This window comes from Amblyomma mixtum, chromosome 10 (assembly GCF_055824585.1).
Source record: "Amblyomma mixtum isolate Tamu chromosome 10, ASM5582458v1, whole genome shotgun sequence".
Classification (NCBI taxonomy): domain Eukaryota; kingdom Metazoa; phylum Arthropoda; class Arachnida; order Ixodida; family Ixodidae; genus Amblyomma; species Amblyomma mixtum.
The window spans coordinates 171,996,469-172,068,557 of record NC_143021.1 but is presented as its reverse complement, the minus strand read 5'-3'; the positions used below and the strand labels follow the sequence as shown (position 1 = coordinate 172,068,557).

The window sequence follows — 72,089 nt, the reverse complement described above, 5'->3', positions numbered from 1 at the left end:
CGTCCTAGCTCACCCTCGAGAACCGGGCACATTCTGCGGTACCGATGGCGTGGACGTCGAAGACTGGCTCTCGCTTGTGGGAATCCTGGCTTTCCGCCGTTGCCTTTGCGCGGCTGTGCCTGCTTCCCGCGTTGTTTCTCCTCTTTCCCTTGCTCCCGCCTCAGGCGGTGGAGAGGCGACTAGGTGACAAATCACTGTCATTTGGCCATAGCTCCGCCCCGGCTCCCAAACGGCCTTTGCCATTGGTGCCTTTTGGCGGGAATTCGGGACCCGCTTTGGCGGCCGCGCACCGCGCGACCGTCCGAGCGGTGTCCAGAGAGAGATCCCGCCGAGACAGCGTAAGGTACGTACGTTACTGTTTGTCCGTGCCGGCCTTTGCCGTTCGGACCTATTTCTTTGCGGCGAATCGCTCTCCTACCAGCGGAGGTTGAGTGCACTGCATCGGTGTCCCAGTGTGTGTGTGGTGACGGCTGATCGGGGCCCTTGGCTCGCGCGAAGCTCGAACCCGCGGTGGGCGGTAGCCTGTGTCCACTTAGAAACCCACACGCTGTACGAGCGTGTGAGCACACACAACAGGTGGGACCCGACGATGAAGTTGGCTAACGTCATTTTCTACTTGACTGGCACTGCAAGGGTCTGGTTCGAGACACACGAGGAAGGACTGACCAGTTGGGACCTGTGCAAGCAGAAGCTTACCGAATTGTTCGGTAAGCCATTCGGACGTCAGCTGGCTGCGAAGAAGGAGCTTGCATGTCGCGCACAATCGTCAACAGAATCATATGTGTCTAATATTCAGGACATTTTAGCCCTCTGCATGAAAGTTTATTCCGCCATGTCAGAGAGTGACAAAGTCGGTCACGTTCTCAAGGGAATTGCAGACGACGCCTTCAACTTGCTGGTGTACAAGGACTGTGGAACGGTTGACGCCATCTTAAAAGAATGCCGCCGGTTTGAACAAGCGAAAAGCCGCCGTATTTCCCCCCAGTTCACGCGGCTGCCGAACACGGCGGCAACGTCGTCCTGCGTAGACTCATCCCAACCATGCTCCCTGCCAACATCCGACAGCCTGACACGACTTGTACGCCGAGAACTAGAGGTAGTGTCTCCCACAATTTCCCAGTTATCGGTACCGGACAGTGCCCCTGCAGTATCCCTTATACAGGGTGTTGTCCGACAAGAATTCGCCAATCTCGGGATCAGACCTGTATGCTCCATTAGTTGCCCAGATGCTCGTAATGTGTCTCCCGTGCTCGGTGCCCGACATCCGTACCAAACTCGCCGCAGCCGCAACCCTGATGAGTGGAGAACACCTGACGACAGGCCCATCTGTTTAAACTGCTCCCGAGTTGGTCACATCTCCCGACACTGCCGAAGCCGTCCGTCCTCGACTTACCGCCGCTATCCTGATTCTTTCTATCCCCGCCGCTCGTCGTCGCCCCATGAACCACAGCTGGCAAGCTCCGACGCTCAGGCCCCTCCAACTAACCGCCCGTCGTCGCCTTACCGTCGTCGATCTCCGTCGCCCCAAACTCGCCGCCCATCATCTCCTGGCCCGTATGCTCGATCCCGTTCAGAAAACTGATGGCTGCAGCGTCTGGAGGTGATGCTGCTCCGACGACCGACCTTGAAAATCCTCCTTTGACTCTACATGCCCGACGGAATATACTTAGCGTCGACGTGGACGGGATCCCTGTTACCGCTCTCATCGACACGGGAGCGCACGTCTCCGTTATGAATGCCTCTCTACGCCGTCGCCTAAGGAAAGTGCTCACTCCTGCCCACTCCGCTGTTGTTCGTCTCGCCGATGGCGGTACTTCTGCTGTCGTTGGAATGTGCACAGCCCGTGTGTCAATCGCCGGCCGCCATACTTCGGTTCTCTTCACTGTCCTCGAACACTGCCCTCATGACCTCATCCTTGGCCTTGTCTTTCTTTCCGAACATTCTGCCCTCATTGATTGCGCCACAAGTGTCGTTCAGCTCGCCCTACCTTTTAACGAGGATCCACCGGCTCCAGTTGTCCATCGCCTATGTGCCGTGGATTTTGTCCGCCTGAACCCGGAAGCCGTCACTTACGTATCATTCTCTTCCGTCCCACCAGTTCCCGATGGCCAATACATCGTTACTCCAGCCCTTGATGTAACTCTCACACGGAGTGTTGCCCTCGCACATACAGTGGTCACTATGTTTGCCAATAGAGTGTCCCTTCCTATCCTCAACTTTTCATCGCACGTTTAGCCGCTTCCCCAAGGCATGTCGCTCGCCACGCTGTGCCCTGCTTCCGACTGCGTTGTGTCAGCTGTCACCGGCTGTGAACCTCCCTCGCCGAAATGCTCCGCGTCCGACGTACCACCATCTGACCAATACGCAAAAATGATTGCCCCTGACCTCTTACCAGCACAAACTCACGACCTCAGGTGTCTTCTTTCCTCATTTCACGACATCTTTGACTTCGACAACCGCCCTTTGGCTCGGACCTCTGCGTTTACGCATCGAATTCACACCGGTGACGCCGCTCCTATCCACAGACGTCCGTATAGGGTCTCCAGTACAGAACGGAACATCATTCAGTAGGAGGTGGACAAAATGCTTACCTAAGACATTATAGAGCCCTCGTCGAGTCCTTGGGCCTCACCAGTTGTCCTAGTTAAAAAGAAAGACGGGAGCTGGCGCTTTAGCGTTGATTACCGGCACCTTAACCGCATCACGAAAAAGGACGTGTATCCTCTCCCCAGAATTGACGACGCTTTGGATTGCCTTCACGGAGCCAAATTTTTCTCTTCCATCGACCTTCGATCCGGCTATTGGCAAATTGCTGTGGATGACCAAGACCGTGAAAAGACTGCATTCGTCACACCAGACGGCTTATATCAGTTCAAAGTTATGCCGTTCGGTCTCTGCAATGCGCCAGCTACCTTCGAGAGAATGATGGACTCCTTGCTTCGAGGATTTAAATGGGTTACATGCCTGTGTTACCTAGACGACGTCGTGGTTTTTTCGCCCTCATTTTCCACGCACCTCGAACGACTGACGAGCATTCTTTCTGTTTTCCGTAAAGCAGGGCTGCAGCTCAACTAGTCGAAATGCCAATTCGCTCGTCGCCAACTGACCATCCTTGGACATCTGGTCGATGCCTCGGGTATCCGCCCGGACCCTGCTAAAGTTCAAGCTGTCAAAGACTTCCCTCTTCCGCAATCGTCTAGGAACGTGCGCAGCTTTGTAAGCCTGTGCTCTTATTTCCGACGTTTCATCAAAAATTTTCCTGGCATCGCTCGTCCCCTCACCGACCTCCTTAAGAAAGAAAGCCCTTTTACCTGGGGCCCTGCCCAAGGAGAGGCCTTTTCTTCCTTAATCCAATTGCTCACTTCCCCTCCTATATTGGCCCATTTCGACCCGTCGGCGCCCACTGAAGTTCGCACAGACGCCAGCGGATATGGTATCGGCGCTGTGCTCGCCCAACGTCACCAACGTCAAGACCGTGTCATTGCATACGCCAGCCGTCTTCTTTCCATCGCCGAGCGCAATTACTCCATAACGGAGCGCGAGTGCCTCGCCCTTGTTTGGGCGGTCGCTAAATTTCGACCCTACCTGTTTGGCCGCCTTTTCTCAGTTGTGACGGACCACCACGCTCTTTTCTGGCTTTCTTCGCTGAAAGACCACACAGGCCGGCTTGGTCGTTGGGCATTGCGCCTGCAAGAGTACTCTTACACCGTTCTCTACAAGTCCGGGCGCCTACATCAAGACGCTGACTGTCTGTCTCGTCACCCTGTGGAGCCGCCAGATCTTGGAGACAATGACCTCGGCCCGTGCTTATTCGCTAACTCTGATCTGCTTAACATCGCGGCCGAGCAACGGCAAGATTCCTCCTTGCGCCCCCTTATTGACCGCCTCACCTGTGCCAACCTCGATCCTTCAGGATGACATCCTATACCGCCGCAACCTTCGCCCTGACGGCCCTCCGCTCCTGCTCGTCGTTCCTCAACGTCTCCGCTCGTCTGTCCTCGCGGAACTACACGACCTGCCCACCGCGGGACACCTCGGTGTCTCCCGCACGTACGATCGGGTCCGACGCCGCTTCTTTTGGCCCGGCCTTTACCGTAGTGTTTGCCGTTACGTTGCCAGCTCTGTCAACGCACTAAGCGGCCCTCCACATTGCCTGCCGGCCTTCTGCAGCCTATCGACGTACCTCTGGAACCCTTTCATCGTGTCGGACTAGACCTCCCCGGACCTTTTCCTACGTCCAGTTCCGGCAACCGTTGGATCGCCGTCGCGACTGACTACGCCACTCGGTACGCTATCACACGTGTCTTACCAACCTGTCGCGCCACAGATGTCAAATGTCATCCTTCATCACGGTGCCCCACGCCAATTGCTGACGGACCGCGGCCGCTACTTTTTGTCCCGGGTAGTTGACGACATACTCCGGTCCTGTTCCACGCAGCATAAACTCACTACAGCTTACCATCCTCAAACGAACGGGCTTACCGAGCGCCTGAATAGGACCCTCACTGACATGCTATCTACGTACGTCGCACCCGACCATCCTGATTGGGACGTTGCCTTGCCCTATGTAACATTTGCTTACAATTCATCGCGGCATGACACCACGGGCTATTCGCCTTTCTATCTTTTGTATGGCCGGCATCCTGCGTTGCCATTGGATACACTCCTGCCGCCTTCTTCGGCCTCGACCACGGAGTGCGCACGTGACGCCATCGCTCAAACAACCTCAGCCCGCGAAATCGCCCGCGACCGTCTCACCGCCTCTCAGGCCTACCCGAAGTCAGTTTACGACCGCCGACATCGCCCAGTACCCTACACGCCAGGATCACTCGTCCTCGTTTGGTATCCCTCTCGCCGTGTCGGCCTTTCAGAGAAACTCCTACATCAGTATCAGGGCCCTTATCGCGTGCTCCGTCAGGTGACCGACGTGACTTATGAGATTGCCCTCCTCGACCCTCCGTCGTCATCCACCCCCCCTGCCACTGACGTTGTTCACGTGGTTCGCCTCAAGCCATACCGTGCACCTGCTCCGTCTTCCACTTAGCATCGGGACGATGCTTTCGCCGCCGGGAGTTGTGTCAGTGGACAACGAAGAAGACAGTGCTGGGCTCGTGCACGGAGCGCGAAGAGGACGAAGTGTGATCTGTGCGCCGTTGGCCGGCAGTGGTTCGACTGAGCTGCTGTCAGCATCCCTCAGTGACTACTCCTTGTGTGCCTACATTTGCGTAACAGTATCTTGGTATTTACCTTTCGGCGGACCTTACCTGGAGAAAACAGGTTTATCACATAGCAAGGGAAGCTAAAAGTAAGCTAAGATTAAGCACGGGAAGCTAGGAGTAAAAAACTATATGAAAAACGCCTGAGGAAATTGGACGGTAACAGGTGGGCAGCTAAGGTATTTAAATACTTATACAGAAAGAGCGTTGACTCACAGTGGCGGAAAAGAACTAGAAAACTAACCAGTAAGTATGCCGGACACGAGGACGGAGAAACAGAATTAAATGACAGGTTAAAAACGCGGAAGGTGAAAGTTGGATTAATTCAATGGCAAACAAGCATAGCGTAGAACTATATCGATACTCGAAAAGGCAAATCAGGAAAGAATTTTTCTATCATAACTCAAGAGGCAGTGCCCTACGCTTTGGAGCTAGGTCAGGGTGTCTTAGAACGCATAGCTACAAAAAAAATTCAACGAAGATAATGACACATGTGCAGTGTGGGGTAGATCTGTGGAAACAATTGAACACCTCATACTCAAATGTGATGGTATCCAACTGGATGTCTATGCAGGCACAGTCACTCTTCCTGAGGAACTAGGGTTTGAAGATAACAATGGTCATGTAAATCGATCTGCAGTGGAAGTTAGCAAAAACGATTGGGGGATTGGTGGCTGAAAAGCAGAGATGTGACTTAAGGTTAGAAGTGTAGGAAACCATAGTGGAAGAAGATAGCGAATCTTAATGAAAATTAACAACACAGTTCAACACAAATAAAGAAGAAAAAAAAAGCTAAGCATGGTGGCAATTGCCACCACCCCGTTGCAAAGGGGGCGCTCCTATCCATCCATCCGGGTGCATCGACAGAACTTGGCACGTGATACGATTTATAAACTGCCCCGCCGCGGTGGCTCAGTGGTTACGGCGCTCGGCTGCTGACCCGAAAGACGCGTGTCTTTCCGGCCGCGGCGGCCGAATTTCGATGAAGGCGAAATTCTAGAGGCCCGTGTGCTGTGCGATGTCAGTGCACTTAAAGAACCCCAGGTGGTCGAAATTTCCGGAGCCCTCATAGCCTGAGTCGCTTTGGGACGTTAAACCCCAATTAACCAAACCAAACCAACCGATTTATAAACTTCAAGTGCGCGGAGGAGTGCGCCTCCGCACTGCATCGTCCTCGATACTGCTTCGCTCTCGCATGCCTCGGTGCACGATGCGCGGCAGATTGTCGCATCAAGACCCACTTGACGGACGACTGCTCTCACGTCTGTCAGGGCTTGTCACAATTTGTCAGTAAACATTTATTCACTTCAGAGCCCGAACGCACGTGTGCCAAGCCGGCCACTGGAGCGCGACGTACGCGTTGAATGTGGAATGCGAACTTGGCTCGGGACAAGCCTACGTGCCACGCGCTTAGCCGAACTGGCGAATGCGTGCCTGCGCATAGGGGAGACGAGATATTTGAGTGCGGCGCCGACAGTCACACGCAGCATTGCAGTGCCCTCCTGCCCGCTGACCACAGCCGTGAAACAGCTGAACAAATTTATCAGTGAGAGGGCGAAGCTTCTGTGCACCCTCGCAGCGAGCGCGCGACGGTCGCAGCGTAGAGTACCATTTATTGCTACTCCGTTTGTCGTTGAGTTCGAGCTAGAGAGATACCTCCAAAAATTTTGGGGAACGCTGTGCCGTGTTGTAGAACGGAAATGCGGTTGGCTTCTTTCAATTCTATTCGTACTTGCGCACTCCGAGTGGCAATTACGATGCGTCGCTTGGGCTTCTTTTTCGGGGCACGTTGCAGACGGCATTTTAAATGGATATTATTTCGAGTAATTCCAGGATTCGTGTTTCGTGACCGCATTTTTTTTTCCATCGGTACAAACCGCTTCAAATGCCTCACAGTTGAGATGAAATAATGCCACAGGCTTTCAACGCTACCCTATCAAAAGCAGATTCCGAGTAGTTAGTAGCTCAAGTGTTCATGAGCAGCGCGGAAATTGTAAATGTTCACTGTCTTCAGTACCAGTTTTCAGGCGCACTTCTTGCTAACATTAATTGTAGCAAGTACGCGTTTATGGTCACAGATACCGTCATCTATTAAACAATCAAAAGCGCCTGCAAACAAAAATATTGCATGCAAGAGCCAATGAGAGTTTCCTTGAGTTCGCGTGGGCTTATCAGCCATTTGAATAAGACCATACTTTGTCATAATCTCTAACCTTTAGACCTATCGGTTGGCTCGGCAACTCGCGCTTCCCAATTTACACCTGGTAAATTAAAGCCTCCTACAACTATAATTCTGCTTCTATTGTTAGTAGCCGCACTTAAATGTTCGTCAATTTTCTGGGCATATTGTTCAGTTCGCCGAACACGGGCCGGGGCGGAATTCCAAGAAGACTTGAGTCGAGCAACAAAGGTGCGACGCGAACTGGGGACGACCGAAACAGCAGCGACGGCGTCAGGTGGCCGAGTCTGCCTCGGGTCGCCGGACGGAGTGACGCGGTGAAAGGTCGCGCTCTGTATTTTACTTGAAAGGCGACTGCGACATTGAAGGTGGTCCCGCGTTTCGGACATCAGGCGGGGGCATACAAGGCTCTTCATTCACCTTCGATGACGTCTCCCCCCCCCCCCCTGTCCACCGGCTGGGAAGCGGCATTGCATTCCTTTTTCCACCATGGCGCTGCACCTGGCAATTCGACACGACAGTGTTCGGGGACTGCTGGCTTTTCCCCTTCCCATCTACCGAGCCGCAAGACAGCGGGAGAGACAAGCACCGCCCTCTGACGTGGGTCGGACGCCGGTGCCCACAACTGTCCACCTGATTGGACATTGATCTCTGAACTTTATTCCCTAGTCAAGGATCTAGGGAAGACGAAGGGTATTTAACGGGACGTTGTCTGGGGACCGGAGCACTCCCATCTCGAGTGTAAATATGTAAAACAAACCTTCCTCCATAACGCAGTCCGACACCGTCCTTCGGAGCCGGGACGTGCGGGGCTGAACGAGTCAGTCATCTCCAGAACCCCTCCGTTCTCAACAATATTTAACAGGGCTAGCTGTCGCTTATATATGACCCAAATTAGTAATGTCGCTTAAATTTGGTTTACACCATAAGCTTTCATGATCACTAGTAAAGGCCAAGGATTCCCACTGCAGTGTGTCCCTGGTTAGCCGGGCCACTTCTTCACCCTCTGATCTGTCTTTGTGGATCACATTGTACGAAGTAGGAAAAACCTGTTCACTTCGAACATAGTCGTGCAGCCACGTCTCAGTAACGGTGATGACATGAGGATTGTGCAGTATTGCTAAACATTCGAGGGGTCCTGATTTATTTACGATACTTCTCGCATTTATGTTTAGTATTCGCAGTTCATGTTTATTGTTCTGCCATTCATTAGAACTGGATGCTTTCGCTTGGGTGCCTGACAGCTTTACACGGGTATTTGTTTTCACATAGGCAGTGCTATTTATAATCAGTTTATCATGCCGAGCTTAACTTTCACCGCCACATCCTTATCGGTCTGAGCGGATACATATAGGCAGTGCTATTTTTAATCAGTTTATCATGCACGAGAGTACGTTGTTGGGCGAGTTGGTCGCACATACTTAAAGAAGGGAATTACGCTAAAAAAGACACGGACGAGAAAGGACGAGGCGCCCGTCCTTGTCCTTTCTCGTCCGTGTATCTTTAGCGAAATTCCGTTGCACGAGCTTAACTTTCGCCGCCGAATCCTTATCGGACTGACTGGATTCATATAGGCCGTGCAATTTATAATCAGAGGTGATCCTGATGCATAGGAACCCTTTGGGAGGCCAAGGCATATTCGCAGGCAATTGTTCCGTGCGGCAACGAGAGTCGTATTGCTTGATGTAGATAATCATTGAAGCACTGCTAGACAGTAGCGCAAGGTTCCTTCAACGTAGGCTTTTTCAAGCAGAAGCATTCATCGGCAGTTCCTACCCCACCTTGTTCCCGCCATGAACCTGAACACTGGCGATGCTGCAGTGATCTTCTCGCGGAGTTTTTTTATCTGAGGTGACCATCAATCAATCAATCAATCAATCAATCAATCAATCAATCAATCAATCAATCAGCCTTTTATTTTCTCTATATTAGAGAAGGAGACAGGACTAAAAGCTCGAAAGCTTGACAGAGGTCCTGCCCCCTTTTTTCACGCTGGCATTGCAACAGACAAGCGGCAATAAATTCTGCGCTATACATTATAGCACAAAAGAAAATAACACACCTTGAAAAAAAAAGCAAAAAGTACCAACATAAAAATACATGCAGCGTCATGACACAAACTTGTTCAGAAAAATTTCTTAATAACGATATTTGAATGCTGGAAAGGGTCAAACATTTCTTTGTTTAAGTTATTTAATAGCACTGGCAGCGTATACGAGATAGATTGTTGTGAGTAATATGCTCTAGGTGTAGGAACTAGCCACATTTCTTTATTTCTGGTTTGTGGAATATGGGTGTTTTTTGCAAGTTCTGCCAAATTACCAACATAATTTTCATTGCTCCGCGAAGCACTTTTGAAACTCATTAAAAGTCTGTGTTCGTGTAAAGCTAAGACTGGCAGGATTTCATATTTTAAAAAGAGGTCACTCGTAGGGAAACAATACGGAACACCAGCAATGCATCTCACAGCTCTTTTTTGGAGAAGATGTAACTTGGTCATGTTCGTGATACCAGTGGTACCCCAAACGATAATGCAGTATTGTAAGAGAGATAGAATTAAGGAGTTATACAGCAACAGCCTAATTTTGACAGGAAGAATGGTGCGCAGGCGTGACAAAACTCCGACAGTTGAAGATATTTTGTATCTGATATAATCCACATGATCATTCCAAGTCAAGTGTTTTGAAAACACGACACAAGGATTTTGACAGAATCCACTATCTCCACAGGATCATGGTTTAAACATACATTGAGTGGCCTAAACAATACCTTCCCTTTCGGCAAGTACAAAACTATTTTAGTCTTTTTAGGATTAATCTTCAAAAAATTTGCTTGTGCCCATGTATTTAATGCATTAATTATTCTACCTGCTTTTTCTTCAATATCATCTTCTGATTTCCCAGAAATGAACACTGAAGTATCATCGGCGTAAGATACAAATATACTATCAGGTTCACAATGCACAATATCATTTAGATAAATTAAAAATAAAAGCGGACCCAATATGCTTCCCTGGGGAACTCCTGTGCAGATATTCTGTACTGAGGACAAGGAGCTTTTAAAGTCTACATACTGTGTTCTATGGGAGAGGTATGATTCCATTAAGTCTAGTGCTTTTCCACGGATACCGTAGGTTTCCATTTTATGTAAGAGATTTTTGTGACTTAATAAATCAAACGCTTTTGTGAAATCTATGTAGATACCTGCAACTATTTCCTTATTTTGAAATTTATCTATTATTATTTCTTTTTGTGTAAGTAGCGCTGTTTCTGTAGATCGATTCTTTCGAAAACCGTGCTGAAAGTCAAGGAGGAGATCATGCTTGTTAAAAAATGACAGGACTCTGCCATGTAGTAACTTCTCTATACCTTTAGAGAATACCGGTAATATAGATATAGGGCGGTAATTTTGGATCAAAGATTTGTCGCCACTTTTAAAAACCGGTATCACTCGAGCAGTTTGGAGTTCTTTCGGAAATACAGCGGTAGATAATATTAAATTGTAAATGTGCGTAATGGTTGGGCATATAAGGTGAAGAACATGTTTAACGGGCGCTATTTGGAGGCCATTTGTGTCCACTGACTTGCTATTTTTAATTGTGCTTATACACGAGAAAACTTCTGCGCAGTTTGTCGGAGCAAAGAAAAGTGATGATGAACTGTTGCATCCTTTCAAGAATGCAGTGTAATCTTGACTGCTGCCCATTTGATTCTGAGAAGCTTGCTGGATAAAAAAGTTGTTAAAAGTATCAGCTAAGCCAGTGTCATAAATACGCTTTCCCTCATGCTGAAAGTTATCAGGAAGATCAGGGTTAAATGGCCGTAATAAGGAATTTAATTTCCTCCACATAAGATCCGATCTTTGTTCAGTCGAGCTCCAAAATATATTTGTAAAATAAGCTTCTCGAGCGATCTTCAGTTTTGATGTAAGATTATTTCTGTACTTCTTGAATTGGCTAAACAAATTTGCATCTTTAGTTTTTACAAACTGTGCGTACAACTTATTTTTATGTTTTATCATTTGGAGCAACTCAGACGTTACCCAAGGTTTCCTAGCCCTAGATGGCGCGTTTACTTTTTTTAGTGGAAAGTGCGCGTCATATACAGTTTTAAATGATGTGATGAAATTGTAGTAAGCAGTATCGCTACTATCCGCCTCAAAAACATTATTCCAAGTCTGTTGGCTAGTAGCATGACAAAAGGAATCAAGGTTTTTGTTAGTTATAGACTGTGTATAAATTATTCGCTTTTTCCTTTTATTAAAACGCACGGGCTTGTTAACTAGCATAAAGATTCCAAGGTGATCACTAATATCTGTGTAAACAACGTCTGCGGTTATTAAGTTAGTGTCAATATTTGTAATGAAGACATCTAATAAAGACGTACTTTCTAAAGTCACTCGTGTGGGCTTTGTTATTAAGCTAAAGAATCCATTCACTGCAATTAAAGAATGGAGTTCCTTTTGTGATTGTGAAGTTGAAAGCATATTTATGTTGATGTCACCACCTAAAACCATATCTATAGATTCGTATGATGCATAGCTAAAGATATTTCCGAGAAATGCTAAGAAATGACTTATGGCGCCAGACGGTGGCCTGTACATGACACAAAAAAGTTGGTTTGAGCTTCGCAGAGTGAGCACTTCGTAATCAGCAGTTGTTGCCGTGTATTCCTCGACCATTTCACACCATGACAGATTATAGTCGATTACAACACCCAGGAATCACTGAGATCGTACATATGGTAGCGATCCTCCGCCTAGGAGCAGCCGATATCAGGTCATCGTTTTTCTTGTAAACGCCATTGCAACACTCTTTTCTGGCGATAGACGGAGACCTCTGGAAGCCAGGTGCATCGAAATGTGCAATAGCGCTCTCTGAAGACGTTGCTGGGTAATATAGCGCGAACGTGATGCGGTCCAGATGCAGATATCATCAGCATAAATTGTTATGCGGACCCCTCGCGGAAGGTTTCTTCTTATGTGAATAAGGACAATATTGAACAGGAGAGGGCTGAGCACCGCTCCCTGTGGTACGCCCCTCTCCACTGCGTGAAAGCGTGTTGGACCGTCTGGAGTGGGCATAAAAATTTGCCGTTCTTTTAGATAATGCCCAATCCACTTGTATAGCTTTCCTCCAAGGCCAAGACTGGCAAAGGCTGCGAGAATTGCATGGTGAAAGACAGAGTGCTAGGAAATGCTAGGAAATGCAGTTGTGCCTGAAAAAGCCCTGCGGATTTTGGAAAAAGGTCCAAAGTTCATCCTAGCCCCTTGTGTTCAGCGTCAAGAGCTACTTGCCATGGTAAGAAGGTTGGCTAACAGTGCCCCAGACCAAGTAAAAATAAAGAATCACAAGCGACGGTGTTGCTTGCCTGAGAGCCACAGTGCATGGCTGTCATTCCAAACAGCCGCCATTGCAGAAGCCTTCAACTGCACTGAAGGACAATGACCTCGTACCGCTACAGGCTGATAAGGAGGGTTGATTTGCTCTCCTGTCCGCTGGTGTATTCCATGAGAGGGCATTGGCTGCAATTCACAAAAACTTAAAACAGGTCCCGTTTAAAGTTCGAAAACAAAAAGGAGAAGCTTTTCAAAGCCTAAAATATTTGCATCTGGAAGGCATAAAGAAGCTGGCAAAGGGTGAAAAGAGAGGATTCCTTCAAGCGTTCTTCACAGTAAAGACCCACAAGCCTGGATTCCCGCTGCGCACCATCGTGTCGGAAAAAGGAACGTGGCAACGTCTCGTTAGCCGCTACCTCCAGGCACACCTTGGCTCCCTGGTAACCGACGACCCTTTCCTTGTGCGCAGTTCATCGGACGTTATTAAGCAACTAGAGACTTTGCCCGCCCACAAGTACACCGCGTTCTCCACTGACATAGAAGAACTGTACTATTCGGTTCCTCACCAAGGACTCCTAAGAGCGGTCAGAGATAAAACCCTGTCTACAGGAGAAGTCCGCTTGCAAAATGCTGCAGGAATAAGCACTCACAATTTCATTGCATCATTAGAATTCTACTTGAAATCCACCGCCATTTCCTGCGAGGGAAAGTTCTACGTCCAGAAGAAAGGAATCTGCATCGGCTCTTCTGTTGCACCCGTCCTTTGCGACATCTTCCTTTCAGTGGCAGGAGCGGACATCAGCAGAAATATCAGTGACCCTCATGTAGTTTCCATACACAGGTATGTCGACGATTTTTAGTCATTCTGAAGGACATTCCGGAACAGGATTTAGACGCTGCCGTCATGAGGACTGTGTTCGTTTTCTCAAGCCACGGCCAGGGCCTCACGCTTACCAAGGAGGTCCCTACGGACGGATAACTCCAGTTTTTGGATATCAAGTTCATGTTTCCGGAGAAAGGTCTTTGTTGGCTGTAGAACCTGCGTTCTAAGAAAGGTTTGCTACCATTTGACAGCGCTCATTCAAAGGTTGTGAAACGCGCGATTGTCTCTAACTCCCTGCAATCTGCCTTAAACAAATCTTGCCCCCACATGTTGTCAAAGAGCTTTCACACTCAAGTTGAAAGACTAAAACAGGCCGGTTATCCGCCTAGTCTAATTTCCGCGGTTTGCGAAATGCTTTTGCAGAAACTTAAGCAACTCACTCGCATCAGGGAGCCGGTATCGCATATATCAGTATCAGTAATACCGTATATTCACACGGTGTCGCATAATATTAAGAAAATAGCGAGCAGACATAATGTTCAAGTTGTATTCTCCGCGCCTTGTAAGATTTCAAAGCTTTGTGCCATCACCAACCGAGAAAAGCGACCGGCATGCACCATAAAACACCAAAGAAAGTTCACGCAGTGCAGGACACAAGTGGATACCGCTTAGCTGTGGCCTCGTTTCCATCGGGCAAACAGGTCGTTGTTTCAATGAGCGTGCAAGCGACCATTGCCGAAACTTGCGCAACAACCAAAGGAGCTTCCTAGTTGACCACTGCAAAAGCGGTTCTAATTGCTGTCCCGAATTCGACAAAACTAGATTTTTGAAGAGTGGGAAAGATAGAACTGAGAGAGAGATTGTTGAAGCATATTTTATCAAGAAAGCTGGAAACAAATGCGCTAGCAGGCCTCCATTATTCTTAGCAGCCCCGAGACGATTTTTCTACAAGGTTTTTTGTACATCGCAAATTTCCCTTGGTTTCGTGCTCTTATTTTGTCCTTTCTTTTGGTGTTTTGCAATTTTTAAAATTTTTGACGCTAAGACGACTGTTCTTCAGGAATGATCTTCAGTTTTTATCACTTGACGTCAGGCGATGTATCTTCAGACTTCGTCCACTCTGATTGCTATTGCTGGTCATATTTTTTCCGGGTTACTGTTCGTCATCTACTTTCATTTTTCACGCGGTTTCATCACTTAGTCGTTCGATTCTTGCTTTTTTTCGCTTTGACCACGCGTTTCATAATTTGTTAGTGTAGACTTGTCATGCCCCCGTGCCTTGTTCTTGCTTCGGTTGATGTTGTTATTGTTTCTGCTGGACAGAAAGGAAATTGGCATCGAAAGCTCTGCTTCGGGTAGATTCTGCAGTGATCAGCGCTACTGTGTTGTCAGTGTTCACATGAATTGCCGATTGATATGTACAATGTTGATGCATTTGTTGATACGACTTGGTTGTAGTACAAAAAGGCAGGCTTGGTGCAATAAACCCCGGTTGCAAGTTGCGTCAGTCCTGTCTTTTTTGCGTGCCTTCCGTGTCCTCGTTTCTTCACGCCGTTACCAGTTTTTTCTTTCAACATGAACCAACTCGCACAAACTAGAGTTTTACTTAACCAGTTTATCATGCACGAGCTGAACTTTCGCCGCCGAATCCTTATTGGTCTGAGCGGATTCCCAAAGTTTTCTTTTGTGCAGAGTTGCCGGCGAATAGTCATCGGAAACACCTTTTAGTTTACTGCAATTCATAAATATGGCTACTTTTTTATCCACTTTACTTTACAGCCTCATGATAAAGGGACTGTTTCGCCCAACCTTTCTTTGCCCAAGTCTATGTATACTTTCGAGTGATGTCACAGAAACGCCAAGCTGCTCTGAAATTTCCTTTATCACTTTAATTTCAATATCTGCTTGTGTTTCACTCCTGTCCTCTGACTCACCAAATACAATGATATTATTGCGTCTGGCTCTGTCTTCCATGTCGTTTAATCTTTGTCGCTGGAGTTTCACAGTGCGCTCAAGGCAACAAATAGCACTTTCAACTGTTAGTAATCGAGTGCGCAGGACCCTGAAGTATTATGACTTGCTTTCAATATCAGTGAACCGAGCTTCAAGTTGAGTTTGTCCAAAATAATGAAACATGGCCTTTCATTGATCATGCTCTGCAGCTCATCACCTGAGTGACTAAGCTAGGCAATGTCACCAGCGACTCGCAAATTACTTAAGTATTCTTCATTAATTCTTATCCCCAACTGTTCCCAAACTACGCCCCGGAATACCTCCAGTAAACAGACTGCGAATAGCATTGGCAAGATCGTGTCTCCCTGCCTGCCATCCTTACTTATTGGAATTTTATTGTTGATTTTATGAAGTACTATGGCAGCTGTGCAATCTTTAAAGATATTTTCCAGTATTTCCACATCAGACTCTTCTGCGCACACCTTGATTCCGCAATGCCGGCATGATTGCTTAGGTTTCCACTGAGTCAAATGCTTTCTCGTAATCAATGAACGCTAGATATAGGGGCTGGTTTTATTCTGCGCGCTTCGCTGTCCCCTGATTGACAGCGTGAATATGGTTATTGTCGAGCATTCGTTACGAAAACGTGCCTGATCATTTGGCTCTTTGAAGTCTAAGGTTGTGTGGATTTTATTTCCGAATATCTTAGTAAATCCCTTGCAGGCAACAGGCAGCAAGGTGATCAGTCTGTAACTTTTCAAGTCCTTGGCGTCTCCTTTCTTACGAACTCAGATAATTTTAGCGTTCTTCCAAGCTCCCGGCGCTCGAAGTCATAAGGCGAAGTCATAAGTCATAAGGGTGGGCTCGGTGGCTGTGCAAGCGTGCACACCACTAATCCGTTTGTCTACATCATGCAGGTGTTCGCCTTCGTCTCTAATGCCCTGCTTCCGGCGTTGTTGGCCCTTCCCCCAGCAAGCACGTCATCCACTGCAGTTTACTGCAGTGACGATCGCATCTTCGCATGGCCCCAACCCGACGTCATCACTTCATCATGCCCGGCAGCGCCTCCCCCTGGATACCATTTCCTGGCCCATCCTAGAAAGCCTCATCACCAGCAACATCAGCCACAGGAAATATAAGCGACGGTCGACCGCCTTCACCGCTTTGTGGGCTCGGTGGCTGTGCAAGCGTGCACACCACTAATCCGTTTGTCTACATCATGCAGGTTAGTTATCCGCATTCCTTATATGCTAAAAAAAGTAGCAATTATTTCTTAGTGCAGCTGCCGAGCCCGCAATGCTGCATTTTTCTTGTGCTTGAATGCGCTCATGTTGTTCGCTGCTTGCTGATCTTGGCAGGCGATATTGAAACTAACCCAGGACCTAACAATTTCGAGGCTGTATTCGCAGAACTAAAAAAGTTATCCGCCGGTCAAACTCAACTAATCTCCGATGTGCAAGGTCTTAAAAACCAGCTTATATCCACTGACGGTGCTATAGCTGGTTTAAGTAAGCGCATGACCGATCTTGAGACACGTTTGGAAGCCATGACCGCCATAAAATCCGAGTTAGAAATTATAAAATCTGAAAATACTCGGCTATCTCGTCAGATTGAAACCCTCGAGGCCCGCATTGACGATAGTGAAAATAGATCCCGCCGTAACAACCTCATATTTTATTGTATTCCCGATTCTAACCCCTCCGAAACGTTTGCGGACTCTGAGGGAGAGGTCATTCGTCACTGCGCTCAACACTTGAGCTTAACCATTCATCCTGAGGAAGTAGAACGTGCCCACCGACTCGGCCGCCATGAACCCAACCGCTCTCGACCAATAATAGTCAAATTTATTTCATACAGAATCAAAGACACAATACTCTCTAACGGCCGCAAATTTAAAGGAACGAAATTCAGTGTCGGCGAAGACTTCTCCCACAGAGATCGTAGCGTCCGCAAGCAGCTAGTCACCTTTGCTAAAGCTAATTCCGACTAATTTGCCCTACGCTACAAAACCTTGCATATCGGTCCCAGGCGCTACGTTTTTGATGAGATCTCGCAAACTGTGAAAGAAATAACAATCGCTGCGCCACAATCAGATTAGCAATCATCTCTTCGCAAACAACTAAAAACCCGCCCCAAAAATGTTCCCCTGTCCGCTGTGTTCACCAACATACGTAGTTTCCTTTCCAAGCGCGAACTTATTTCCAATATTGTCTTGTCATCTAGCAGCAATCTACTGATACTAACCGAAACCTGGTTGAACGGTGCCATCACAGACAGCGAAGTACTAACTGACTTGCCAGACTTCCAAGTCTTTCGGAAAGACCGCCAGGACTCACGAGGAGGGGGAGTACTGATAGCGGTGAGCCCGCAGTTATCAATGTCGATAATTGACGACTCGTCCGACCTGGAAATCTTATGGCTCCACTGCCACGCTGTACCACACACGATTTTACTCGGTGTCTGTTATAGGGCTCCACATAACTCTCGTGATTTTTCCTGTCAGCTTAATAATTCCGTAAGTAAACTTATCACGAAGCACCCAAACGCACACATCTTCCTCTTTGGCGACTTTAATTTTCCTAATATTGATTGGCAGCACCAGCCCGCACCGACAACTAATAATGGCGAAGCAAAGGAATTTCTAGATTTCTGCTACAATTTTAACCTTACTCAAGTAATATCCAAACCTACGCGCGTAACACAAAACTGTGCGAACATTTTAGACCTATTACTGACTAATTGCCCAGATAGCGTTCAGCCCATTACGTACCTCCCTGAGATTAGGGATCACAAAACTATGCATGTCAACATCGACCTTAAAGCAATTAGGCGCCCAAAATACAATAAAACAATCCGCCTTTACAACAAAGGTAATTATGATATAATGAATGCCGAACTGACAGCGTTTTTCGTAAGTTTTTCCTCAAGTTCTCATTCACGAAGTATTCATGAGAACTGGCTAGCATTTAAGAATAAACTTGATGCCCTAGTCAATGAATTCATTCCCCAAATAACTTTCCACGCTAATCCACACAAACCATGGTTTACTAAAAGTCCTAAAAGGTTGGAAAATAAAAAGAAGCGCCTGCTCCGCTCAGCAAGAGCCCATGGAACGCAAAGCGCATGGGCGAAGTACCGCGCTGCGGAAAAATCCTATCAAACTGCTATTCATGACGCCAAGCACAACTTTTTTCATCAAGACCTTCCTAATATGCTCAGCGATAACCCCAGGAAGTTATGGCAAGCCGTTAACCCTCATCATGAACACGCGATTACCCTCAAAGACGAATCAGGCGCGGCTATGACCGACTCTGAGTGCGCTACTTTATTCAACGCAGCGTTCTCATCCGTCTTTACTAATGAAACCGAAACGCAACTTCATACATCTAATTTACTCTTTGAGCATGCTATGCCGGTAATCGCATTTTCCTCACTGGGTATTGCGTCCTTAATTAGAAACATGAAAATCTCATCTTCATCTGGTGTAGACAATATTAACTCGAAACTTCTAAAGAACACTAGTGATATTTGTGCCGAGTTCTTATGCTTACTTTTTACCCAGTCACTCTCAACAGGACAACTACCGGACGATTGGAAAACCGGAAAGGTCGTTCCAGTCTACAAATCAGGTTACAAAGATTCGCCGTTAAATTACCGACCCATTTCCCTTACTAGCGTACCCTGCAAACTAATGGAACACGTCATCTATACTCATATCATAAACTTCCTCGACTCGAACAATTTTTTCCATTCGTCTCAACACGGTTTTCGGAAAGGTTTTTCTTGTGAAACGCAGCTAGCCCTATTCATTCATGATTTACATGCTAATCTCGATTCTAACCTACAGACCGACGCCATTTTCCTGGATTTTGCAAAAGCATTCGACAAGGTACCTCATAAACGCTTAATCCTAAAACTTTCCCGTTTGAACTTGCCCCCCGACATAGTAAAATGGATAGAAGAATTCCTGACTAATCGCTCACAGTTTGTCGTTGTTAACAATCAAAATTCCAATCCGCTACCAGTAACATCAGGAGTCCCTCAAGGTTCTGTACTAGGCCCGCTTCTCTTCCTAATTTATATTAATGACTTACCGACCAATGTGTGCTCTAATATTCGCATGTTTGCTGACGACTGCGTTGTTTATCGCACAGTTACTAACGCCTCCGACCCAACATACCTTCAAGATGACCTAAACCGCATACAGGAATGGTGCCACCGTTGGCTAATGGAACTGAACCCTCATAAATGTAAACGTTTGTCCTTCCACCGCCGCCGTAACCCGCTTGATTTCCCATATGTAGTCGCTAACGTTCACCTGCAGTCCGTTTCATCATACAAATACCTAGGCGTCACGCTGTGTAACAACTTATCATGGGCTACACACGTTACTAACGTCATTTCCTCGGCTAATAAAACTCTCGGATTCTTACGACGTCATCTTAGCCACGCCCCACAACAGGTAAAATTACTAGCATATAAATCTCTTGTCAGGTCAAAGTTAGATTACGCATCGCCAGTTTGGAACCCTCATCAAGTTTATCTTATCAATGCACTCGAGTCACTTCAAAACAGAGCAGCCAGATTCATTCATTCCTCCTATTCGCACGATATCAGTGTAACATCTTTAAAAGCGGAATCCAGTTTAGCGCCCCTTTCACTTCGTCGTCGTATTTCTAGCCTCTGCCTATACCATAAATTTTTCCATAGTTCGCTGCGCTGCGCTCCCTACATTGTCCCGCCAGCCGGCATATCCCACCACATCCGTCATCCTTTCCAAGTGTTTCGCCCCCGTGCCCGTACTGTTACCTGTGCCGCTTCTTTTTTTCACCGTGTTTCTGTAGACTGGAACGACCTCTCCAATGACATCGCTACCATTTCATGCCCATCCACATTCGCCGAAGCTGTTACCAACCATTTTTCAACATAACACTTGTTCATTTGACTGTATGTACCCACCCCTTATGTAATACCCCCAGTGGGTCTTTAAGGTATTAAAATTAAATGAAATACAGGGTGCCTAGTTTTCCGAGCACAATCTCCCCTCCATTCTGCAATAGATTTGTTATTACCTGATCGTCACCAGCTGCTTTCCCCCTTTCCATCGCTCCTAAGGCTTTCTTTACTTCCTCCTTCGTTACTGGCGGGATGTCCCATTGCTGTGCTCGACTGCCGCCCTCGTTACTCAGCAGTAAAAGAAAAATTGCAGCTGTTTAGGACGACCTCTGAGAGCAAATATCCGGCTTTAACCAACAAACATGGCTTTGCCTCTTGGACGCTCATATTCGACCTCATAGAAGGTCGGTAAACGAGTATAAAGGAGGTCTCCAAACCCAATCTGTGGGGCAGATTTCCTTCTCTAATGATTACTGTTGACTACGAGAACCAAACTTCCCTCTACTAAACAAGCCGAATTGTAGCAGTTACAAAGATTATAGTTTGTTAACCTCCTCGAACTCCTAATTGGATCAAGTTACTATGCTTTGCAGCGGGAATATAGCTCCGTTGCCGAGAGCAAGCATTCCGCACATTTACTGATCGGAATATACGCCGGAACGTGGGCCACGTATGGGCTTATTCGCGTTTGGAGTGCAGGAGCAGCTGGCAAGCTCATTCGTTGAATAACGAATTTTATTAAGAGCTGCCAAACTGTGGCCATTAGGACCAGCTGACATCCTGGTTTGCCGAATGCAGCTATGCCCTCGTCTTCACCGCCTCCTGTACAGCGATCTTGTTTAAGAAGTCTGGCGCTGCTTATACGCTGTTGCTAATTCTCTTCGCGTTGTTGCTGATTATTTGTTTTCTTCGGACACGCCACTGCGGCAACGGTGAGGCTCTGACAGTAAAATAAGATATTGCAATAGTTCATACGCGTAAGGTAAAGAGGTACAAAACGAAGAGGACTGAGCAAAGGTTGGCGCGGAAGAATCCTGAAAGCCGCCAATAAAAAAATTAGGAGCTGGCAGTAATCCGATTTGCGTGAAAATAAAGCACAACGACAGGTTGGGTGTTACGCACTCTGGCAGGCCCCGGGGTAGCGCTTCAATAATGAGTGGCCGTGTGCAGGACGCGGGGACAAACTGTCGCTTCGAAATGACCGCGTGACACCCTCAATCGCTATCGAAGGCGGCTTCTGCATGAGATTCCATTACGTGCCGCATTCTTATTGTGGCTCCAGCGTCGGCGCCAATAATACTGCAGCCAGAATAGAGTTAAAAGCAAAATGTTTATTCGTTACAGTAATAATCATGACTCTTTAAGGTGATTTCGTTCTTTTGGACACCATGGAGTTTTTTCAGGAAGCTGGCGTTGGCCGTTGCTACACCACTTGCAACAGTGGTTTTCTTCTGTGTGTTTTTTCTTTAGCCCAGCCTCGATTTGTTAAGGCAAAATAAGTTGTATAGAGTAAGATATGTTCCCGTTCCAGGAGGATTTGCTGCTCTTGGAAAACCAGGGCAGCAAGACTGGACAGCACTCGTGACAGCAGAGAGGAGTGCGTTCTCCTTGAACAAAATAGGAGAGGAAGTGCGCACGTGGCAAAATAACTTTCGAAAAGTAATTGGCTTCCATTACTCATTTCTTCCCTGAAGAACTTTCCAGCAATAATTACTTCCCAAAGTTATGCAACTGCTTTAAAATACCTTCTCTTAATATTTTTATGCCTACAACAAAATGCAGTGCTCAAACATTTTCTCAAGCATTTCTTGTTTCGTACCACCCTGGAGCAGCTCAGGTTTTATCTGGCCGCCAAAAGTTTTGCCCTCCCTTAGCGATTATACGAATATACGGCGGCATATTTATATCGTATATTAAATATACTTTGTCGTGAAGAATGTACTGAAACTATGCAGGAAGTTCCATGCTTGGTATTCTAAATATATTCTTAAAATTTGACAAAAATGGCTCAATTAAAGCATACTTCCAGCACATTTCAAATACCTAAAAAAATTGCGGTTTTAATGTATTAAAATCTTAATTTCGTAAATAGAAGTTAATTCGTCCGAAGCATACTTCAATTCTACAAACGGGCAGCCCTTTTAAACGTATTTGCAGCACACTTCTAGCTGCCGTAGAACAGTCCAGTGGTCGAAATCGTGGTTCGGTAAATGGCATTTTCGTATTGGCAATCTATTTAAAGCGTACTTTCATAAATACGCAATTAATTCGTCCAAAGTATACTGCAATTCTAACAACTAGACAGTCCACATAAGCACATTTGCAGCATACTTCAAGCTGCCGTTGAACAATCTAATGCTCGAAACCGAGTTTCGGTAAATGGCATTTTCGTATTTGGCAGTGTATTTGAACTGCAGCTTCGTAAATACGCAATTAATTCGTCCAAAGTATACTGCAATTCTAACAACTAGGCAGTCCACGTAAGCACATTTGCAGCATAATTCAAGCTGCCGTTGAACAATCTAATCCTCGAAACCGAGTTTCGGTAAATGGCATTTTCCTATTGGCAGTGTATTTGTACTGCAGTTTCGTAAATGCGCAATTCGTCCAAGGTATACAGCAATTCTAACAACTAGGCAGTCCACGTACGCACATTTGCAGCATACTTCAAGCTGCCGTTGAACAATCTAATGCTCTAAACCGAGTTTCGGTAAATGGCATTTTCCTATTGGCAGTGTATTTGAAGTGCAGTTTCGTAAATACGCAATTAATTCGTCCAAAGTATATTGCAATTCTAACTAGGCAGTCTACGTAAGCACATTTGCAGCATAATTCAAGCTGCCGTTGAACAATCTATTGCTCGAAACCGAGTTTCGGGAAATGGCATTTTCGTATTGGCAGTGTATTTGAACTGCAGTTTCGTAAATACGCAATTAATTCGCCCAAAGTATACTGCAATTCTAAGAACTAGGCAGTCCACGTAAGCACATTTGCAGCATACTTCAAGCCGCCGTTACACAATCTAATGCTCGAAACCGAGTTTCGGGAAATGGCATTTTCGTATTGGCAGTGTATTTGAACTGCAGTTTCGTAAATACGCAATTAATTCGTCCAAAATATACTGCAATTCTAACAACTAGCCAGTCCACGTAAGCACATTTGCAGCATACTTCAAGCTGACGTTGAACAATCTAATTCTCGAAACCGAGTTTCGGGAAATGGCATTTTCGTATTGGCAGTGTATTTGAACTGCAGTTTCGTAAATACGCAATTAATTCGTCCAAAGTATGCTGCAATTCTAACAACTAGGCAGTCCACGTAAGCACATTTGCAGCGTACTTCAAGCTGCCGTTGAATAATCTACTGCTCGAAACCGAGTTTCGGGAAATGGCATTTTCGTATTGGCAGTGTATTTGAACTGCAGTTTCGTAAATATGCAATTAATTCGTCCAAAGTATACTGCAATTCTAACAACTAGGCAGTCCACGTAAGCACATTTGCAGCATACTTCAAGCTGCCGTTACACAATCTAATGCTCTAAAACCGAGTTTCGGGAAATGGCATTTTCGTATTGGCAGTGTATTTGAACTGCAGTTTCGTAAATACGCCATTAATTCGTCCAAAATATACTGCAATTCTAACAACTAGGCAGTCCACGTAAGGACATTTGCGGCGTACTTCAAGCTGCCGTTCAATAATCTAATGCTCGAAACCGAGTTTCGGGAAATGGCATTTTCGTATTGGCAGTGTATTTGAACTGCAGTTTCGTAAATACGCAATTAATTCGTCCAAAGTATACTGCAATTCTAACAACTAGGCAATCCGCGTAAGCACATTTGCAGCATACTTCAAGCTGCCGTTGAACAATCTAATGTTCGAAACTGAGTTTCGGGAAATGGCATTTTCGTATTGGCAGTGTATTTCAACTGCAGTTTCGAAAATACGCAATTAATTCGTCCAAAGTATACTGCAGTTCTAACAAGTATGCAGTCCACGTAAGCACATTAGCAGCATACTTCAAGCTGCCGTTGAACAATCTAATGCTCGAAACCGAGTTTCGGGAAATGGCATTTTCGTATTGGCAGTGTATTTGAACTGCAGTTTCGTAAATACGCAATTAATTCGTCCAAAGTATACTTCAATTCTAACAAATGGGCAGTCCACGAAGACATATTTGCATCACACTTCAAGCTGCCGTAGAACAATGTAGTGCTCGAAATGACGTTGCGGGGAACAGTGAAAACTCTCGCTTTCCTGTCGTCCTTTCGATTATGGAAACTTCTAGCAGGAAGTCAATCACCACTTATTTACATTACGTGTGGAGACGGTGATAGCATCATACCGGCAAGAGCTCCTTGGGCACCTCCTAACATGCCAGCGAAAAGGAGCCCGTCTAGCAAGGCCGAACGGCTCCTTTACGTTGGTTGACAGTTCGATTCCTGACTTATGACTAACGCAAGCTACGACTAGCAATTCGGTTCTAGATCGCCCCCAGATTCCAACGCGACCAGTACGGCACTTGTGCGAAAATTTGGGGGCCCACAGTCTTTGCGCAAAAAACGCCTCACCGGGCACTGTAATGCGTCGTCTCTACATACCCATAAGGCAAGCCAAGTATCGCACTTGTAGCATTTCTTGTTTGCTGTCGTCTCCTTCTGCCGGCATTTTCTGTGTGGCGGCGTCTTAATTTACCGTTCCAATGCCGTTGTGACCTTGCAGTGGATCTTGAATTATAATAATTCTTCGTGTTCTCCTCATCCTTATAGCCGGGTCAGTCGTTAGTTGTGTTGTTGACGCCGACTAACGTTCTTTAAGCCAAAGTGAATATATTTTGAAACATATATCTTTAGTCCAATGAAGTGTACGTGTTTCAAGTTTATTTTTAGTGCACTTTTAATGCATGATAAATATACTAAGCGGGCAAAAGTGCATTTTTTACGCATTTGTAACAACGTTGCGAACATCCTTGCTGGTATACTTGGAAGGCGTTTCAATGTGAAATTAACAGAATGCGTTGGTGGCACGTAGTGTGGAGGCGTACCGGACAGCATCCGTCCACTTGGGGCGCCCACGCTTCCATGGAGCCGCTGGGTTGTCCTGCTGCGGGGAAAAGGGCAGTCTCAGTACGTGGCTCCTTCTGGACGGCAGCGAAACATGCATGGACTGGTCGCAAATTGCAGCCGTTAAACCCACGTGCGAATTAGCTTCACTACTACCTAAACATTGCCTTCCCAGATCATTTATTTCATACCACGTGGCCTAGCCGCGTCGCATGCAAGCCGCTTCATCGCAATGGCCTTCTCTAGCAGGAGAGTTGAAATCTGGGTTAATTGGTGCATACTTATGAAAGAACAAAGGAGAGACGAGGCACACACAACGATTGCTGGCCAAGTGGTGCACCAAAATTTTCTCGCCACTTCGCTCTGAGATCCGCGATTAAAACCGTCGAGCGCATGCACCGATTTTGCTAAGCAGGTGCGCCACCGTGATGGCGTCACCTTTTGACATCATCGCAACCGAGCAAAGTGCATCCCGGGCGGCACAAGCCCCCCCCCCCCCCCCCCCCCACCAACCTAGGCACCATCGCTTAGCCACTGCGCCAAGAGTGGCGTTAGGACTCAGTACTCTGACCTCTTATATGGGCGCAATCGGCCTAACCACCCATGAATATCAATGACGACCTCCCCTTATATGGGCGCTAAATCGCAATCGGCCTAACCACGCAAAACCATTTGTTTTATATCTTCCGTTTTCAGTCGTCATAAGAAGGCGGTAACCTGTCGGCAGAATTGCCCTCGCCAACTCTGGCGTCATCCACGCTGAAGCAATACAGCGTGGCCGTTCCTCGATATTGATTCTGCCAAGGCGAGACAAAGAGTGGAAACAAACCTCCGTGTTTCTAAAATGAGTCTCACCCGACGCCTTGACGGGGCAAGCCGCTGCAACTATTTCTGATCTTGGCTTATCCGCCCTGGAAATTCATTGTCAACATGTTACGCGCCGACATCTGCGCTAGCACTGCCCAAAAAGCCAAAGAAATCCGAGGTATAGAAGCCCGTTCAGATGACGCCGAAAATCGCTCGCGACGTAACAATCTAATTTTACACAACATTAAAGATGAGAATACATCTGAAACGTAGTCCGAATCTCAAGAAACAGCCCTCTGCCAGGATCACTTAGATTTATCCGGAGACCCTAAATATATTGAAAGGGCTCACCCTCTCGGGCGCAATTCTGCTGATCGCATTCGACCCACGATAGCAAAGTATACATTTTTCAAAAACCTAGCAGCTGATCCTTTCAAATGGCCATAAGTTAGAAGGCATCGATTACAGCATAGGGGAGGACTTTTCACGCCCCGTCCGAGAAACGCGATAGCACCTAGTTAAGTTTGCCAAAGCTACTACCACTAAATTTTCCTTGCGCAACAAAACCTTGCACATGGTCCTAAACGCTATGCATTCGACGAGTCATCACAGTCTGCACACGAAATTGCATAGCATAAGTCTCATCGTAGCGCTACTATCTTTCTTTTTCTATTATTTTTACCAACATAGTGCCGCGAATCTTTGTAGCGTTCGTTTGTAGTATTTGTTTGTTCATGCTTCAAGGCTGCCGACGCGCCGCTTCGCTTCGTTTGTGACGCAAAACGCGCCTAGATTTTTATCGATTGATTGCATCCAGACGGAGCCGATTCTAGTTTGCGCAAGAAGGTTCTAGTAACTTCCTAAGATTTATCTCGAATGTTCGCTATCAGCTTTAAGAAGAGCACGGCCGACAGCGGCGGGCATTCTGTTCGACGACCGCCCAGCACGCTTGTTGCTGCCCGAGCTCGTCCAGAACCAGCGAAGTTTTTTCGGCGCTGGCTTCCTGAGAAGTTTCAACGATAAATGCAGGCGGGCCCCGGATCCACTGCGACCCGGAGGTACCGCAACCAGCCTCCCTGCCCAGGCGCCGTGCCTTTGCCGGTGCTCGGGCAAACTGCGTGAAGGTCGTGCAAGCAGCAGCCCAGCCGGCCACCCGTGACGTCATGGGAGGCCCGGGACCTGCTGCCCCCCCGGTGTTCCGTGCGCCGCCCCCAAAGGCGCATTGTTTTTCGTTTACAGTGACTTCCGACGCGACAGCTGACGACATCGTCGACGGCATCGAGTTGGTTGTCGGCCCGAAAGGGCTAGAGAGCCTCCAGCACCATGGAGGCATGAAGTTCTGCTTCGCCATGGCCTCGGCTGCGGCGGCGGAGAAGATGCTCGTGGAAGGCGCCTTCAACGTGAACGGCACTTCCGTCCCAGTAGCCTGCGTGGGTCCTGCCGTGGTCCACGTGACGGCTTTTCGTGTGCCGCTGTTCGTGGGAGACGCGGCGCTGGCAGCGGCACTGAGCTCCTACGGCAAGGTGCTTGACATCACCCATCCCGTCCTCAAAGGCCGTCGTCACGGCGGCAACGGGACGCGCTTGGTCCGGATCGAGATGAAGCAGGCGGTGCCGAACTTCTTGACCGTCCAGGGCCACCGCGTCATGTTTGACTACCGAGGCGTCCGGAAGGTGTGTTCCCGCTGCGGGCAGGACGGCCACATCGGCGCGGCGTGTCGAACGCCGCGGTGCGCTCGCTGCGAGGTGTTCGGCCACGACACGGCCGGATGCGGAGCGGCTTGCAGGCGTTGCGGTGGAAGCCACGCCACAGCGGACTGCCTGCGACCACGGTCCTATGCGGCGACCGCCGCCTCGAGAAAGGAACCGAGCAAGGACAACGTGGTCGCAGAAACGCGGAGCACACCAACTGTCCGGACGCCTGTTGCCGACGCGGACCCTACGACCAGCAGCCCGAGGGAGCCCGAGCCCACCCCCGCGACGGAGGTGCCCGTGAAGGAGCAGCTCGAGGGGACGCCTTCAAACGAGGTGGAACCGTTCGGTGCTGTTTTCGCGGAACCCTTGCCGCCGCTACCCCGCACAGCTTCCTTCAACACCGAGAGCAGCAGCGGCGATGAGTCGAGCGTGGCGTCGGGCGACCTGGAAGACGTACCGGACAAAGTCACGCCGCTTCGCCTGACAGGCGGCCGGGTGTCAGGACCGACGACTCCTGGAGGTGCGGACGACGCGCGCTTCCCGTCACCAGCCAGCAACACCCTCCCAGCGGCGACCCTGGCGTCGGCATCGGCTTCAGCTGCGAGCGTCGCCAAGCAACCGGTGAGCGAGGCCACAAGCGCCGACGACCCCGAAAATATGGACTTTTCCCGACCAGACTTCAAACGTGCCCACCCCCAATCATCGGAATCCGAAGGGACTGTAAACGAACGTTCTAGCAAAAAAGTGCCGCGCGCGCCAAGCGCCGCCCATGGCAGCGCTCTTTATGTTGTATGCTATGCCGTCGGTGCTCTTGGCAGTCATGGCGGTTGTTTATCTCCTCTCCCTGAATGTTCGGGGATTTCAATCCGTAGACAGACAGAGAGAGGTGATGCACTTTGCCAGGGCGTGGGGCGTCGACATCCTGTTTTTACAGGAATGCAACTTCCGTACTTCACTTGATGTGCTGAATTTCACCACCTGGTTTTCTGTTTTTGCTTACATTTCGTTGACTGATTCTCATAAGTGCGGTGTTGGTGTCGTTTTTGTAAACCCCTGCCTGCGCGCGGGTGCTCATTGCACTTTCGGGCTGGACGGCCGCACTCTTGCGGTCGACTTCACACTAAACCAGCGCCGGGTACGTGCGTTGGTTGTATACGCGCCAGCACGGCAGACTAGTAGTTCCGATTTTTTTGAGCGCCTCGACTCATTCCTCCTTGATCCCTACCCCACTTTTATAGTCGGTGACTTCAATTGTGTTCTTAACAGCGACCGTGACGTCCGTGGACAGGGTCACGGCCGCCGTTATTCCGGTGTCCCCGCGCTCCGCGATCTCGTGACTAAGTTCCGCTTGTCTGACGCGTGGGTGCAGCTTCACGGGGATGCCTTTGGAGCAACGTTTGAGAGAGCACAGTCAGCCAGTCGGATAGACAAATTCTATTTTCCACCAGAGCTCGCTTCTTTTGTCATCAGCTGCGAGGTTCTCGCGTTCCCTGCAGGCACGCCGGTGATTTCCGATCACCACCCCTTGTCAGTCAGGCTCGACTTTGGTGAGGACACCCCACGTACTGTTACGTGGCGCATGGACACGAGCCTACTGGCAGACCCGGAAAGCGTGGCGTCGCTGTGTACGGCGTTGGCCGCATCGTGCAAGAGCTTCGTTGCGACTGATTCATGGGTCCCACTCAAGACTCGTTGGCAGGCAACTCTGGTGGCGGCCGGTCAAGACCGCAGACGCCGGGTAACTCACGCACTGAATGACACCATCAAGCGCATCCGTATAGTGCAGAGGGGAGCACCCTTCACCTTTGCCATGAGCGATTACCTGAGTCTACTCAAAGCACGTTACCACGTGTTGCTCTGCCAGTCATCACGGGCAGCTAGTCGTGCACACCAGCTCGGGCGGCCTATATCAGACCCGGCTGTGCTACGACACGTACGCGCAGGCACGGCAGAGGAATTCGCTCCCGTTACTGTGCCTTTCGTGACACTCCCAGACGGCACCCAAAGCAGAACCACGTCCGATATCTGCACGATCTTTGCAAGTCACTTCTCGAACCTGTTCTCTACGGACAGTTGGCTAAATCTTCAAGATGGTTATGACAGGCTTCTACAAAGGTTTTTTGGAAACTTGCCACGAGTAGCTGAAGAGCTGCATGAAAACTTTTGCGCACCAGCCACAAGCCAAGAGCTGCACGCCATCCTGCAGAGTATGAATGCAGCCTCTGCCCCCGCTCCAGACGGCATTCCAACAAGTTTTTATACCACGTTTTTTACCAGATTCAAGGATCGCTGCTGGAGATGGTCAACGGCTTCCTTGCGGATGGGTTACGTCCAAACTCTTTCCGCGAATGTCGCATCATACTCATTCCGAAAGCGGGCGCTGACCCCTCCGACCCGCAAGCATGGCGGCCCATAAGCCTCTTAAACGCAGACTGCAAAATAGTCGGATCTTTACTGAACACAAGAATGCGGACGATCCTGCCTCACCTAATCAACCGGGCTCAAACCAGCAGCGTGCCTGACCGCTCTGTCTTTGATGCATTGGCACTCACAAGAGACCTGTTCACATTTGCCAGCAGGACGGGCTTCAGCGGGTGCTTTGTTTCGCTTGATCAGACGAAAGCATTCGATCGGGTGGAACACTCGTATCTGCTCGGAGTCCTCGAAGCCTTCGGATTCCCGCCGCAAATTGTCAGCAGGCTGCGCTTACTTTACGCAGACCTGAATGCTCGTCTCTCCGTAAACGGCCACCAGAGCGCTCCCTTCTCAGTCACCCGGGGCATAAGGCAAGGATGCCCTCTCTCCCCAACATTCTTCGTGTTATGCCTGGATCCACTCGTCCGGCGCATTAACAACAGCCCATCCATACGCGGCTTCCCTCTGCCTGGCCAGGGCCAAATGATGGTTTCGGCCTACGCCGACGACGTGTCGCTTTTCCTCAAAGACGAGGATAGCTACGCCGCTTTTTCGCGGCTGTTTCTGGAGTACAGCGAGATATCGGGGGCCCTATTGAACAGGGGAAAAAGCAAGGCGCTAAGGTTTGGCACCTTCACACCGAACCTTGCGGGCGAGGTGGAGTGGGTGCAGGGAGTGAAAGTCCTGGGAGTAGTATTCCTCGCCAGCGGGGAAGTAGCCCACGAAACCTGGACTAACCTCCGCACGAATGCTGAGAAACGCCTCTCGGTGGCGTCAACTTTCCGCCTTTCAATGGCAGAGCGCAGCTATGTAGTTAAGTCCACAATCCCAGCCGCATGTTTTTTTGTCGCCCGCGTCGCAAACCCACCGCGCACGTTTGCTCGCAGGCTAACCTCGGCCTGTGGCTCTTTCGTTTGGGCGAGCAAAACCGAACTTGTGTCACGAATGTTCATGCGCCTTCCATCGTACATGGGTGGGTTTAGTATACCTTGCATCCGCACCATGTGCAATGTGCTCGCCTTGCGAGGAGTACGAGATCTTGTACGCAACCCAGACTATCCCGGGAGAACACTCCTCACATACTTTCTGGGTACAGCGCGTAACGTGTTTTTTACACAACACGTGGTTGGCCCTACAGCCGATCAGCCGCCGGCATTTTTCGTTAACGTGCGTCGCACACTGGCGTCGTTGTCTGCCAGCGTGCCCGATCTGGCTGTTGATGAAACCCCGCCCTCCAGGATGTGTGAAGCACTAACGGTCGCTGAGCTGACCCGCGAACAACTCCAGAAAACGAGACGGGCACGCTGGCGCCAACTGACCTCAGCTGCGCTTCCTGCAGATGTCAGGGTCTTCGGCTGGCTGCGAGGCTGGCGGCTCCTGCCCACAAGAGACCGCCTTGCGGCGTGGGGCGTGGCGCCCTCCGCCCGATGCCCGCAGTGCGGTCTCCTTGAAACTTTGCAGCACGCAATGTTTGAGTGTGTAGTGGCGCGCACCTTTTTGATATTAGTCTCGCGCATGTTTTTAACCCGCCTGGAAGCGCGCACTAGTTCACCCGAAGTGTTTAAAAATATGCTCTTGTGTGTCGGCATGTTCGTTTTGTGGTGGCAGCGTGGTGTGGCTTCTTTAAATGGGCGTCCGCAAAGAACAATGTTGCCAATGTTGCAGTGCCTCCGCACGCGCCTCTTTGAACAAGCATGCGTGGACGCTCTGTCAATGAGCGAGGCTGAGGTTTTGCGCAAATGGTCGACATACTTCATCGTCCTGCGGGGCGGTCGAGTGTCGGCTTTCTTAACACATCGAACAGCGATGGCGGTGGCACGTTGCTGCACAAGAGTGCTCAAACAACTGTTTTGAATTTCCAGTTCCTTCGCTGCTGTCCGTCTGCAAGAATTTCCGTATCAAGCGCGATCTGCATTCTGCTGGCTTCGTTGACGCACCGTGTGCGGCTGCCTATCGTGCTGTCATCACGTGAAGATACGCCCCTTCCTCCTAGCTATAAAGCTGCGCAAGTCGTCGAGAGCCTTCACACATCGGGCAGCGGTGGCGGTGGCACGTTGCTGCACAAGAGTGCTCAAACAACTGTTTTGAATTTGCAGTTCCTTCGCTGCTGTCCGTCTGCAAGAATTTCCGTATCAAGCGCGATCTGCATTCTGCTGGCTTCGTTGACGCACCGTGTGCGGCTGCCTATCGTGCTGTCACCACGTGAAGATGCGCCCCTTCCTCCTGGCTATAAAGCGGCGCAAGTCGTCGAGAGCCTTCACACATCGGGCAGCGGTGGCGGTGGCACGTTGCTGCACAAGAGTGCTGAAACAACTGTTTTGAATTTGCAGGTTAGTTGTCTTTTCTTACTGCTGTTAAGCTGCCAGTGCATGCTGCCGCCACTGCTGCCCATGGTGTAGTGTCTTGTTTGCAATGTCACCTGAAAATTTTGATCCTTGTTCTGCATGCTACAAAGACATTATAGATGGTGAAGAATTTATGACTTGTGCGGATTGCTGTCAAAGGTTTCATATAGGGAAGTGTGCAGGGGTTGGGGAGCGGAGTTTCAAAGCAAAAAATGCTGAATTAAGAAAAGCCCTGAAATGCTTGACATGTCGATCTTCGGAGTCTCGCAGTCATGATAGCAGCAGTAATGCATCTTCTGCTGTCTTATGCAAACAGCTTGCTGAGATTAGTAGGTCTTTGGCAAATCTCACGGCCAAAGTGGATGATCTGACATCTTAGAAAGAAACCGTTTCAAGCATTGAATTGTCTGTACAACATATGTCTGACACGTATGACAAATTGCTCGAAGTATCTAATAGGCATGATAAGGAAATCGAGCTCCTGCGTAAGAGAGTTGACGACATTGAGGCAAACCAGGACGGGCAGCAAATTCGAAAACTGCGTCAGGAATTGAACGACCTGAGCCAGTACAGTAGGCGGCAAAACATGGAAATACATGGAATGCCTGTGATAGATGGTGAAGATTTACTGAGCAAAGTAAACAGCCTTGCTGTGAAGCTTGACTTGCCCACACTTGTAGCAAAGGACATTGAAGGGCTACACCGCCTTCCATCTCAACCTGACAAGGTGCCTGTGGTTTTGATTCGTTTTGCCAACCGATCCACAAAAACAGACTGGATTTCAAAGCGTAAAGAATGCGAAGATGACATTCGATTCTTTGATAACCTAACGGCTTCTAGCAGGAATTTACTGTGGCTCGCTAAAATGAAGGCTAAGGAAATGAAGTACGCTTTCGTCTGGTCAAAGGAAGGAAAGATCTACGCTCGAAAGCAACCTGGTGCACGAGCCATCAGGATCGCTTGTGAGGAGGACATTGATAAGATGGTTTAATCACTGTTGCTGCGAGACTGTGCAGTGCACCTGCTCAACAATGGCTTATTTTACTGCCGAGTCATTCACCGACTTTCTAAAGGACGGTGCTTACAATCCTCGCAACACACTATCTCTTTACCACTTGAACTGTCAAAGCCTAAAAAATAAATCAGAAGAAGTAGAAGCTGAATTAACGAAACTGAACTTTAATTTTGACCTTATTGCCTTCACTGAAACATGGTTTACCTCAAATGCAGATGTCAGCGAGTTTCCTGGTTACAAACCCATTTCAGTATTTCGAGATGGAAAGCGTGGCGGTGGTGTATCTTTATATGTGTAAAATCATTTGTGCTTTGAGGTCTTGTCGGATTATTCACTTGTTTGTACTGATTTTGAAACTGTCTGCATTGCTTTTCACAGAGTTGCTATTATGGTTGTGGAAATTCTGACAATTTTTTTCGCTTCATTGATTGTTTTCTGAAGTTTGCAAACCAAAACAACTGGCGTATCATTGTGCTAGGTGACTTCAATATCAACTTTTTGGAGGATAACGCTCTGAAGATTAATTTAAATGAAATAATGCTGTCTAATGGTTGTGACAATACTATTGAATTGCCTACTCGCATATCCTTGCACTCTGAAACATTAATTGATTTGTGCTTCACTAATTTCCCACCTCAGAGTTGCATATCCGGTGTTTTTTCTTCTGGGATTAGTGATCACTTGCCTTTCTTTTAACTTTTTCCTGATACGACCAGATTGAATAAACCCGTTCACGCTCGTAGAGTTAATGATGAAAAGAGCATCTCCAGATTTTGTCACTTGTTGTCTACAATTAATTGGGTAGATGTATATGGTGAAAATGACTCGTCCCGTGGTTATGATATATTTATTCAGAAGCTGCTTGAATGCTATTACGCTGCGTTCCCAACTCAAACTATAAAAAAACGTAGAAAGGCTAGAAAAGAATGGATGACAGGAGCACTTTTGAAACAAATTAAAGAAAAGAACAAAATGTTCTCTCGTTTTTTGGAAACGCGATGCCCGGATGATTTAGTTAAGTTTAAGAAGTTTCGAAATAAATTAAACTCATATCTAAAGAAAGCTAAATCTTTTTTCTATATTAATAAGTTTTCGTCAATCTTACACAATCCTAAATTACTTTGGCAAGGTATTAACGTTATTATAGGGAACAGGAAGAATTGTCTTCCCTCTGAGCTAAAAGTGAATGGGGTGAATTATGCTGGAGTTTCACTTGCCAATATGCTGAATGAACACTTTTTAGCTGCCGGAGCATACCGACCCTCTGCTAGCTGTCATTCAACACGGACTGTAGACTCATACTTACCCTCTTGCAGTACTGAATCTATATTTCTGCCCCCTACTTCAGTGGATGAAGTTATTTCTATCATTAATTCTTTTAGGAACACCTGCTCACCTGGAGATGACGAAGTTGCTGCTTTTCCTATCAAATGTGCTGTAAATATTATTGCTGGCCCTCTTACGCATATTTGTAACAGAATGCTACTTTCTGGTGTATTCCCTAGCAAATTAGAAGTCGCGCGCGTTACCGTTTTATTCAAAGGAGGCAACAAAAATGACCCAAATAATTACCGTCCTATTTCGGTATTGCCTCTGTTTTCGAAGTTAGCTGAGCGTGTACTCTATAGGCGACTAAACAATTTCTTACAAGCTAAACATCTTATCTGCCCCCAACAGTATGGCTTTCAGGCCGGTAAATCAACAGAATCTGCTCTGTTAGATATTAAGAACTCTATAATTAACAATTTTGAAACTAAGCTTTTTTCCTGTTGGAATTTTTCTTGATCTGCGCAAAGCTTTCGATTCTGTGCAACATACAATACTGCTCCATAAATTAAAGACTTACGGGATCCGTGGAGTGGCAAATTCAGTTTTGGAAAGCTATCTAACTGCACGGATACAGTACACTCAGATTCATGATTTAAAATCCAGTTTTGGTATGATAAAATTCGGTGTCCCTCAGGGTTCAATTTTGGGACCACTTTTATTTATTCTCTATATTAATGGCATTGTAAACATTCCATTAACTCCTAATATCATGATGTATGCCGACGATACTAATGTCTTTTTTTCCGGCTCCAGTCTCCAAGTAATTGAACACCAATGTAATGCCTGGCTTGAGGAGTTAACGGTTTGGCTCTATGTTAATCAACTTCAATTAAACGTAAACAAAACAAAGTTTATGCTCTTCCATCCAAAAAACAAACCATTAGATCATCACATCAAACTATTTTTTAATGACTTTAACATGAGCAAGTTCATAGTTGCCGGTTCCTTGGTGTGTTTTTTCGTAGCGATTTGTGTTGGACTGATCATATAAACTACATTAGACTAAAAACGGCCAGATCTATTTATGTTATTTATCGTGTTAGACATCTCCTCCCACTACAAGTTAAAAAACAGTTATATTTTGCTATTGTTCATTCTCACCTGGTGTATTGCAACCTAGTTTGGGGTACATGCAACAAAACTGATTCATACAAATTGCTTTCTCTCCAGAAAAGAGCTCTACGTTTATTAAGTTCAAGTTCATCTGTTGAAGCAAATCTTTTCGAAACATTTCATGTTCGCAATTTTCTTCATTCATACAATTTTAGTTTGGCTCTTCACATTTTTTATAAAGTCAAGCATGACTTTAGCTCTTTTTCTAATACTTATAATTCAAGAAACGTTGCGTATGGTCTACGTTCCGTTGCCCTATCTACTGCAAGACCCAGAACAAATTATGGTAAACAAATAACCGATTATCAAATTATAACATTGTGTAATGCCTACCAGTCTCTTATTCAGATTCCTTTAGAAAGTTATAGTGTGTCTGTATTCAAGAAAAAACTGACGATTCTTTTCCCCCCCGGTTAAATTTAGGTAATTCTGTATACTTAGTTTTATTTTATTTTTTGAGTGTGTGTTTGTGTTCTACTTTTTTTTTAATGTGCATATTATGAAATGTTTTGTTTATTGTTAATTGATATTTATTATTGTCTATCATTAACTATTTTCTATTGTGATCATGTTTGCTCATTGTTTTTTTATCTTTTGTCCATTCGGCCCCCGTTTCCATGATGTGTGATCGGGGTGTAGGCCTTGTCTGGAGGCATGCTTGGTCTACCTCCTTTAGCCTCACCTCGAGGGCATATTGTATACAATATGGCCAAATAAACATACTACTACTACTACTACTGCCTTACTGACGTGCTCAGTGCTGCGTCACTGTGCATGTGCTTACTGATCAGAGCATTGAGTTCAGCGGTTTGGTCTGTATTTTTTATGTTAACACAGAACAAAATAAACTTCTCTTACCACGCCGCCGCCGAGTGATTCAGTTCTTTGCGGGTGCAAGTCAGCCCAAATAAAGAGTTTCGTTCCGAAGACATTCTCGCTGTTTTTCTGTTCGCCGGACTGTAGTCACCACTACGTGACACCTGGTGGAGATGCGGGGTACCAAGCGCATGATGCACTTCTTCACAGATAATGTCCGTGAGCGACGCCACCTGAGGCTGCTGCGTCTGCTTCGTCGGGGATGGCAGCAGCCGACGAAGTTCCTCGCGAATTACGCGTATTAAATCTCGCAGGTTATCCCCGCTTGCAAGCGTATCTCCTGGGGGGCTTGTCGGCAGCACTTCAAGTGGTCGGTTGCAGTGCCGGGTCCGGGCGTTCAGGGTCTTTTCGATGGTTGAAGCTTCAGATTCAAACTCGGCGCCGGTTTGTGGAGGACCCCGGATCAGGCCGGCGAAAAGGTGCTCCTTCACGCCACGCATCAGGAAGGACAGCTTCTTTTCTTCAGTCATCTGGTGGAGTTGCTACCCTGCTATGCCCCTCACGATGGAACCTGGTGCACAGCTAACGCCCGTCGTGCTTCGCCAGCCCCGTGAGCCACGGACTTTTCGTGGAGAACCACACGAAGATGTGGAAGACTGGCTGGACTTGTACGACCGTGTGGTAGTGCTGAACACCTGGGACGACAGCGCTAAACTTCGAAATGTTTATTTTGCATTGGACGGCCCTGCCAGAACGTTGTTTGAAAACCACGAATCTTCCCTCACGACCTGGGCGACCTTCAAGAGGCAGCTAGCGGGTACGTTTACTAACGTCGTTCGGAAGGAAAGAGCGGAGGTCCTGCTACAGACAAGAATTCAACGTCCAAACGAGACCGTGACTGCGTATTTGGAAGACATAACACGCCTTCTCAGGCGCGCCAACCCCCACATGACTGAAGAAAAGAAGCTGTCCTTCCTGATGCGTGGCGTGAAGGAGCAACTTTTCGCCGGCCTGATCCGGGGTCCTCCACAAGCCGTCGCCGAGTTTTAATCTGAAGCTTCAACCATCGAAAAGACCCTGAACGCCCGGACCCGGCACTACAACCGACCACTTGAAGTGCTGCCGACAAGCCCCCCAGGAGATACGCTTGCAAGCGGGGATAACCTGCGAGATTTAATACGCGTAATTGTTCGCGAGGAACTTCGTCGGCTGCTGCCATCCCCGACGCAGCAGACGCAGCAGCCTCAGGTGGGGTCGCTCACGGACATTATCTGTGAAGAAGTGCATCATGCGCTTGGTACTCCGCATCTCCACCAGATGTCACGTAGTAGTGACTACAGTCCGGCGAACAGCAAAACAGCGAGAATGTCTTCGGAACGAAACTCTTTATTTTGGCTGACGTGCGCCCGCAAAGAACTGAATCACTCGGCGGCAGCGTAGCAACTAGTGTGCTCGGCGGTCGTCGAACAGAAGGGCCGCCGCTGTCGGCCGTGCTCTTTTTAAAGCTGATAGCGAACATTCGAGATAAAGCTTAAAAAGTTACTAGAACCTTCTGGCGCCAACTAGAATCGGCTCCGTCCGGATGCGATCAATCGAGATAAATCTAGGCGCGTCTTGCGTCACAAACGAAGCGATAAAGCGGCGCGTCGGCAGCCTTGAAGCATGAACAAACAAATACTACAAACGAGCGCTACAAAGATTCGCGGTAATATGTAGTTTCCTCCAAACACCTGAACACATTTGTAATCTTGTTTCATCATCTGCAGCCAGCAGTATACTCGTACCGACAGAAACGTGGCTAACAGACGACGTCACCGATACGGAAGTTTTAGCTGATTTACCAAATTTTAACGTTTTCCGCATGGGCTCGCGAGGAGGAGATGTTCTTAGTGCCACTAACCAGCTGTTGTCTTGTTCTGTTATTAACGTCCAACCAGAGCTTGAAATACCATGGATAATCTGCCACTCCATGCCACGAATCGTCATACTAGGCCTCTGCTACACACCCCCCTCCAGTAGTACAATCTTTTCTTCACAGTTAAACTATAGTCTAAATGAAATAACTGGCAAATAACGCAAAGCGCGCATTCTTCTTTTTGATGATTTCATTTACCCATCAATTGACTGGCTAAACCTAACACCAACAGGCAACACCGAAATGACGAACGTCGTCGGCGTTTGTTTGAATTTCAATCTCGCCCCGTCAGTAACTGAACCCACACGCGTCACACATGAATCCTCCAACTTCTTGGACCGAATGCTAACTAATCACCCAGAATGTTTATCATCGCTTACTTACCTACGCGAAATTAGTGACCACGAAGTTTTACACGTTACTTTCACCGTCATCCCGATATCGCGCCAAACATTCCATAAAACAATTCGCCTTTATGACAGAGGGGATTACGAAGAAATTAATAATCCCTTAATGGCATTCTTTCCAATCTTTGATACAGGTTTCGACGATCGATCAATTCAGGAAAACTGGCTTACTTTCAAAACTAAAATTACAGAACTCACACCGAAGTTTATTCCCACCATCTCATTTCGTGCCAATCACAAAAAACCATGGTTTTCAAAGCTCTTGAAAACACTTGAAAACAAAAAGGGACTTTTCCGTTCAGCAAACGCAACCCGAGCGCATGCGCATGGAACAAATATTACGCAGCCGAGTGAACGCGCCTGCAGTCTATCCGTAGTGCCAAACGCGCATTTTCCCAAACTGACCTATACGCGGCCGGGCGCCCCACCCCGGCCGCTAGTGCAGTGTGCCGCGCGCGCGATTAGTCCGAGAGACAGGACGCTACGTGCGCGTGGCTATGTACATAGAGTTTACTTCTTTTGTAAGTGATTGTGCGCAGTGGCCGCTCGCGCGCACTTATTTTCGGACAATGCTTGGACATTAGCGCGCGAGCGGCGCGAACTTGATTACTTTTGTATTTTGTAAATAGTGTACAAAGCTCTCCCCTGTCCTTTCTTGCTGTCGCTCCCCTCTATACTTCTCCTCACTATCCTTTCCCTTTCCCTTTCGTTTCCGCCGGCTGCAGCTCGGGTGCTTAAGATATTAGATAGCAATTGCCGCGGCCAGCAACACTCTTTTGCTTCACTTTTTTTATTTTCTGCTCTGCCAAGTGTACACCAGGATGCAGGACCGGTCAAGCCTCCAGGAGGCTTTTTGCCTGCCATCCTCGACATTATATCTGTATGGTGTAATGTTGGAATATATATTTGAATTTGAATTTGAAATAAACCACTACCACCACCACCACTGACCTGCCCAAGATCCTAACGAATAACCCGAGGAAGTTCAGGAAAGTACTAAATCCTCAACGGGCGCCGGTCATGACACTTACTAACCCACTTGATGAGATGACCAGTGGCTTTGAATGTGCAGATATTTTTAGCACCGCTTTATCATCCGTACCGCAACTGATAACCTGAGTTTGCATATGCCTTCAATCATGTTTTCTGTAGACGGCATTATATGTATTATTGAAAACATCAAGATGTCATCTTCCGCGGGTGCTGATATCACCCCCGAGTTCCTAAAAAATAGTTGCCATGCTTCCGCAGCGTATCTATCAACACTGTTTGCACAATCACTTTCCACAGGTAGCATACCCAGCGATTGGAAGGTGGGGAAAGTTGTTCCGGTCTTCAATTCAGGTAACAAAGAATTACCCTTTAATAACCCTCCCATCCCTTTAACAATTGTGTCATGCAAAGTCATGGAGCATGTCATTTATTCTCACATAATGAACTTTCTTGACTCTATAAATTTTTTTCATCCTGCTCAACACGGCTTCCGTGGGAACCTATCCTGCGATATGCAATTGGCTATTTTCGTCCATGACTTGCATGTGAACCTTGACTGTAACCTTCAAGCTGACGTAATATTCTTCGACTTCGCGGAAGCAGTTGTCAAAGTACCTCACAAACGCTTACTACTAAAACTTTCCCGGTTAAACCGTCATCTTAACATACTGCAGTGGATACGCGAATTCCTGGCTAACCGCACCCAATTTGTTTACGTTAATAATCAAGCCTCTTGTTCTCTTCCCGTAACATCTGGTGTCCCGCAAGGATCAGTCCTTGGTCCGCTATTATTTTTAATATACATTAACGACCTCCCAACGCATGTCTCTTGTGATGTCCGTATTTTTGCCGATGACTGTGTCACCTATCGCACAGTCAATAACGCCTCTGATCAGTTCGCACTCCAGAATAACTCAGTCAGTGCACAGGAATGATGTAACAAATGGCTCCTGGAGCTAACTCCAATACATGCAAACTCGTGTCATTTCACCGAAAACGCAATCCTCTTCTCGTCTCGTCTCAAATCTCGCACGTCACGGTAGAATTAGCTCAGACTTACAAATAACTCGGTGCAACATTGTCCAATGATCTAACCTGGAACGCGTATGTCACTAAAGCCATATCATCCGCTAACAGAAGACCTGGATTCTTAAAATGACGTCTACGTCATACGCCACACAACATAAAATTACTTGCCTACAAATCGCTTGCCGTTCTAAATTAGAATACGCCTCAGCTATTTGGAGCCCTAACCAAAATTATCTAACAAATTCCCTACAATCAGTACAAAATCGAGCCACAAGATTCATACATCCGTGCTATTCATATAATGTCAGTATACCATCATCAAAAGCAGGGGCAGGCTTAACATCGTTGGCTTGTAGGCGCCGCATTACAAGTGTGTGCTTGTTTCACAAATCTTGTTCCTGCTCACTTCGTCGTCCGCCCTACATCAATCCGCCGGCACGCATTTCCCTCCGCATTGGTCATTCCCTTCAAGCAGCCCGGCCATGTACGCGTACAACTACATTTGCATCGTCATTCTTTCCACGCTCAGCCAAGGACTAAAACGGCCTTCCACACGACATCGCCGCAATCTCTTTAGCTACCACCTTTAACAGCGGGCAATTTATGCACCCTACGTATTTTGTTTGTTTAATCAGTGTGCCTAATATATGTAACCCACCCCTTAAGTATTACCCCCAATCCCGGGAGCCTTTAAGCTGATAAAGTGAAGTTGGTCCACGAGGGAAATTAGTTATAAATAAAGGCGCAGTAAACAAGCGGCTTTCAGAAAAGGGAGAGAAGAGAAAGGAGTTGGGGTCATCGCACAGGGGCGAGTGTTCTGAGCTCCGCCACGAGACGCCGCGTCCTACACGAGAATTGCTAGCAGCAGAAAAACCGTTTAAAGCGCTGCATCACAGGAGTCGGTGCGGTTCAACTGGGAGGCACTCAGATGGCGACGTTGTAAGAGCGGGAAAATCTAGAACACTCGAAACAGGCAGCCCGCTAAGCCTGCTCTGGGGCCAGGCTGACGGCCAATTTCAAAAGGAATATGTCACAGATCTCTGAGGCTAGGCAGCAGTGCCACCCACTTCCCACTGCAGAGCCAAAGGAGAGGCTGCCTATCTTCGCGCTGCTATGGACCCAGATACACATTCCCCTTCACAGTAGCTTTGGCTGGGCTAGTTGGTGTGACATTGTGTTCGGGAAAGTAAAAACAGCGCTAAATTTTGCACAAACCACACAGAAAGACAGACAGGACGGGCGCTGTTTTCTTTTTTTATTCCAACTATGTTTATTGAAAGCCATATGTTGCATATATATAGCCCGAAGAAGGTGAACGCATGCGCATTTCTTACATGGCAACAAAAAAAAACACTCACACAAAAGGACGAAAACTCCTCACAATCGCGTATTTTTTAGCAATCTATGCTCACTGTTCGTCTTTCTGTGTGGTTTGTATGAAATTTAGCGCTGTTTTTACTTTCCTGAACACAACACAGATTCCCCTTCACAGCAGTCTTGACGTCACGAGTTTGAACCAAGCGGTGGTATACAACCAACGCTCTCAGCAATGAACGCATTTTTTTTCTGTCCATAAAGCGTCATACGAGCCGTGATTTTGTTCCTTTCTCCCAACTGTTCGAGATTCAAAGCGTTTGCTTGGCACACTTGCATTTGGAACACATCTAGAAATAAAATCTAAAGAATAACGAAGCCTTTTTAAAACGGCGTGCGCAACTTACATGCAAAGAAGGCGACCGGGACTGACTCCGAGCTTGCGGCCACCACGCTCCTCGTGCAGACACTGCGAGTGGCCGCCGCCGAACCCCCGCCCACGCCGCCGATGACATCTGCGTTCCGGGACCGCGCCCTCTGTTTATTTCTGTCCCGCCGGATGTCTCGAAGGCAGACCGACCACGCTGAGGCGCAGCCCACCGCGTGTAATTCAGCTGTCCACACAGGCAAACGCATATATCACGGTTTTTACCATTATAAGTTGATTTTAACTGAAACCACGTGTGCCGAGCCTTCGAGCCTCTCCTACCTTTTGATTTAGCACAGTTGCTTAATCGCAGCGTAATTACTTCATGCTTTAACAATGCAGCCGAAAAACCGCGCGACCACAAGGTGGAAGATAGAGACGTGCCTACTTGCGCAGGCTGGATGCGCGCCGACGCTGTTGTCCTCACTGGCGGAGGCTTTGTTAGCAAAAGAGACACGCAAAAACAACAACGATAAGAAGACCCTGCGCACACGCCAATTGAAAGGAACAATGCTTGGAACAGACGGGTCGCGTGTCTGTGCCAGCGCGTAAATCAATTGGCCAATTGGCAATTTGACAGTTGGCAGCTGGAGCAGCACAAAGACCGTACCTCCAAAACATCGTCTGCTCCATCGTGTCGCAGATATACCTGGTCGCCGTGCTTCTTCCCGATCATCATCCCGCGCGTGGAACGTCACAAATCATCTCGGCGTCACAGCCACCTCATCAACCATCGCCGCTAGGAGCAACGCGGTATAAAGAAGACGCATCGACAAGGCTTTCCACAGTTGGTAGCTGCAGCAGCATCAAGACAGTACCTCTAAACGTCGTCTGTTTCATCGTATCGCAGGTTGGCAGTTTTACATTGAATTGTACTCCTATTCACTGTGTGTTGCAGCTGCTGCTGCCTAGTATAGTGTTTTTTGGTTTGGGTGAAGATGGGCCCTGAAGCGCTCAAACTGTTGAAAGATGTGAGAAAGGATCTTCAGGACATGCGCGCAAGTCTTGAAAGAGAGTTCAGTTAAGAGCACAGAGAGATGAAAACAAGCTTAGGTTTTTATGCGAAGCATATTAACATAGGTTTCGGGCCTTCGCGCGACGCCCGGCGGTGGCCACCATAGATAGATAGATAGATAGATAGATAGATAGATAGATAGATAGATAGATAGATAGATAGATAGATAGATAGATAGATAGATAGATAGATAGATAGATAGATAGATAGATAGATAGATAGATAGATAGATAGATAGATAGATAGATAGATAGATAGATAGATAGATAGATAGATAGATAGATAGATAGATAGATAGATAGATAGATAGATAGATAGATAGATAGATAGATAGATAGATAGATAGATAGATAGATAGATAGATAGATAGATAGATAGATAGATAGATAGATAGATAGATAGATAGATAGATAGATAGATAGATAGATAGATAGATAGATAGATAGATAGATAGATAGATAGATAGATAGATAGATAGATAGATAGATAGATAGATAGATAGATAGATAGATAGATAGATAGATAGATAGATAGATAGATAGATAGATAGATAGATAGATAGATAGATAGATAGATAGATAGATAGATAGATAGATAGATAGATAGATAGATAGATAGATAGATAGATAGATAGATAGATAGATAGATAGATAGATAGATAGATAGATAGATAGATAGATAGATAGATAGATAGATAGATAGATAGATAGATAGATAGATAGATAGATAGATAGATAGATAGATAGATAGATAGATAGATAGATAGATAGATAGATAGATAGATAGATAGATAGATAGATAGATAGATAGATAGATAGATAGATAGATAGATAGATAGATAGATAGATAGATAGATAGATAGATAGATAGATAGATAGATAGATAGATAGATAGATAGATAGATAGATAGATAGATAGATAGATAGATAGATAGATAGATAGATAGATAGATAGATAGATAGATAGATAGATAGATAGATAGATAGATAGATAGATAGATAGATAGATAGATAGATAGATAGATAGATAGATAGATAGATAGATAGATAGATAGATAGATAGATAGATAGATAGATAGATAGATAGATAGATAGATAGATAGATAGATAGATAGATAGATAGATAGATAGATAGATAGATAGATAGATAGATAGATAGATAGATAGATAGATAGATAGATAGATAGATAGATAGATAGATAGATAGATAGATAGATAGATAGATAGATAGATAGATAGATAGATAGATAGATAGATAGATAGATAGATAGATAGATAGATAGATAGATAGATAGATAGATAGATAGATAGATAGATAGATAGATAGATAGATAGATAGATAGATAGATAGATAGATAGATAGATAGATAGATAGATAGATAGATAGATAGATAGATAGATAGATAGATAGATAGATAGATAGATAGATAGATAGATAGATAGATAGATAGATAGATAGATAGATAGATAGATAGATAGATAGATAGATAGATAGATAGATAGATAGATAGATAGATAGATAGATAGATAGATAGATAGATAGATAGATAGATAGATAGATAGATAGATAGATAGATAGATAGATAGATAGATAGATAGATAGATAGATAGATAGATAGATAGATAGATAGATAGATAGATAGACGGATGGACGGATGGACGGATGGATGGATGGATGGATGGATGGATGGATGGATGGAACGTCCTGTTTTACGTTCTACGTCCGCCGTTTATGAACGTGGGTGGCGCTGATGAACACTCTCAAGGTTAGGTTACTTGTAAACATAAATACCCCCGAAAGCAGAAGGTTTGACAGCCGTCGCCGTAGCTCAGAGGTAGAGCACCGGACGCGTAATTCGGAGGTCGTGGGTTGGGATCCCACCGGCGGCATGTGGTTGTTTTTTCTTCTGCTTTTCTAATCAATTAGCTTTAAGCGATGACATATTAAGTAATATTCTAAATTGATCAACACCACAAAATAAATAAACTAATTACAAAAAATCCCCTGTGCCCCTTGGTTTCTGTGGCTGTTGGCTTCCGTCATTGCAACTAACGTGTTCAATAAAACTTTGCGCAGAATAACAGAAGACGGAAGGGAGAAACACGTACACAAACTTGCAACTGTATTTTTCGGAAACGATACACCGGCTTAAAAAGCAGAAAGGGCGCCAGCGTATGATAGTGCAACACGTCTGGGAGCACTTTGGTACAGCAAAAATGGCACAAGACAATTCAAACTCAGCAGAAATGCCCAGAAAGCAGCAACATGAAAGCGGGTTATCGGTCGCGAAGAAAATCAAGTTCTTTTTTGAGAAGGGCTATCGATGCTTTCCTCACTCAGCCTGCCGTACTAGATATCTCACGAGCCTCCACAACTTCCCGGGCCACCCTATCGGAAGCTCTCCCGATAACCACCGTAGAACGGAGGAGAGGGCGGCACTGCTGCTTCTTCGTCTTATTCCTGTCTATGTAGTGTTGCCATTTGAGGCAATGCAATGACAGGTTCGAGCCTCCATTTGAGCCCAAGGAATTGGTATGCTCTCTGAGCCTGTCATGTCTGGCCTATGTACACAGACCCACAGCTGAGTGGAACCTTATACACCACTCCAACAGAGCAGGGCACAAACAGTGTTTGGTGTTTCGTGACACATTTGTTCTTCATTGCTCTCTTCCCCTGGCACCTGCTGGTCATGGCGCACAGGCGGGACAATTTCAAAGGAGCTGTAAAAACAACATCAACTCCGAACTTGTTGGTCAGCCTTTTGACATTGCGCGATAGCTTGTGCAGATATGGGAGGACTTGAAAAGGCCTTTCTTCTCTTGGCAGCGTGAGGTGAGGAACTTCGACGGCCCTCTCAAGCCTTCTAAATTGTCTAAGCAATGACTCGGCTACAGAAACTAATACTGAACTCGGGAATCCAGCTCGCTCCAAACGTTCAACGTGGTGGTCAAAACTGGATTTGACCCTGTGCGTGCATGATTTCGAAATGGCTGATCTTAGACAAGATGATGCAATGCCACGTTTAACGAGCTTAGAATGAGATGAATCAAAAGGTAACAAAGCTTTTTTCGCACGCGGCATGTAAGCCCAACAAAGGTGTTCGTCATTAGTAAAAAACAGTTTTATGTCTAAAAATTGTAGACAGTGGTCCTGTGGTAGTTCAAGGGTAAAATTCAGCGTCTTGGAGAAAGGAAAAGACTTCCCCAAGACTGAGTCAGCAACCGTAGAAACACCATGCTTCAAATCTAGTTGTAGAAGGACTAGATAATCGTCAACGTATCTGAAAATGCTCACAATGCTATGGTTGTCAAGATCAGCCTTCAAGTCACGGTCAAATTTAGCTAAAAATATCTCGCATAAAACAGGAGCGACACAAGACCCAATGCATATCCCGCGTTTTTGAACATAGCACTCATTCTCAAAACTGACTACCATGGAATTCAAATGCATGCTCAATAACTCTAAAAAACCAGACACTGAAACACCACATGAGTTTTGAAAAGCCACTGCGCCAGCTACTTCTATGCATTCACGGACGGCCAAGAAAAGTTCCTCGTGCGGCACCGAATAAAACAACACCTCTATGTCCACCGAAAATCCGTAGTTAGGCCTGCCAGCGTCCTGTCGAAGTGCTTCTACCAGAGTACCGGAACTGTCTATCTTGAAAGGGTCATCAATCACAAGCTTGGTCAGGTGACTCTGAAGGAATTTGCTGACCAGTGCCTGCCAGGAATCCCTCTCCATTATGATGGTCCTGAAGGTTTGGTTTGGTTTATAGGGTTTAACGTCCCAAAGGGACTAAGGCTATGAGAGGCGCCGTAGTGGAGGGCTCCGGAAATTTCGACCACCTGGGGTGCTTTAGCGTGCACTGACATCGCACAGTGGTACTGGGGTGTGTGTGTTTTCACTGTGGAGAACACATTAAACGTAACTGACTTCCATTCCTTCACGGAATTCATTAGCTAGTCCAGGTTCAGATCATGCAGCAACGCCACAGCCCCAGCCTTTAACTTCTGCGGTTTCTGCTTGCACACTTTGGAGTTCTTCAGCACGGCGGTCATGGCCTTCTCGCCGAACATCTGACCCGGCATAACGACGAAGCCACCTTCTTTATCAGCTTGCAACGAGGCTAAGTCCGACCCGCGGAAGAATTCCGCAGCGTCACGCAGAATCGCCCTCGAATCGCGAATCACAAGCTCGTGGGTACCAGAAAACACCAAAAGAAATCCAAAGGTTGCCGATTACAGAAATCTATCTAAGAAAACCATATCAGATCGGCGAAGTATCAAAGATGAATCACTGATGCAGTTATCTCCTTTTTTTTCTGATGTAATAGGCTTCCACCAGTTCCCGTTCAATCTGATCGCGGCTTCTCAACAATACTCTACAGTCCGATAAGCGGGGAAAGCAGGCGACCTTAGTCTTCCTAGTGCATTCTTGGCAATGGTCCGGGAGATGGGAGCCTGTCTTCTTTAAAGAATTCTTGTGCTCCAGAAGGCGCTGGTTGAGGCAACGTCCAGTTTGCCCAACGTAAACCTTCCCGCAAGTGAGTAGGAACTCATACAGAACTACTTTCTTCCAGGTTACGTGGGGCTTACGGTGTTTTACGCCACACTCTTGCCGTTTTTCTTTTCTTCTTATGCGTGCGCACAGACCGGACAACTTTCGGGGAGCAGAAAAAACTATTTCTACTCCGTACTTCTTGACCACCTTCTTGATGTTGTGGGAAGTTCTGTGTACGTATGGTACCACCTCCGGCCTTGAACATTTCGGAGCGGCAATGCGAAAGACCCAACGAAATGTTCAAGGCCGGAGGTGGTACCATACGTACACAGAACTTCCCACAACATCAAGAAGGTGGCGAAGAAGTACGGAGTAGAAGTAGTTTTTTCTGCTCCGCGAAAGTTGTCCGGTCTGTGCGCACGCATAAGAAGAAAAGAAAAACGGCAAGAGTGTGGCGTAAAACACCGTAAGCCCCACGTAACCTGCAAGAAAGGAGTTGTGTATGAGTTCCTACTCACTTGCGGGAAGGTTTACGTTGGGCAAACTGGACGTTGCCTCAACCAGCGCCTTCTGGAGCACAAGAATTCTTTAAAGAAGACAGGCTCCCATCTCCCGGACCATTGCCAAGAATGCACTAGGAAGACTAAGGTCGCCTGTTTTCCCCGCTTATCGGACTGTAGAGTATTGTTGAGAAGCCGCGATCAGATTGAACGGGAACTGGTGGAAGCCAATTACATCAGAAAAAAGGAGATAACTGCATCAGTGATTCATCTGTGATACTTCGCCGATCTGAAATGGTTTTCTTAGATAGATTTCTGTAATCGCCTACCTTTGGATTTCTTTTGGTGTTTTCTGGTACCCACGTGCTTGTGATTCGCACAGCGGCGCTTGGGTAAGCGAAGGTATATTAGCGGTCTACGTCGAATAAAGCCTGTTGATAGTAAGCGCTCGTCCCTGTCTACTTCTCTATCCGTGTCTTTTATTGCGCCCCTGTGTCCTCCTGAAAAGTTATGAACCAACACGCCCAAATACAAGTACTTCTGATCTTGAAGTCTTCAAGCCTGAGGGCTACACAACGTATTTTCAATAAAACATGGTGCTGGGCTAGTTGGTAATTCATACTTGGTGGGAAGATGGCGCAAAAAACGACAAGCACAGCGTTCTTTTGTGTCCTGTCCTCCCCTGTGGTTGCCCTTTTTTGCGCCATCTTCCCACCAAGTACAACGTATTTTGTAAACCGGCCCTTCCGAAGGGGGGTGGTGGTGTCATGTTAATGGCGAAAAACAGTCTAAATTGCCACCTCATTGAGTCGCACTCCATGGTTTCAGACGGTTATGGAGTGTTGAGTGTCACAAGCAGTAACAGTAGCTTGGTTTGGGCTAGCTGGTAACAGTTGTTCGGAAACATAGCGCAAAAAGGACACGGACGACACAGAAGTGGACAGGACAGGCGCTAACTTTGCAACTTTATTTTCTAAATGCCACCACGTCTAATATATAGGAGGCGATCACCACCATCAAGCGATGAGCATGCAGAAAGAAGAGCACAATCAAGATTACAGCGTGTGGAAAGTAAGCAAAAATTGCGACAAAATAAGAAAAGGAAAACACGGTGCCGGGAGAACAAACGAACAGAAAAGAGACATCGGGTACTGAAACTTACTGCAAAAATGCGCTTTTCAAGCTTGTCAAGGTTAAGAGCCAAACAAATAAAGGCCGGAATACATGGAGCGTTTTTACCGCGGCGAGTCGTCGATTTTCGCCCGACGGCACAGATTTGACGCCCGGCGTCGAGAAAAACGCCCGCCGCCGCCGATCAGGACCGGCTAGATTTTGACGCGCGGTGTCCGGTGAGACCGGAAGCGGCGGCTGAGGTCCTCTCCCTGCTGCCGCCAACATGGCCGCCATGGCCGACAAGCTACGCATTGTTTTTGGCACGGAAATGTTATTTTAGTGAAAATAAACGCTTCATCAGACTTGAAATGTCACTTTTTTTGGAGAACACGGCCGAATCTTGGATCGGAATGCCTGCGCTCCCTCCCGGAAGCAAATGTGTCGAAGAAAACCGCAGTCGCTGGTGTCCGCGGCTGAGCGGGCGTCCAAAGGTACGCGACGGCATGCATTCGAGCACGCAAATCTTTATGGATACTTAAGCGCGCGTGCTAAAATTTGTATAGTGGTGTCGAAGTGAAACTTTCCTGATTTTAACAGAATGGCTAGCGTCGCTGTTCTCGCAGACCTCCTTACACAGTTCTGTTTGCCACTTGTTGATCACATTTGCTTTCGCGTCGAGGGATACGCGGCGGCGCGCCGCCGCTTCAACGCTCCATGTATCTCCAGCCGGGCGTCGCACCGCCGCGACGTTTTCTGCCGCGCGAATGTCGTCGAAAAAAACGTCGCATGTATCCCGGCCTTAACGCAGCAAAATTGAGGTGAGTATAGAAAGCAGTGAAAGTATTTTTTGTGTTATGTATAGACCACCTAGCGGAATTGTCTCTAACTTTATCACTTTCTTGGACAAATATTTAAGCTGAGTTAATGAAAATGGCTATCGGTTAATCCTAGGTGGTGGTATCAACATTGATATCTCAAAAGTGTCTAAGTCGCAGCATGGTTTGTGCACATGCCTGGATTAAAACGGTTTCTCAAATGTTATTACTACTACAACCCGCATTCAGAATGGTGTATACACTCTAATTGATTTGTTTATCACTAACGTGCATGAATCCAAAACATTGTCAGGTGTGGTAAGCGCTCTCGTTAGTGACCACCTTCCTGTATATCTGCACACGAAGAAAACAGAACAAAACATTCCAAAAACTATCCGCCGCATTGATGCTCAGAGTTTAGACAAATTTGGACACGATGTGTCTGTAACTGATTGGCGTGGCATCTATGCCATAGCAGATGCTGAAGAAGCTTACTATTTATTTTACAAAAAGTGGCGACGTAGCGCCGCCAAGGGGTGACTCACGCGAAGCGCGGTGTTGACGAGCCTAGTGAAGCTTTTCGCTTCAAAAGTTTGAAAGTCTGTATAATAATTGCTTTCCATATGAAAGCCTGAAACGTTCGCGTAAAGGCAAAAAGCCGTGGATGACAAAAAAAATTACCGACGATTACGTTACTTCGTAATGCGAAATTTGAGCGCAGCAAATAAGCTGTTTCACCTTTTCGATAGATTGAGGCAAAGAAATCGAGCAACACATGTATGCGCTATCACAGAATTTTTTTTTTATTTTTCACACGTATTCCTTTAACAAAGACTCCACTAACAGTTCTTGACAGTCATGAAGGAAGCTTTGTGGTCGGAGAAATAGACTGATATATGTTCGACTTGGTACACCAATGCTTGATTCTCAAAGACGAGATCTATACAAGTGCCTCGCGAGGTTGTCACAGCCGTGGGACGCGTTACGAGCGAGAGGAACGGGATGTTCTCCCGCATAAGTGTTAGGAAATTGCTGTTTGTCTTTATGTCAACATTAAAGTCCCCCACTACTAACATCGGTGTGGATCGATGGACGGTTAATGCGAGTTGCAGGAAGTGCACGACGTCTTTCGTGAGTGCGGTAGGGGCGAAGTAGGCAGCTACTACCAGCAAGCCGTTGGGCAACTTTGCGGCGCACAGTTCGCCAACTTCATGTGACGTGCCAAACATTTCGACTGGTATTGCACAGAGACCTGTGCGCAAGTAGATAGCGACTCCCGCCGCTCTGTTGTGGTCTCTGCGAGCACCACAGCAGTATAGGAAATCTATGATTTCGAGAGGCTCTTCGGGATCCATCCAGGTTTCAGCAAAGCAAAGTACAGAGGAATGGCGCAGAATGTGATCGCGGTGTACGTCCTTGGCATGTGCGGCAAGGGAGCGTACGTTAAGAATGTGGTTGTGAATGATGAATCAAGTGCTGCCAGCGAATGACGCGTCCATTGGCTGTCTGCGTGTGTTACTGATGTGTGGTTAACATGTTAAGCTTCGCCTGTAAGAGTGGAACGCGACAGCGTCTTGCAACGCTGCCAGGGAGTCCACAGAACGCCATCGCCAATTCGGCTGTACGCCTTGCTGGACGGTAAATTTATTTTTTGAGGAAAGGAAATGTATCTCTCTCGCATATCTGGGTGGACACCTGCACCTCGCCGTAAGGGAAAGGGGGAAGATGGGAGTGAACGAAGACGGCGTATTAGCTAGACGCGCCTTTGTTCATTCCAAACCATTCAGCTGGCATTACGGAGTGGCTAGCGTGCTCGTATCGCACTCCGGAGACCCTGGTTCGATTCCCCAACTCGATCAATTTCGTTCTCGGTTTTATTGATTTGTGCGGTCTAACTAGAAAGGTTAATTAGGCTATTTCATATTTATATTATTGTATTTCTATCCATCGTGTTCTGTCATTAACCTGTCAATTGTTGGAACTGTCCAGGATGTTCGACACAACGTATATGAAACGAGCAACGTCTTACTCAGTGGGGAAGTGCGTGGTGGTGGAGGGAACGCGGCTTCGTACTTATCTGTTTTTAAGCATGAAATGCTTTTAGCCCCCGTTGTCGGCAGTGTGGTGACGTCACGCCGAGACCGAGATCCACTCATCCGGGCATTGAAATCCACTCATCCGGGCATTGAAATCCACTCATCCGGGCACTGAATTCCAGTCATCCGGGCACTGAATTCCAGTCATCCGGGCACTGAAATCCACTCATCCGGGCACTGAATTCCAGTCATCCGGGCTCTGAAACGAGAACATCCGGGCACCGTACGAGACTTAACGAGAATTAACGAGACTCTGTAAGCCCTCCTACGCGACCGGCATGCAAGCACCGGTTGGTCTCCAAACGAGACAAAAAATAACTGCTGCCAGTGCCTTCTCAATGTTTATCAAGATATCAGTGGAGCTGTGGGTTTGATAATGCACGGAATTATAATTTCCGATTTCTAATAACGCGTGCTAAAAGCACATAAATGCCACGTTACACTTCGTTGACATACGTGATCTCTTAGGGGCTTCGCGCATCGAAGCAAAGCCGCGCAGGCGCACAGGGGCCCGGGGGAGAAGCGCTGCGTTCAAAGGGCAAGGCATCGCGCCGAACGGGTGGTGGCGTTCCTCCCTTCCATTACGGTGCGGTTCGGGTGTCCACCGAGATGGCACAGAATTACTGCGCCATTTCCTTTCCTCAAAAAACCTTGCGTTCAAATGGCAAGGCATCGCCCTGAACGGGTGGTGGCGTTCCTCCCTTCCTGTACGGTGCGGTTCGGGTGTCCACCGAGATGACATTAGGCCCGTAAACATTTCATGCTTACTGTACTCTCGTTTACGGGAGAGGCAGAGATTTTTTCAGCAGCGTCTCCTTCCGCGGACGCTGTTGTCGCTGCGGCGCGCGTCTTTCTTTTCTTTTCTTCTGACCTCTTCATTCTCCTCTATATTAATTAGGCTAATTGATTAATTAAGCAATTAACTAAACTCAGTCCAACTTAGTTGCAGCATCACTATACGATCCCTTTGATTGGTTGCATGGTTACTAGCCAAAGTACAATTGGCCCCATTTGAAATTCGCGCACTGTGACGTCACGAGCATTTCGACCAATTGAAAAGCGTGACATTGGGGGCGGAGCTGGTTACGAGGCCGACGACGACGCGAAACCCAGGAACGGACGCCAAAGAGCTGCGCTCTAAAAGTGCTTGAACGAAATACGTTTCAAACACCGTTTGTACAGGCGCTTTGTTGAGACTAAAAGCGAGGAAGTGTTAAAACCGTTTAAAAGCCAGCGAAATAAAGTAAATAGCCTGTTACGCTACGAAAAAAGACAGTATATACATGATCTGTTCAACAGGAGTGTAGTTCAGAGATCTCATTTAGTCTGGAAGCGACTTAACAATGTTTTAAATCGCGAGAACTGCGATCCAACAGAGCTTAGTGAGCTCATCAGGCGCAGAGTTGGCCAAGTTATTTAATGAATATTTTTTATCAGTTGCCAGTGACGCACATGATCCTAATTTCTAACATTATTTAAATCAACCGACTCAGTCTACTGCTTTTTTAGCCCCAACAACCGCGAGCGGAATAAGCAGTGTGTTCCTTTCTCTCAAAAACAATAATAGTACCGATTAGACGGACTCGTCATTCGACCAGTTAAGCATGTGCTCGATTTGATATCACATGTGTTGGAACTGTTGTATATGTGGTTTCGGTTCCGGTTTGGGGATCACCTGCCGCCAGAGGCACCAGTGTCGCTATGTGTATATATATGACTGTGTGTGGCAATAAAGCGGGATTTGTTTGGTTGCTAGCAGTTCGTGTACTTGGGCGGCACCCGCCGCTACAACATTGGCGACGAGGACGGGATCATTTCGGGGGGCGTGACTTTCGCCGCTTGCTTTCCGGCGCCATGAGCATTTCTGGAATCGCGCCGCCGCCCCCGTTCCTGCCTGTGCCTGGTCGGCCTGCTGTTGCGTGGCCGCAATGGTTCCGCATCTTCGAGAACTACCTGCTTGCTTCGGGGGCCTCTGACTGCACGCCGGATCGTCGCAAAGCACTACTTCTTCACAGCCTCGGCGTAGAAGGTCAGCGCATATTTTACACATTACCACTTCCATCGTTGGACAACGCCAAGCTCGGTGAGCAAACTGCTACTGATAAAGCGTCGGAAGATAGCAAGGGCACAGGCGACACAAGGCCTGAAGTATCGTCGTACGATATCGCAGTTACCGCTCTGCACGCTCATTTTTCGGCAACAAGCAATGTTGTTGCCGAACGGCATCGTTTCAGTAGGCGAGTTCAGCAAGCTGGTGAATCAGTGAATGAGTACATCACAGCATTGCGGGAGCTTTCTGCTACATGCTCTTTTCCTGTCGAAGAAGATTCGCTGCGTGACCAGTTCGTTGCGGGTATTTCGTCTCGAAGCTTACGCGAGCGTCTTCTGCTTGAAGGATCGTCTCTCTCGTTCGCTAGAGCAGTACTACTGGCAAGGCAGTTTGAGCAGGCGTACAATGATCTGCAAGAATTTCCTTCTGTAGATGTTGGACGCATAAATACTCGTGGAAATACGCCTACGCGTACACCAGAATCCGACGAGAGCTCGAAGCGGGCGCACAACCGCCAGTCTCATTGTTACCGCTGCGGTTCATCCCAGCACAATGCAGCATCAGTTCGCTGTCCAGCCAAAAGCAAGCGTTGTCACCATTGCGGTGTCATGGGTCACTTCCGCTATGTTTGCCAGAAACGAGGCTCCGCTCCGGTGCGTGAGGTAGACAGCCAAGATTCTCCGAGCGAGGAAGTTTTGAGCATTCTGGCTGTGACGTCGGCCGCTCGCTCCGCTGTTCACGTCACAGTTTCGATTGGCCGTGCGGACATAACTTTCCTTGTAGATTCTGGGTCGTCAGTTTCCATTGTTGCACACGATCTTTTTAAGCAGTATTTTGAAGGCCAAGTACTTTTGGCCCCGACTGTTCGGTTACTGGACTATTCAAAACAGCCAATTCCGGTTCGTGGCTGTTTCTTCGCTGACGTTACGTACAAAGCTAGCACAACAAGCCTTCTTTTCTACGTCGTTGAAAAAGGCACCTCACTCTTGGGTATCGATGCCATCAAGGCCCTCGGTCTACAGATTGATGGGTCATCTCTTCAATGCCTTGAAACGACGCTAACTTCTAATTCTCGAAGGGAACAGCGCCCTGACCCGACGAAAGCCGTGCAGGATATTAACCTCCCAAAGGAATTAGTTGGCGAGTTTGGATCTCTTTTCGATCCAGGCTTTGGCCTCGCGAAAGGTTTTGTGCATCACGTCAAAACGCGATCCACGGTGCAGCCAGTGCAATCCAAACTTCGGCGCCTTCCGCTCTCGCTACGACCATTGGTCTCGGAAGAGACTTTACCAGATGAAACTGTATCAGTTGCCCTTATTTCTTCTTGCATTACCAGGGAAGAGTTTGAACAGGCCCAATCGGAAGACAGCACACTGCAACGAATCAAGGCCTACATTGAATCGTCCTGGCCTGCGCAAAAATCTCTGCCGGGTGAGCTTCAACCTTTCTTCAAGCTTCGCGATGAACTGTCAGTGGTGGACAATTTGATTTTGCGTGGCGAACGCCTTGTGGTTCCCGCATCACTTACAGCACGGATAATTACCGCTGCTCATGAGGCTCACCCTGGAATTGTACGAACGAAAGCACGTCTGCGAGAAAAATTTTGGTGGCCAGCCATGGACAGGCAAGTCGAGCTAGCTATTCAAACGTGTAGTATATGTCAGGCAGCGGACAAGAGCACGAAGGTTATGACTGCACCATTGAACCCGGTCCCCTTACCAAAGGAACCGTGGCTAAAGCTCGGCATGGACATTGTTGGCCCATTTGAGAGAGCACCACACGATTGTCGATATGCGATCACGCTGGTCGACTACTTTTCTAAGTGGCCCGAAGTATACTTTTGCAACCAAGCCACAACACGCACAGTAACAGGCTTCTTGCTGTCAGTGTTCGCACGTGAAGGTTACCCTGAGGAAATTGTTTGCGATAACGGGCCACAGTTTTCATCTCGAGAGTTCCAAGCTTTTCTGCAGGATCGCGGCATCCGCTTGCGGCATTCATCCGTATACTACCCGCAAGCAAACGGACAGGTAGAACGGTTCAACAGAGTTTTTAAAAGCTTTGTTCAAGTGGCTACACTCGAGCAGCGTCCCTTACGCCAAACGGTAACAGAATACTTGGGCATTTACCGTTGTACGCCGCATGCCACAACTGCAGTTGCCCCAGCACTTCTCCTGCATGGACGTCTGCCAAGGACTCGGCTCGATGTCGTTGGGCATCCGTCAGCAATATTTGCAACCGACCCTAGTTCAGAGCTCGACCGCCTACGCGAACGGGTGAAGCAAAAGCAGCTATCCAGTAAACTATACACAGACGCTCGCAGGGCCGCAAGGGAAACCAAAGTGGATGTTGATGACCTTGTACGAGTACGCAAACCGACAACTGCTTTTAAAGGTGACCTGGCCTTTAGCCGCCCAAGAAAAGTGATAAGAAAGCAGGGGCAATCGTCTTTCCAACTTGATGATGGCAAAACATGGAACGCTTCAAAGTTGTCAAGGATGCCACGAGCTTCTGCATCTCTCTGTGGGTGGGGGGAAAGGAGTGTTACAAATGACACCGCTAGGGAAAGCAGCTTACCGCCTACCTTGGAGAGACCCGTTTCAGAAGCGCCAACCGGAACTTCAGCTGTGGCTGCTGCGAAGCAGCCGCCTATGCCACCAGTGACCGGCTGTGAGCCGGAAGAGACTTCGCCTGCCGCCAGTGGTTTCTCAGAAGCATCGGGACCTCAGCGTAGGGTACAGCCATCAAGGAATAGACGACCTCCAGACCGCTATGGACACTAAGTACAGAAAGACATGCTTTGCAGTGAACATGAACCTGTCACAATCTGCACGAGTGTTGAGTTTGCTGACGTGAAATATGGACATAAATGGAGTTGTATCTTGTTTTCCTCTTTTTGTTTTATATTTTTGTATGAAGTGCATAAGACAAGCACATTGTTGTTACTGTAAATATAATTCTGTAAAAGAGCACTAACGTACTACCACTACTAAATCACTAACCCATGTAGCTGTTCTTTTTATAAGGAAGGGAATATGTTGTATATGTGGTTTCGGTTCCGGTTTGGGGATCACCTGCCGCCAGAGGCACCAGTGTCGCTATGTGTATATATATGACTATGTGTGGCAATAAAGGCGGATTTGTTTGGTTGCTAGCAGTTCGTGTACTTGGGCGGCACCCGCCGCTACAACAGGAACATGTTTTCAATCTTCTTTTTTCCGTTGGAACTTGCCCTAAAAAACTTCAAATTGCCAGAGTTATAGTTTTATACAAAGGCGGTGATAAAAACGAATTTTCAAACTACAGACCCATTTCCATTCTTCCGGTCTTCTCTAAAGGCCTAGAGAACCTAATACATAGTCGCATGCACTCATTTGTTCTAAGCCATAAACTGATCACTTCCGCGCAGTTTGGTTTCATCAAAAGCATTTCAATAGAGACCGCTTTACTAACACAAAAATAAATAATATTGTAATCATTCGAACGCAAAATGTGTACGTTGGGCATCTTCATCAATTATTCAAAGGCCTTTGACCGTATCAGACACTTCACACTCCTAGAAAAACTTTACTACGGATTCCGTGGCCCTTTTCTTGCGTTATTAAAACCTTATCTTCAGCACCGATAGCACCAGGTTGTTGTACGTGATTACACATTCGACCTGAAACAACTTCATGCAGGCGTGCCCCAAGGCAGCATCTTGGGACCTCTGTTGTTCTGCATATATGTAAATGATTTGGTCACTATTGATAATACCGTGAATTTTGTGATGTACAGGTAGGAAAAATATGAGAGGGAACAAACTTCACGCAGAAAATTGCAAATTTCTTGGTTATTTCTCTACTAAATTGCACAACGACGTTGGGATATTGTAGGCGCAGACGAAAACTAGTTAAAGAGAGAAAAAAACTGCGCTTGTCACAAATTATAACGGAGTAATCAATAAATGAATGCTCCAACTGTGTTCCCCACTCATATTTTTCATACCTGTACGCAGACGATACTACTCAGTGCAGCAAATCCTTATGACTTATTTTCCAGAGCGAATCATACCCTCATGTCGTTAGCATCTTCGAGTAATTGGAATTCTCTTGTTATCAATACTAAAAAAACTAAGGACCCTGTCAAGCCCATATTGAGGCTTTTTGTCTGCGATCCCTCAACACCGTTGATGTTGAAAATAAACTGGATGTATTGATTGATTGATTGATTGATTGATTGATTGATTGATTGATTGATTGATTGATTGATTGATTGATTGATTGATTGATTGATTGAATTGGGTAGAAGAAACGGCAGCTGCACCGCGAACCGGTTCGTATCTTGCGCTGAAGGCCTCTTTCATTCGATTCCTCTGCCTTGTGGCCATGCGTGCCGAAGCGGAGGGCGCCGGTACGTGACAAGGACAACAGTCCCGAACATGGACGACAATGTTGCTAGAATTAGAGTTGTGTTCGAGCAGTCTCTTATTAATGCATCGACCATTCGGGCTGATGTATTCCCTGCCGCAAGACAAAGGGATTGAGTACACAACTCCTACGCTGCAACTTACGAAGGGGTCACGGTGCCTAACGGGGCATTCGCGAACTGTTTCACCGGAACCGTTCACTCTCCTGCAGTCTAGAGAGGCCATGAGGGGCTGAAAAAACAACGTCCACTCCTATCTTTTTCGTCCAATCCTTTTGAGGTTGTGGGAAACCTGTTGGACGTAGGGAATAACAGCGAGTTGAGTTTCTTGTTGCGTACCCTGGCATGCGACCGGGAGGGGGGGGGGGGGGGGTTACACTGCATTTTCTTTAGCATTTTTTTCAGCCACAGAGACTTGAAGCAACGGTGGGTATCCGGATTGGCGCAGTTCCTGGTTCTGAAGACTGGTTTCCTGACAGTGCTCACAGAACTTGGTGAGCGCGTTGTTAAAAGCAGGCTGAAGAATCAAGAAGAATCAAGAAGTCTTTATTCAGTAACACAAACAAAATGTATACACAGATATTTGGACCGATAGCCAATGAGGCTAGTAAGCGGTCCAATACAAAATAACATATAGGACAGCAATCACAAACACATTGAAGAAAAACTAACTTTGTAGCCTTGCTTCCATTCCCAAAAAATGTTTCTTGCATGTCAGTTTGAAATTCCTAGCTTCCTTTATTTTAATTGGCAACGAGTTCTAAATTTTCGCTCCTGTAAATTCTATTCGTCTTTCTCCGTAGCATTATGGCAAATAGGAAGGTTAAAATTGCCATTGCTGGCTTGTCTAGCGTTGCGGACGGGAATACTGAATGCACCAAGAGGTAAGGGGTAGTTGGTATTTATAATATTATTAACCATAAGAGCTATTTTGTAATCGCGTAAGGTTGTGAATGACATGATTTGCATTGCGTCAAAAATGTTATTGTTAGAACTATGGTATACCTGGCGCGTTCCTTCGCCGTTACGCTGAAACACTGAGCAAGTTCCTCGTAGTTATATTTCAAGCATCCATTAGTACTGCGTCCATACCTGACGACTGGAAGACTGCACGTGTGGTGCCCGTCCTAAAGAAGGGTGACCCGCTTTCTTTATCTAACTACCGCCCCATATCTATATTATGTTCTTCTTGTAAGTTCATGGAGCACATTGTGTCTAACCTCATTTCAAAATTTCTTCAAGAAAATAACATTCTGTCGCAACACCAGCACGGCTTCAGGAAAGGGTTTTCTACAACTACTCAGTTAGTCACCATATTTCACTTCCTTGCTTCCGTCGTGGATAGGGCTGGCCAGGTAGACTTAATTTTCTTAGATTTCAGCAAGGCTTTCGACCTAGTACCCCATAATAAATTAATTGAGAAACTTGAACTGATAGGGCTGCCAGATTTTATTATTGCTTGGGTATCGAAGTACTTAACACAACGCAAACAGTACGTAACTATTAATGGAGATGATTCTAGCGCTCTTCCGGTCACATCTGGTGTCCCTCAGGGCAGTGTGCTTGGGCCACTGTTGTTTTTGATATATTGTAACGATATTGTAGATGTGGTTGATGAACCTGTACAGATTCGCATGTACGCTGATGACTGTATTATTTTCACTGAGATCCGATCAGCTGACGATCAGGCAATACTAAACAGGTCCCTTAATAGTATCCACGCATGGTGCAATCGATGGGGCATGAAACTTAACTTCGAAAAGACTGTCCTACTACGTGTTACAAGAAAACTTAATCCATTTAAACGCTCCTTTTTTCTGGGTTCAGGAGAAATTACCGAAGTAACTGAATATAAATATCTTGGTGTTACATTAACAAACAACTTAAGCTGGAACACTCACATTTCTAACACTTGCTCGTCTGCCTTACGAAAACTTTGCTTGTTGCGCCATAAACTAAAAGATTCACCACTTCAAGTTAAGAGACTAGCATATGAAACCTTTATAAGGACTAAATTGGAATATGCGTGCATTGTATGGGACCCGTATACTCTCACTAACATAAAAGCACTTGAGCGGATCCAAAGGAAAGCTGTGCGATTCATGTTTTCGCAATACAATAGAACTGCTTCTGTCTCTACATTAATGCATTCGAATTCCATACCAACCCTTCAGTCCCGGCGCAAGTTTCTTCGGTTGAAATTCTTATTTTTGTTATTTAACCATAAACTTGGAATAAATTCTTCGCCGTATCTTAATCTACAGAACACCAGACAAACCCGACACTCCCACCCCCTCTCTTTGACCCCGTACTTTGCAAAGACTAACTTATTTCAGCACTCTTTCTTTCCGCAAACCATCAGTGACTGGAACAGCTTACCAGCTTCGTGTGTACGGTCTCTTGATTTGATAAGTAACCATTGTTAGTTTGTTTTTAGTTTGTTTTGTTAGTTTCTTTTTCTTTTCCATGTCATTTCGCGCTGCTCGTTTTCTGTTTGCACTTTGGTATTATTGCTCAATTTGTGTTCTGTTCTGTATCCACTCCTGCTTGGGCCTCACGGCCTGCAGTATGCAATAAATAAAATAAAAAATTCGAAGAAGGTAATCCCATTGTTTTCAAGGCACGTTTTTGTAGTCTTAGCAATGGTGATAAATACGTTTTGTATGTGATTCCCCATGATTCACTGCAATAACTGAGATGACTGTGACATAATGAAAAATACAGTGATCTAAGAATAGCAGGTGGAAAGTGCCGCCGTGCCTTAGCCAAGGTAAAACAACCGTACGCAACCTTTTTACACAAACTGTGCACCTGTTCCTTCCAAGACAAGTGGCAGTCAAACATGACCCCTAAATATTTAAAAGAAGACTCACTATCAATAACATTGTTGTCAACACATATAGAAAAATCACTTGATTCAATACACTTGTTTTGAACGAAAAATAACATATTTAGTTTTTTCAGTGTTTAAAGTTAGATGATTATTACGAAGCCAGGTCGAGATACGTTGGAGTTCATTGTTAATCGCAGTATCAATAAAAAAATAAAATAGGATTTTCTATTGACTCAAGTGAGTTGCCAGTAAAGATAAGTGCAGTGTCATCCGCATACATCAAAATTTGAGAACACTGTATTGCATTGGGGAGGTCATTAATAAAGAGTGAAAATAAAAACGGTCCCAGAACTGACCCCTGGGGTACACCACACGTAACAGTTTGGTATGCAGACTTGAACTGTTTGAGGACAACTTGCTGCTGTAGTGAACAAAGATAACTTTTAAAGAATTCAAGTGCCCCGCTACGCACACCATATGCTTCCAGTTTCATTAAAAGAATGGAGTGTGAGAGTGTGTCGAAAGCTTTTTTGATGTCTATAAATACTGTCACGTTGTAGTGACGGCAGTCCAGCGGTCAGGAAGACACCAACCAGTCTTGGAAACGAAGCTCTTTACAGCAACATTACGGTTATGAAGAGCAGATAGGATAAGCTGTGATAGAGTAACTACAGCCGTGGACGTGGACCTGCTAGAAACAAATCCGTGTTGCTGAGGACAAATAATATGATTAGCATCGAGAAAGGGTTTCAGTTGGAAAGCAATTAATTTTTCAAAAATGGTATTGACGACACTCAGTACAGATATTGGCCTGTAACTAGACGGGTTGTTAGGGTCACCAGTTTTAAATATCGGAACAACTTTTGCAACTTTTAAAGTATCGGGGTATAAGCTAGAGTGTATCGCGTGATTGAATATTCTGCACAAAGGAACACAAAACAAATCAATGTTGTCCTTGATTACCTCAGCCATTATGCCGTCTGGCCCGGCCGCTTTATTCGTGGGCATGTTCGCCACAACACTTGCAACTTCATCGCTAGTAATGTTCGAGAAACTGAATTCATTATTAATACATCGAGGTATTCCGGATGTCACTGAAGCTAAGGAAGTAGGTTGCGCACTGTTCTGACCGTAGGTTGTGAAGAACTGATTAAACTGGTCTGCAGTCTCTATTCACAAGTTGTCAGGAACGATCTGTTTTCTTTTACCTGTTCCCCTACAATCTTCCATACTTACTTAGTGCCATTTCCTTGATGATTAACCAAATTAGTATAATACAATTTCTTTGATTTTCTCATCAGCGCTACGGATTTGTTTCTGTAATACTTAAACTGTTTCAAGTAATAAGCAATCGTTCTGTTGTTTTTGAGCTTATTGTAGTATGAATCCTTTTTTTTTCAATACTTTGAGTATTTCCTCAGTAATCCAAGGACATATGGCATGTTTATAGTTGCGCCGAGAAAACTTCAGCGTTGACTTAGTAATTGCATCGGAAACAGCAGATACGAAGTTAGCAAATTCTGTGTGAACGCCACTGTGACACAGATTTCGAAATGAATAGATTCGAGCAAACGCCTGACATGCGCGTAGTCCACCCGTGAAAATACATTGGTATGGGTAGGGCAAGTACAATCGATACCCGACCGTGGCAGGAACAGAAAAGTTGAACAGTGATCAGCAATGTTTTGGTTACAAACACCAGCGCAGGCATCCATATCACGGTTACATAAGATGTGATCAATAATTGTTGCAGACTGATGTCCAATTCTAGTGGGCACATTGATAACGTTCTTGAGGTTGAACGATTCCAATAAGAAAATATAATCTGGACAGTCATCCTTTGATAAGTCAATATTGAAATCACCAACTATTGCTAACTGATTATGAAAAGACATCAGAGGAACCAGAATGGACTCCATATCAGATATGAACTGACTTGTGCACGTGTTTGGCGGACGATATACCACGCCTATTACGACGTCTGTCTTAAAGCGAATAAAAAGTGCTTCCGTGGTTTTAGAGCCCAGAGAAGACTCCGAGAACTGTTGATAATCTATGCCGTTTTTATAAAAAGAGCAACGCCACCCCCTCGTGCGGTGCTATCTCTTGGTAAAGATAGCGTTGTGTAACCCGGTATGTACGGTATTTCTCCTTTCTTAAGCCAGGTTTCAGTTACAGTGATAAGATCATACTGGAAAAAATGTTGCGATAAATGTACAGTGAGTTGGTCTAGATTTTTATTTATGCTGTGGACATTGCAATGAAAAATGGAAAGGTTTTCGCTCTCGTGCCACTTAGCACTGATTTCCTCAACGGAAAAGGCCATGTTTCTAGACTACCTGAGCAAGATCATCGTCACAGGTTATATGTAGAACATGCGAGGTATCGGTCTTGCGCATCAGGATCTTGCCATGTGATACCCATGTGTGTTTGCACTGTTTTTCCTTTTTGGCTTTCCGTGCTTTACCTAGCAAAATTTTGTTTGCCGGGCACAAATGTTCGTTGATGAACACGGGATTCTCGTGATCGTCAAAGCTCAGAAGTGTAGTGTTCAGCCGTTGCTTTTTCGCTGTTTTCAGGATGTTGTCTCTCACTTTCCTGGAAGCAAACTTAACAATGATGTTGGGTTCATCCTTGTTTTTAGAGGGCACACGATGGATAGCTTCAACATCGGATTCATCGAACTTGGTGCTCAAGAGATGACAGATCGATGTCATCACTGAAATCAGATTTTCACTGGGTGCTGGAGGGATGCCTTTGATTTCAAGGTTATTTCTTCTACTGTACTGCTGCAGTTCAGTTAATTCGTGCCTGAGAGTTTTCACTTCATTTGTGAGTCGGTTGTTTTCTTTTTTCTTTTCCTGGTTTACGTTTTTCACGTCAGACAGGGTCTTTTTGAGCTCAGAGATCTCTGTTCTAAATTCTTCGAACTTTTCATTTATAAAGCCCATTGAAGTTTTAACAGATTCCATTTCAGATTAAATCACATGCTTTAAATCTTGCTTTAGTTCACTTTGCTTAGAGTCAAACTGTGCACTCAAGTCAGTCATAGCCTTTACAAGTTCTTTTATGATTGAAGGAGGCTTATCACCCATGCTGGACACAAACACGAACGGAGCAATCCAGTAACCTAAGATCGATGTTTGTAATCAAAGATACAGGATACACACCTGCAATGAACGAAGAAGGCGGTTAGCCTCTGCCTGGTTGCGAAGGCTGCTTGGATTGCTCCGTGAATGATGTGGGGACCGTCGTGCTGCGGTTATATAGGGGACGCCGTTGATATCTGACAGTAGTGCGCAGGTGCGGCTTGCCAGTAGAGAAGGGAGGGAGGGGGACGATCCGTGGACACGTGTAGGTTCCACCAGCGGTGACGGTAGCAGCTTCGGATTCCGCTCCTCAAACGCGCATTTCAGTAGAGAACGGAGGGAGGGGGACGATCCGTGGACACGTGTAGGTTCCACCAGCGGTGACGGTAGCAGCTTCGGATTCCGCTCCTCAAACGCGCATTTCTGCAATGAACGAAGAAGGTGGTTAGCCTCTGCCTGGTTGCGAAGGCTGCCTGGATTGCTCCGTGGACTGTTTCGCTGTTTCGAATGGGCGGAGTCGTATGGCAGGACAGGCTTGTTGCCCCTAGGCTGGAACATCCAGCAGACATGTTGCGGCGAAAAAAGCAGCTGTAACTCGAGGAAGCGGATGGAGCCATTTTCTGGCACCTCGTGCGTCAAGACGAGGGGCGACACGGTTTCACTAAAAAGGTCGAACACCTTGCGAACTTCAAGCAGAAAGGCATCATTTTGACAGCGCCCTGTGTGTCTCGTCCCTCGTCTGTCAGCGCTACAATGTCAAACCAAACTGCCAGCAACACACCCTCCTTTGTTCTTCTTACTGTTTTTTAGATGTCTTGATATGTTGACCAACGTGTGCAAAGGATAAACTTCCGTTTTCATTCAGCGCCTATGTCTCGTCCTCTCTTCTTCTGTTTTCTGTGTGGTTCTGCGCTGTTTTCAACAGGTCGAAATGGGTCAATAAGAGTTCTCGGGTTGTTGGAAAGAGAGCGTGTGGAGCAAGTTTAAGGGTGGAGAAGCTCGGAAGAGAACGGAACCCAGGCAACGCTGAGGTATCCTGAAAATGTCCTACGGATGCCTCCACTGGGATGTTTGGTTGTCCTCAAGAAGTCCTTCAAAGGGTCTCAACAAGTCGTTTTGTCCGGCCCCAGTACGTTTTGAGGATATCCTCAAAAGGGCACCCTAGGCCTTTTGTAGTGCATTTTCAGGACATTTGTTTGAATTTAGGACATCCTCAGGATGTCATAAAAAGGGCAACAAGGGACTAATTTAGCACATATTGAGGACACTACATTGAAGGCCTCGCTGCAGTTCACACTAAGCATTGTGAACTCTTCCCCATATTTAAGCTCCATTACATGTACAGCTACACCTAACTGCAACTACCCGCCGCGGTGGCTTAATGGTTACGGCGCTCGGCTGCTGACGCGAAAGACGCGGGTTCGATCCCGGCCGCGGCGGCTGAATTTCGATGAAGGCGAAATTTTATAGGCCCGCGTACTGTGTAATCTCAGTGCATGTTAAAGAACCCCAGGTGGTCGAAATTTCCGGAGCTTTTCACTACGGCGTCCCTCATAGCCTGAGTTGCTTTGGGACGTTAAACCTAGATAAACCAAACCAATAAACCAAACCTAACTGCCACTAGAACAAAAACAATAACAGCTTCTACTGTAGACAGCTAGTATAGTGCAACACTTGGAAGCTATAGCCAAGCTGAAAATTTCCACATGCATATGAAGTGTGAAATGAAGGTAACTGGCAGCAAGTTCTAGCATACCAAGTGCCAGAAAAGATCAGGTCTAAGTGCTGTCCTCAATAAACTGGCTGATATATGCAACCTCAGACAGATGAGTTTATTTCTTGGAAAGGCAGAGAGGTCAGCCGGAAAGTTGAATATCTGGCCTGCTACTCTGCACTGGGAAAGGGGAATAGAAGCCACGACATCGCTGGCGTGGGCTCGGCAGCATGGCAGCGATGGCCCGTGCTAACGTTCTACGCTTCTTGGTGCAGTTCCTCGGACTCTCGAGCTCGCAGTTGCTGGAGCGTTCGAGCCTCCGGGTCCCGTGCCTGGCATCCGTCGTCCACTCCAGTCCAGACGCAACAATCCTCCTTTCCGGGCTTCACACGGTTGAGCCTTTCTTGGCTTCGAATGGCCAGCCCATCGACAACGCATCCCGGTCCGCGCAATTTCTACACGGCCACGGACCATATCTTCAAGCATCATGGCTTTCCCTGAGCCGCCTGAAAGCCCGAACCGCCCCTGTGCATCCTGCGCATGCGTGGACTTGTGCTAAAAAGGCAGCTCGGAGCGGCGCGCCCTTCAGTGGGCTCGGCAGCATGGCAGCGATGGCCCGTGCTAACGTTCTACGCTTCTTGGTGCAGTTCCTCGGACTCTCGAGCTCGCAGTTGCTGGAGTGTTCGAGCCTCCGGGTCCCGTGCCTAGCATCCGTCGTCCACTCCAGTCCAGACGCAACACTCCTGCTTTCCGGACTTCACACGGTTGAGCCTTTCTCGGCTTCGAATGGCCAGCCCATCGACAACGCATCCCGGTCCGCGCAATTTCTACACGGCCACGGACCGTATCTTCGAGCATCATGGCTTTCCCTGAGCCGCCTGAACGCCGGAACCGCCCCTGTGCATCCTGCGCATGCGTGGACTTGTGCTAAAAAGGCAGCTCGGAGCGGCGCGCCCTTCAGTGGGCTCGGCAGCATGGCAGCGATGGCCCGTGCTAACGTTCTACGCTTCTTGGTGCAGTTCCTCGGACTCTCGAGCTCGCAGTTGCTGGAGTGTTCGAGCCTCCGGGTCCCGTGCCTAGCGTCCGTCGTCCACTCCAGTCCAGACGCAACACTCCTGCTTTCCGGACTTCACACGGTTGAGCCTTTCTCGGCTTCGAATGGCCAGCCCATCGACAACGAATCCCGGTCCGCGCAATTTCTACACGGCCACGGACCGTATCTTCGAGCATCATGGCTTTCCCTGAGCCGCCTGAACGCCGGAACCGCCCCTGTGCATCCTGCGCATGCGTGGACTTGTGCTAAAAAGGCAGCTCGGAGCGGCGCGCCCTCGAGTGGGCTCGGCAGCATGGCAGCGATGGCCCGTGCTAACGTTCTACGCTTCTTGGTGCAGTTCCTCGGACTCTCGAGCTCGCAGTTGCTGGAGTGTTCGAGCCTCCGGGTCCCGTGCCTAGCATCCGTCGTCCACTCCAGTCCAGACGCAACACTCCTGCTTTCCGGACTTCACACGGTTGAGCCTTTCTCGGCTTCGAATGGCCAGCCCATCGACAACGCATCCCGGTCCGCGCAATTTCTACACGGCCACGGACCGTATCTTCGAGCATCATGGCTTTCCCTGAGCCGCCTGAAAGCCCGAACCGCCCCTGTGCATCCTGCGCATGCGTGGACTTGTGCTAAAAAGGCAGCTCGGAGCGGCGCGCCCTTCAGTGGGCTCGGCAGCATGGCAGCGATGGCCCGTGCTAACGTTCTACGCTTCTTGGTGCAGTTCCTCGGACTCTCGAGCTCGCAGTTGCTGGAGTGTTCGAGCCTCCGGGTCCCGTGCCTAGCATCCGTCGTCCACTCCAGTCCAGACGCAACACTCCTGCTTTCCGGACTTCACACGGTTGAGCCTTTCTCGGCTTCGAATGGCCAGCCCATCGACAACGCATCCCGGTCCGCGCAATTTCTACACGGCCACGGACCGTATCTTCGAGCATCATGGCTTTCCCTGAGCCGCCTGAACGCCGGAACCGCCCCTGTGCATCCTGCGCATGCGTGGACTTGTGCTAAAAAGGCAGCTCGGAGCGGCGCGCCCTTCAGTGGGCTCGGCAGCATGGCAGCGATGGCCCGTGCTAACGTTCTACGCTTCTTGGTGCAGTTCCTCGGACTCTCGAGCTCGCAGTTGCTGGAGTGTTCGAGCCTCCGGGTCCCGTGCCTAGCGTCCGTCGTCCACTCCAGTCCAGACGCAACACTCCTGCTTTCCGGACTTCACACGGTTGAGCCTTTCTCGGCTTCGAATGGCCAGCCCATCGACAACGCATCCCGGTCCGCGCAATTTCTACACGGCCACGGACCGTATCTTCGAGCATCATGGCTTTCCCTGAGCCGCCTGAACGCCGGAACCGCCCCTGTGCATCCTGCGCATGCGTGGACTTGTGCTAAAAAGGCAGCTCGGAGCGGCGCGCCCTCGAGTGGGCTCGGCAGCATGGCAGCGATGGCCCGTGCTAACGTTCTACGCTTCTTGGTGCAGTTCCTCGGACTCTCGAGCTCGCAGTTGCTGGAGTGTTCGAGCCTCCGGGTCCCGTGCCTAGCATCCGTCGTCCACTCCAGTCCAGACGCAACACTCCTGCTTTCCGGACTTCACACGGTTGAGCCTTTCTCGGCTTCGAATGGCCAGCCCATCGACAACGCATCCCGGTCCGCGCAATTTCTACACGGCCACGGACCATATCTTCAAGCATCATGGCTTTCCCTGAGCCGCCTGAAAGCCCGAACCGCCCCTGTGCATCCTGCGCATGCGTGGACTTGTGCTAAAAAGGCAGCTCGGAGCGGCGCGCCCTTCAGTGGGCTCGGCAGCACGCCAGCGATGGCCCGTGCTAACGTTCTACGCTTCTTGGTGCAGATAATGAAACCTTATGGCCTTTACGCTAAGCCAAGTAGCTACCGTGCACTCTTGGTGCTGCCGAGCCCACGGCGTTTTCGGTCCATTATGTATCACTGTGCGCATATGTTGTTAAAACTTCTCATGGTAGCTGGTGATATAGAATCTAACCCCGGCCCTAACAAAGAGATTCTTGATGCTTTGAAAGAAATTCAAACTGGGCAGACAGCAATGCTACAGCAGCTAAAGTCGATTGAAATGAAACTAGTTGATCATGATAAAACATTTTGCGAGATTAAGGCGCGACTAGATAAGATTGAGACAGCATGTGTTGGTATTGATGACATGCAGACTGAATTGAAAGAACTGCATGGAATCAGCACTGAGAAAACGGCGCAGATAAATGCTCTGTCTGCCCGGGTAATTGATGCAGAAAATCGGTCCAGACGAAACAACCTTGTTTTCTATAGCCTTGAAGATAAAGATAAAGAAACATGGTCAGATTCTGAGAATATCATCATTGCACATATTAATCAGTATTTAGACATCCAGTTAGAGCCACGCGACATTGAGCGTGCACATCGCATTGGGACTTGCCAAACTGGTAGGTGCAGGCCTATAATTGTGAGATTTGCTCACTTTAAAGACATAGAGCAAGTCCTGTCTTCCGCTCGGAAATTCAAAGACACAGGATATGCGGTTGCTCAAGATCTTTCTCCCAGCACGCGCCTTACCCAGAAACGCCTCATCGAATTTGGAAAGGCTCGAAAACTGAAATACAAGTTGCGAAATGAAAAGCTTGTCACAAGTGAAAAAACGTACCATTTCGACCATGTTTCTAACCAGGTCGTTGAGGACAGCTTGTAGCCACCATTAAAACCAAATTGTGAACCCAGTTCGCCGAATCGTCACCCTTTATCATTTCTGCTTGCTAACATTCGAAGTGTTGTTCCCAAGCGCGATTCATTGTGCAGTTTAGTAGGTTCATCTTCATGCGATATCTTACTACTAACTGAAACATGGCTTAACGCATCAGTTCACGATTCTGAGATTCTTGCATTTCTCCCAGATTTTGACATATTCCGGAAGGATAGACCCGATAATTTGCGCGGTGGGGGTGTATTGCTCGCCACTAAACGGGATCTGCATTGTTCATTTGTTAACCTCCCTTCACTACTGGAAATGATTTGGCTTCGATGCACTACTACACATCCGCCCATCCTCATTGGTATTTGTTACCGCCCTCCTAATGCTGGCAGTTCTTTCACCCCCTTATTTCATGATGCCTTAAATGTGTTAACTAAAACATATCCACTTAATCCTATCCTTCTCTTCGGTGATTTTAATTTTCCCACAATAGATTGGTCTAATCCCTCCGCTACATTATCGGAAAGCAGCCCGGCTAGCGATTTCTTAAACACGTGTATGACTTCTGGCTTAACTCAACTCGTCACTGATCCCACACGCGTTACGAGTGGTCACTCGTCCAACGTTCTAGATCTCGTATTAACAACGCATCCCGATAATTTTACTCCTATCACCTTGTTGCGCGGTCTCAGCGATCATTTGACGATACATACTTCTTTTTATTGCAACGTACTAAAGAGAGAAAAAAATAAAAAAACACTTACGCTTTATGATAAAGGAGACTATGCCAGCATGAACCGTGAATTATCAGATTACTTCGACACCTTCACTGCTAACTTTCCACTACATTCTCTCGAGTCGAACTGGTTACTTTTCAAAACAGAGATGCATCGGCTTATAAGTCTTTACATTCCAACCATTACTATAACAGAAAGAATAACATCACCATGGTTTAATGTATCATTCAAACGACTCAATAATAAGAAAAAACGCCTGTTGCCGTCGGCCAAGCTCTCTAACTCTTCTTCCACATGGCAGAAGTATCATGCTGCCGCAAAAGAATACGACAAGTTAACCGCTCAGACTAAACGCGTTTTTTCTACTACTTTACCATCTATGATGCAGACTAACCCAAAACGATTTTGG

At 47.0% G+C, this 72,089-nt stretch overlaps 1 protein-coding gene and 2 pseudogenes across 1 annotated transcript; 2 read left to right on the top strand and 1 right to left on the bottom strand.

The window, feature by feature from the left end:
* The first annotated feature begins 16,419 nt into the window (after nucleotides 1-16,419).
* Nucleotides 16,420-17,606, top strand: LOC149327738 (uncharacterized; annotated as a pseudogene).
* A 37,259-nt stretch (nucleotides 17,607-54,865) lies between these two features.
* On the top strand, nucleotides 54,866-56,364 carry LOC149327737 (uncharacterized; annotated as a pseudogene).
* An 8,355-nt stretch (nucleotides 56,365-64,719) lies between these two features.
* LOC149327736 (uncharacterized) lies at nucleotides 64,720-65,381 on the bottom strand. Its single transcript, XM_089563973.1, has one exon. It carries the CDS (start codon nucleotides 65,364-65,366, stop codon nucleotides 64,746-64,748), a length of 621 nt encoding a protein of 206 aa, XP_089420099.1. The 5' UTR covers nucleotides 65,367-65,381; the 3' UTR covers nucleotides 64,720-64,745.
* Between the last annotated feature and the right edge of the window lie 6,708 nt (nucleotides 65,382-72,089).

Coding starts and splice junctions, on each gene's coding strand:
- LOC149327736 (XM_089563973.1), bottom strand. CDS start 65,366: ATGGGCTTTATAAATGAAAAGTTCGAAGAATTTAGAACAGAGATCTCT.